This window comes from Pongo pygmaeus, chromosome 18 (assembly GCF_028885625.2).
Source record: "Pongo pygmaeus isolate AG05252 chromosome 18, NHGRI_mPonPyg2-v2.0_pri, whole genome shotgun sequence".
NCBI lineage: Eukaryota > Metazoa > Chordata > Mammalia > Primates > Hominidae > Pongo > Pongo pygmaeus.
In genome coordinates, this window is record NC_072391.2 from 47,140,968 (window position 1) to 47,212,703 (window position 71,736).

Sequence of the window (71,736 nt, forward strand, 5' to 3'; positions counted from 1 at the left end):
ACACAAAATAAAATCGTGGTTAATGCTTTTTTGAGTACCTACTATATGTCAGGCTTGGTGTTAGGCACTTTACATAACTTTATGAACTTTACAGAACTGAAAATAACCTTGCAATTAGGTACCCTTAATCACATTTGATTATTTGTAATCAGTGTTACTAACTTATTGATTGCTTGATTGATTGATTGAGACAGGGTCTCGCTCTGTCGCCCAGGATGGAGTGCAGTAGCAGGATCACGGCTCACTGCAGCCTCAAACTCCTGGGGTCAAGTGATCCTCCGGCTTCAACCTCCCAAGTAGCTGGGACTACACACACAAGCCACTATGTCCAGATAATTTTTAATTTTTTTGGTGGGGAGGGCAGGGAGTGGAGTGTTTTCATATGTTGCCCAAGATGATCTCGAACTTCTGGCCTCAAGTGATCCTCTCGCCCGGGTCGGCGTTAGTATTTTAGTCCAGCCTCCTTCTTCCCCGGTAAACCCACAAGACTCCGCCCCTTTGCCGAAGCTGGCCCCGCCTATGCCCTCTTCCACGCCTGCGCGCTCCGCGCGCCAACCCCCCCCCACCCCGACCCGGCCGACAACGCGCCGTGCGCCTGCGCACGACTTCCCCATGTGTGCTCCAGCCGTCAGCCGGCCCAGCTGAGCAGCAGCAACGGACCTTGTTACCAGCGCAGCAGCCTCCATCGCTTGCTGTTGCCCTCCTCTCTCGGTGGTCTGTCCGCACAGCGCACGTCACCATGGGCAAGAGCCGGACGAAGCGCTTCAAGCGACCTCAGTTCTCCCCTACGGGCGACTGTCAGGCCGAGGCGGCTGCAGCGGCGAATGGGACCGGAGGCGAGGAGGACGACGGGCCGGCGGCGGAGCTGCTGGAAAAGGTGAGGCGAGGGGTCAGCCGGGCCGGGAGGGCGAGACTAGGTTGCCCCGCGCGCGTGCGCACTGCGCGCCTTCTGACCCCGCTCTCATCCGCAGCTCCAGCACCCGAGCGCCGAGGTCCGCGAGTGCGCCTGCGCAGGGCTGGCCCGGCTGGTGCAGCAGCGGCCGGCACTCCCGGGCCTGGCGCGGCGAGACGCCGTGCGCCGCCTCGGGCCGCTGCTGCTGGACCCCAGCCTGGCCGTCAGGGAGACTGCAGCCGGCGCGCTGAGGTGAGCCGGGAAGGGTCCGGGGCGGTGCCCACCGCTGGCCTCCCCCGCGTCTGGGCTGCGGGCCGTCGCAGCGGTCAGCCAGCGCCTTATGTGTGCCACCAGGCACTGGCCCGGTCTCCCGTTTGCAGAGATTTGAAGCCAGTCTCCAGGCTCCGGAGAACCCCAGTATCCTCTCATCTGTCCACCTGGCTGCTTCACCTGCAGCGTCCATCTGCTCAGGCGTCCTGACCTCACGCTTTGCGCACGTTTTACCCTCTCCAAAAGCCCTCCTTAGGGTCCGTTGCTTGGATGAACTCTTCAGTTCATGTGTCAGGGATCGTTCTAGATGCAGGGGATTTTGAGCAGCCAAGACTGTTGAGCGAGATCTGTTGACAGCCAAGATTCCTGTCTTGGCACAAGTCATGTTGATGGGGAGACAGGAAGCTAGTAAAAAGGTAAAACATAATATTAAATAGTGAGAATTGCTGTGGGAAAACGAGATGATGATGAGTTGGGGGTGGGAAGTTTGAATTGGGTGCTCTTGGGCCGGGCGCGGTGACACACACCTGTAATCCCATTGCTTTGGGAGGCCAAGGAAGGAGGATCACTGGAGGCCAGGAGTCCAAGGCCAACCTGGGCAACATAGCAAGACCCCGTGTCTAGAAAAATTTTAAACAAGTAGTCGGGCATGGTGGTGGGTGCCTGTAATCCCAGCTACTCAGGAGGCTGAGGTGGGAGAATCGCTTGAGCCCAGGAGTTCGAGGCTGCAGTGAGCTATGATCACACCACTGCACTCCAGCCTGGGTGATAGAACAAGACCCTGTCTCAAAAAAAAAAAAGGTGCTCTTTAGATGACTTGTGAACGGAGATCTGCAGGGTGAGAGAGCCAGGAGGCATGGGAAAATAGGGGGAAGAGTATTCCCCACAAAGGGAGCAGCAGCAGCAAAGTAGCGAAGCAGCAGGCGGCTTGACGTGGTTAAAGAGCAGAGAGGGTAGGTAGGTGGCTGAGAAGAGCAGGGGTGGGTAATTACAGGAGGTGAGGCTGGAGAGAGGGATGAGCTGTACAATGGTGTAGGGCTGATGACTTACTCTAAGCGGGGAAGTGACATGGTGTAACACATTTTGTGAAGGCCAGTCTGCTGGTTGTGCAGAGAATGGACTGCAGAGGGGGCAAGAGTAGAGATTAGCATTTTTAGTTCTTACAGCTCTGTCTCTGCTTGTTATTTATATTTCATTCACTGATATAGCAAATATGTATAAAGTGCCAACTGTGTGCCAGACACTGAGCTAGGCTGTGGGCATGGGGTAGTGAGCAAGGCAATGTCTCTTCTTAAGAAATCTTAAAGTCTATTGAGGGAGACAAGCATTAAGCAAACAGTTACGTAAGTGTATGATTACAATGAATGGTAATGACAAAGGGTGCTACAAGAGGGTACAAACAAAGGGTTCAGGGAAGAAGACTCAGTGAGTGGTGCTTGAGGTGAGTTCGGAGGGATGAATGGGCATTCACCAGTTGATGGAGGGGAGATAGACGCTCTTCTTCCTTTAGGGAGGAAACAGCATGTGGAAAGCCCTTCCCTTCGTCCCACAGCATACACAGGCTGGGGGATCCTGGCCCATTGTGAGGGCATCTTCTGACTATCCATATCCTTAGGGACTAGCACAGTGCTGTGTACTCGGAAGTCATGTCTTTCCAATTAAAATTTACCCAGGGCTGCTTTAGGGGATGTCATTCTCAGTAGCCCCACCTTGCTGCCCTTGCAGTTCGCTTTTTCTTTTTTTTTTTTTTTTTAGAAACGGGGTCTCCTGATGTTTCCCAGGCTGGTCTTGAACTCCTGAGCTCAAGTGATCCTCCCACCTAGGCCTCCCAAAATGCTGGGATTACAGGTGTGAGCCACAGCACCTAGCCCTGCCCGTGTAGTCTTGATTCCAAGAAAAGGTCCCTTCATACATAATGTGATTTATTCACATGAGAAAAGTCTCCCCTCTCCCCTTCTTGTAGCCATACACCTGTATACTGTCTCAGACCTCAAAACTAAGTTGTTATATGACAGCATCATCTGTTTATATCTTGTAGAACATGAATCAGAACAGATGGAAATCTCTGGATTGGTTCTGCAGCTTATGACAGAAACAATAAGCTATTTCCTCTGGGAAACCTTAAATATGGCTAAAAATAGAAATAAATGTGAGAGGGTAGAAGTGTTCTGTGACATGTGATGTAAAAGTAAAACATGTTTTAAACTTCTTGTGTAGAAATCTCAGTGCTTGTGGAGGTTTTGAAGTTTGTGATAACATGGTGACTAAGGATATCATGACCCCTCTGGTTGCGCTGCTAAAAGAGGTATGCAGTTTTTACAGTATCTTGATGGTAGCTTTTGGGATGCAAACTTAGACTTTTTTTAGTACTTTGGTGTTGGTGACTTTGTCTTCTATCTAAACATCTTATGGAAATTTCATTCCTTTTCCTGGAAACACCAATCTACTCTCATTATTGATACTAATCTCTATTATTTTGTAGCTTTATTTTTATGATAGTTGGAAAAGACTTTCCTAAAACTGTACAGACTCACTCCTTTAGATGTTAAACTTCTTAACAATAAAAATAATTAGTATTTAGTCATTGCTTATTTATGTGCCAGGTATTGTTTTCATGTTTTGGATATTATATAATTTAATCCTCACAGTATCCTATGAGGCAGGTATTATTCCCATTTTACAGATGACAAAGCCGAGGCACAGACATTAGGAACTTGTGAAGATTACAGTAAGTTCTCATGTTTGATCTCATTCCAGTCTTATTGCATGACGTAGTTAAGAGGTTAAGGAGTTCTCTCTCTGGAGTGCCTCTGGTCCGCTATTGTGTACTGATGGGTAATTTTCACTTAAGGCTACATAAAGGATATCCAATTTTGATGAGAGGCATCAGTCATTTTAGAGCAATGATTCTCAACTGGGTATGATCTTGCTTCACAGGGCATAACTGGCAATGTCTGGAGACATCGGTTGTTACAGAGCTTGTGGGGTAAAGGTTGCCACTGGCATCCAGTGGGTAGAGGCCAGGGATGCTGCTAAACATCCCCAAATGCACATGATAGCCCTTCCTTCCCCAACAAAGAATTTTCTGGTGGAGAATTTCAGTAGTACCTGGATTGAGAATCCCTGCTTTAGAGGGTCTCCTTGGCTGTACTAGAGGGGCTTAAGAGCACCAGCTTTGGAGCCAAATGCTAGAGCCTGAATCCCAGCTTCACCACATGCTAATCTAACACCTTCAGCAGCCTCCCTGTACCTCACTTTCCCATTTGCAGCTGGAGATTGGGGATAATAATAGTTCACCTACCTCATAGGTTTATTGTGAGGATTAAATGACTTGATACATAAAATGCTTAGAATAGTACTTTAGAAGGCACTATGTAATAAAAAAACAGAAGGCACTAGGTAGAAGCTCTTATTTCATCTTTTGTTGCCTTCTTACTGTCTTTTATTACATTTACTAGGTAAAATACTTTGTATTGATTTTGTACTACTGCTTGTAAGGATTCGATTGGCTTGTTAACCACGGTAATTTCTGATGTCTAGCTTTTGTGTTTCATCACCATCATTACCCTATTTGTTTAATTCTTCTTAGGAACCAGGGTGCTAATCATGATATTTGGTTACAGTGTAGTGCTGGACTGGATTCAAATGAGATGTCTCTACAGGAGAAAAAAGATCAGAACAGAAATTCTATTGAGAACATAGCCAATGAGGCTGTGAACGTGCTGTGGAATATATGGTAAGATGCCTACCGAACACAGTCTCCTGCTATAGCAGTACCCAGGCTGCTATTCTCTGTTATACTGTGTGGGAATCTCTGTTCCCCTTGGTAGGCCTGTTAATCTGGGATGTTAAGACTTGGTAGGGGCTGGACATGGTGGCTCATGCCTGTAATCCCAGCACTTTGGGAGGCCGAGGCAGGTGGATCACTTGAGATCAGGAGTTTGAGACCAGCCGGGCCAACACTGTGAAACCCTGTCTCTGCCAAAAATATTAAAAAATTAGCCGAGTGTGGTGGCACATGCCCATAATCCCAGCTACTCGGGAGGCTGAGGCGGGAGAATCGCTTGAACCCTAGAGGCAGAGCTTGCCGTGAGCCAAGATCGTGCCACTGCACTCCAGCCTGGGGGACAGGGCAAAACTCCATCTCAAAAAAAAAAAAGACTTGGTAGGAGGCAGGATCAAGTGACCTAAGATCAACCCTCCTTCCCATCCGTTTTCTCACTTCGTCACTACATCTTTTGTTTTACGGCTTTCCTCTCCAGTCATTGCATCTGACAAAAGATAGGAGGAATCATGACCATTAGCACCTATGGCTCCTCCTTTCTCCCGACTTCTTGCACACCCTGAGCAGAATTTGTCTTTAAGCTGGTCAGTCCCAGATGCAGGTGCAGCTTTGGTTTGGCCTCTAGACTGAGATGGGGACCACAGACCTTGGCTGGTGCTTTTCTTCCTCTTCCCTGGCACTTACTGTCTGAGTGGGAAGTAGATGCCTAAGAAGAGCTCCCTTGGCCCCAGGAGGAAGAAGGCCACTCTCCATTCTGTGATTGTAGCAGTGGTGAGGGTGGAGTGGACTTGCTGCTAGGAATGGAAATGGCTAGAAACACAACCTGAATTTACTTTTTTCTGCCCCATTTTATGTCCCACATTTCTAGCAAGACTCTGTCACAGTTTCTTATCTTCAGTCAGCAGCAATTACAGTGGCTGACCTAAAAGCACAGATGTTTCTTGGAATACAAGATTAAGTTGGATCCATGCATTCCACCAGAAATATTAGAGAGATCAGATCTGAGGAAATGGCATTTGAGCAAAAACTGATGGGTGCTGTTTTTCTTTGCACCAGATAACTTTTAAGTCATAGAAATTGTTGCATTTGGAAGTTTTAAAAAAATTTCCTTGAAAAGAATCTGAATGTATCTCCAAGGTGATTTCTCTTTTCTGAATACCTATGAGCCCTGTCTGTATCACTGAGTTACTATAATTTTTAACATTTTTGTTTTATCATTTGTATTTCAAATTATCTTTACACACGTATGCCTTGTCTTCCTGACTAGACTGTGGGCTCCTTCATGCTGCCATAACTGGATAGGTAGGTAGGTAGGTAGATAGAAAATATGAAATATTTTTCATTACATACCAGATTTAGTTTAATAATTTAGTCAGCTCTGTTAGCATGTCTTGTGTATGTTGTATGTATGGAAGAAACATATACAACATGGATATTTCCTCTGGAAACATGGATACGATTATTATAATTAGCCTTGTTAACTCGTATTTAATGTGTTTGCTTATTCATAACACTGAAAGCTGTCTGAGTCTTTTATTAAAAGGTAGTATAATTTAAAAAATACTTATTGTAATTTCTCTATTGTAGACTGCAAATTCTGCTTGATGAAATTATAATTGCACTCTAAAAGGCTTGAATAAAATATAATTTTATTTTCCTTTAAATGTGTGTTTTTGTTAATGTTCTAAAATATAGTAGTTTAAAAAAATAAAAAATAAATTTGTGTTTTTGTGTGATAAATATAAAGGCCTTTTATCCTCCTTTAACTTGTTATCATTGTGGTATAGAGGAAAGAAGAAAAAGTAGCCTGGACCCAGGGAACCTAGGTACTGGGCCTGGCTCTACCACTAACAAAATATGTGCTCTTTGATTGGCCACTTTACCACTTGGGGCCTGGGTCTTCGCATTTATAAAATGGGGAGTTGAATTAAACGATTTACAAGATCTCTTCCAGCTCTAACCTTTTATAAGGAAACTGGCATCATGGCAAAGAGATTGATGAAAAGGTCCCATTGTAATAGAAATAAAATATAGATAGCCAGTTCTCATGTACAGTGAATATGAATGGGTGTTAGTTCCTTCATCAATAAAAATGGTGGGTGTTTGATTCCAAGTCCTTGGTTTATAAAGCCTGATTTGTTCTTTATGGATTGCTATGGTTGATTTCCTACTGTTAAAATGTGAATAGTAAAACTTTTTTTTCCCCCTTCAATTTAGTGAATGCAGTAGTAGAGCAGTGTCTATATTCAACAAAGAAGGGTGTTTGGAGATTGTGTTAAAGTATTTAAGTAGGTTTCCTACCAATGTTGACCTGGCTATTTCAGTAGGTAAGTGAAGAAAAGGTGATGACTTATTAAGAATGTGTAGCCTTACTCAAAAATTTTTATGCAGCTTTAGCGTGTTTATTCCACTGGAGTAATTTTTTTCTCGTATGTGAATGTGTAGCTCAGCACCTGTTTTTTCTGGGTCTTAAATCTGTGATTAATATTAGGTCTTTACCTACTCATTCAGTTTTTCTGCTTTTGGCTCTGAAAGGGAGAAAGGTAATTATGTGAGGATATGTGGTTTCTAGCCTGTTTCCATTCTTAGCAGCCTTTATTAATTCTTGAAGTTTTCATCTCCATTTACTAAGAAACAGTAACCCACAACTACCAGGCCTTTAAGCCAGTTAATTGGAATCTAAACTTACTTAAATGTATTGTGCTACTATCTCATACTTCCAGCAGAAAACTGACGGCCTGAGTTTTGTTGAGAGAAAAAGAGGAAAAGAAGTGATTGAAATTCCACTTAGGCCTTCGTGCCTTCCATGAGACAGGGAAGGCAAAGTCCAGCAACTTCAGTGGCCTTGGCTGCCTCGCCTTCTCTTTATTGGGCTGGGGAACCACTGGGGACCCTTAGCTCAGTGGCAGGAGGCAGAAGTCAGAGCGTGGGCAACTCAGCAGAATTCTGGGTGGGAGTGGAGAAACAATTGAGGGAGAGCATTTCTTTTCTACCGATCATTACGGCGGGCATCCAGCTGTCCTTTTGTGGAACTGCATTTCTCCTGGGGAGGAAGAAGTGTATTCCCCTGACTGCTGTTTCTCTTGACTCTAATGGATATTTTTAAGAGAACAGAATTGAGGGAAAATAGTAGAATAAATACTACTGAGAAAATTTTAAAAATCATTTCTCCAAATGGAATCTTGGTGGGACTGGAGAGTTGTGAGTAAATGGGGATTTTAAAAATAATTCAGCCATTTTTAGGAAATTGATAGGTGACTTAATCTCAGAGGACAGTTTTTGTTACAATAAGAGAACTTCAGGAAAGTTAGTTCATATCTTTTACAAGAAAAATCACTTCTATTTTTGTGCCTTTAGTGTTATAGATTTATTTCTGTTTTTAGTTTTTCTTCCCCTTAATGAGCATTTTTGAAATGGATTAGAATAGTCATTTTGCATTGTATAATAGTGTCTTCCTTCTCCATGTAGCTAGATTAATGATCTTTTTAAATACATTATTATTTTTGCTTCTAAAGTCAAGCAGTGCTTACATATAGTAAAATGAACTTATAAGATTCCATCCCATGTATTCATATAACTTTTTTTGAACCTGTATGGTAGCAGTCATGGCTGTTGGCTAAAGTAAATTTAATTAGTTTCTTAATGACAAAGATACTACATTTGGATATATGTACAGAAATGCATATATATGGATTTCTATATAAATGTATTGTCAACCACAGCAGTAGCATGCATTTTGAGTAATTTTGATGGGCATGATTTAATATTTTACACATCTCTTAATTTGCTCATACTTTTATATAAACTACTTTTTTTCTTAAAGAACTATTGCTCCACCAAAAATAACCCTAACTTTGAAGGTCATGATAAATTTAAAGGAAGCCAGACATCCCAAAACCTAGGGCTGTTTGCTACTGGTCCTTGATAAGTACATAAATTGAGGGTAAAAATTTTTTTTTGTTGTTTTGTTTTTTGAGATGGAGTCTCAGCTCTGTCACCCAGGCTGGAGTGCAGTGGCACAATCTCGACTTACTACAACCTCTGCCTCCCGGGTTCAAGCTGTCCTCTTGCCTCAGCCTCCCAAGTAGCTGGGATTACAGGTGTGCATCACCATGCCTAGCTAATTTTTGTATTTTTAGTAGAGATGGGGTTTTGCCATGCTGGCCAGGCTGGGCTGCAACTCCTGACCTCAAGTGATCCTCCTGCCTCAGCCTCCCAAAGTGCTGGGATTACGGGCATGAGCCACCGCACCCGGCCTGAGGATAAACTTTTACAAACATTTATAGTAACGACATTGCCACATTTAAGAGTCTTTTTAGGCTGGGCGTGGTGGCTCACACCTGTAATCCCAGCACTTTGGGAGGCTGAGGCGGGCGGATCATGAGGTCAGGAGATTGAGACCATCCTGGATAACAAGGTGAAACCCCGTCTCTGCTAAAAATACAAAAAATTAGCCAGGCATCGTGGCAGGTGCCTGTAGTCCCAGCTACTCAGGAGGCTGAGGCAGGAGAATGGTGTGAACCCAGGAGGCGGAGCTTACAGTGAACCAAGATTGCGACGCTGCACTCCAGCCTTGGCTACAGAGCGAGACTCCTCAAAAAAAAAAAAAAAAAAAAAGAGTCTTTTTAATTGTATTTTGTAAAAAGTATAGATCTGGCTGGGCATGGTGGCTCATGCCTGTAATCCCAGCACTTTGAAGGGCCGAAACGGACAGATCACTTGAGACCAGGAATTCCAGAACAGCCTGGCCTTCATGGTGAAACCCTGTGTCTACTAAAAATATAGAAATTAGCCAGGCATCGTGGCGCACACCTTTAATTCCAGTTACCTGAGAGACTGAGGCACAGGAATCGTTTGAACCTGGGAGGCGGAGGTTGTAGTGAGCTGAGATTGCGCCACTGCACTCCAGCCTGGGCGACAGAGCAAGACTGTCTCAAAAAAAAAAAAATATGTATAGATCTGTACAGGATTAGAAATTTAAAAAGAAAAGAAACATTTTTTCCAGCACTGATAGTTTGGGAAGCCTCATTTGCACATATCACCCTGAGATAAAGCATATATATTTTGCAAAAGCTACATGTGTCTAATGAAGTGGTAAGAATACAACGTTTTATTGATGAGTTATACTGGTGTAAATTATCCAAAGCAGAATTCATTTGTTTCTAAATATTTATTTTTTGCCTCATAGCATATTGTTTGCAGACAGTGACTGAGGATAACCCAGAGCTGCTGAAGTCTTTCAGTGCTACAGCATTGAACATGCTGGAATCAGCACTGCTTTCTCCTGTCAGTTCCATGGAATCCCTTCTATTGAAGACATTGGTAGCAGGTAAAATTTAGCCTTACGGCATAGTATATTGTTTTAGTAGCTTTTGGTATGGATGCGGTGGGGGCAAAATTTAGTCATTCATTTCAACACATCAGGTCTTCTGTGCTTTTATCTGTTCTGAAAATTTTAATATTTGAGAAGAGACCCTTACTTCAAGAAGTTGTCTGTAGTTGTAAATCCTTGTAAAATAGATTTGTTTTGAATTTAACCAACTACTGTTAACCTGATAAAGAGATGCTATTGTCAGGATCCCCACTTATTTATGAACCAGTGATTTCAGAAATTGACCACTTAGTTTTCCATAAGTTTTTTTTTTTAACCACTAACTCTTTTCTCTCCAGAATCTCTGAATACAGAATAAATTATCTGAAGGTCTGTTTAGTATGTACTTTATTTAGTTTATGTATCTATTTTCTTCTTGCCCTTTGGTCTTGCAGAGATAATTTATGTTGAGAGATTCTTTTTTTAATTTTTAATTTTTTTAATTTTTTATTGTTTTGAGATGGCGTCTGGCTCTCTCACCCAGGCTGGAGTGCAGTGGCTGGCTCTGCAGCCTCACCTCCCAGGTTCAAGTGATTCTCATGCCTCAGCCTCCCGAGTAGCTGGGATTACAAGCGTGCGCCACCACGCTCAGCTAATTTCTGTATTTTTGGTAGAGACGGGGTTTTACCATGTTGGCCAGGCTGGTCTTGAGCTCGGGACCTCAGGTGATTTGCCCACCTTGACCTCCTAAAGTGCTGGGATTACAGGTATGAGCCACTGCGCCTGGCCTGTTTTTTTATTTTAATAGTGGTAAAATACACATGAAATTTACCATCTTAATCGTTTTGGGTTTTTTTGAGACAGAGTCCTCCTCTGTTGCCCAGGCAGGAGTGCTGTGGTGCGATTTTGGCTCACTGCAGCCTCCACCTCCTGGGCTCAAGTGATCTTCCCATCTCAGCCTCCCAAGTAGCTGGGACTACAGGTGCATGCCACCAGGACCAGTTAATTTTTTTTTTTTTTTTTTTTTTTTTGAGACGGACTCTTGCTCTGTCACCCAGGCTGGAACGCAGTGGTGCAAGCTCAGCTTACTGCAATCTCTGCCTCCTGAGTTCAAGCGATCCTCCTGCCTCAGTCTCCTGAATAGCTGGCATTACAGGTACCCACCACCACACCTGGCTAATTTTTTTTTTTTTTGGAGACGGAGTCTCGCTCTGCCACCCAGGCTGGAGTGCAGTGGCGCGATCTCCACTCACTGCAAGCTCCGCTTCCCAGGTTCACACCATTCTCCTGCCTCAGCTTCCCAAGTAGCTGGGACTACAGGTGCCTGTCAGCACGCCCAGCTAATTTTTTGTATTTTTTTTTTTTTTAGTAAAGGCGGGGTTTCACCATGTTAGCCAGGATGGTCTTATCTCCTGACTTCGTCATCTGCCCGCCTTGGCCTCCCAAAGTGCTGGGATCACAGGCGTGAGCCACCGTGCCCGGCCTAATTTTTTTATTTTTTAATAGAGACGAGGTTTCACCTTGTTGACCAGGCTGGTCTCGAACTCCTGACCTAAAGTGATTGGCCCATCTTGACCTCCCTGTGCTGGGATTACAGGCGTGAGCCACAGTCCCCAGCCACAGTTAATTTTTTGTATTTTTTTTTGTAGAGATGGCATCTCACCGTGTTGCCTAGGCTGGCGTCAAACTCCTGAGCTCTTATAATCTGCCCACCTTGGCCTCCCAAAGCGCTGGAATTACAGGCGTGAGCCACAGCACCCAGCCTTTAATTGTTTTTAAATGTATACTTGAGTGGTGTAAAGTACATTCAGATTGTTGTGCAGTAAAAATCCGGAACTCTTTTTCATCTTGCAAAACTGAAACTGTACCCTTTAAACACAATTTTTCCCATTTCCCCTTCCCCCAGCTGCTGTCAGCCACCATTCCTTGACTCTTCTAAATACCTCATAGAAGTGGAATCATACAGAATTTGTCTTTCTGTGACTGGCTTATTTCTTTTTGCATAGTGGCCTCAAGTTTCATCCATGTTGTAGCATGTGTCAGAAATTCCTTCCTTTTTAATGCTGAATAATACTGCCTTGTAGGTATTATACCACATTTTGTTGATCTCTTCATCTGTTGATGGACACTTGAGTTACTTCTACAACTTGGATATTGTGAATACGGCTGCTGTGAAAATGGATGTAATTTTTTTTTTTTTTTTTTTTTTTTTTGAAACAGAGTCTTGCTCTGTCACCCAGGCTGGAGTGCAATGGCAAGATCTTGGCTCACTGCAACCTCTGCCTCCTGGGTTCAAGTGATTCTAATGCCTCAGCCTCCCAAGTAGCTGGGATTACAAGTGCCCACCACCACGCCTGGCTGATTTTTGTATTTTTAGTAGAGATAAGGTTTCACCATGTTGCCCAGGCTTGTCTCAAACTCCTGACCTCAAGTGATCCTCCCACCTTAGCCTCCCAAAGTGTTGGGATTACAGGGTGAGCCACCGCACCTGGCAAAAATGAATGTAATCTGTTCAAGTCCCTGCTTTCAGTTCTTTTGGGTTTATAGCCAGGAGGTGTTCTTATTTTTGTAGTAATTTAAAAAAAAATTACTCTACTTAATGATAGCTCCTGTTCTTTTTTGATAATCAAAAAATTAAGAACCTACTCTCATGTTTATATGTCAGACCGACCTTGGAATTTTAGTACATTCCATTTCACTCTTGGAATATAAGAAGCTGCTGAGAAGAGCAGCTTAGGTTACAATGAAAGAAAGTGATGCCACTCACTTTGTCATTTTAAAAGAAACTTGATCAGTGTTCTCTGGGTCTGTTGATAATGCAGTGTATCAGAGAAAGGTATTGTGTGCCAAGGAAGGGAGATGATTGTGCAGGTTTATAACTAAGGGCACTGCCTCAGTGCAGAACTTATTGACATTTAATAAATAATCAACAAAGGCAGTAGGGCTGAGATATTTTGAAATTACACTGGCCTTAAAAGCTCCAGTCTTGTGAAAACTTAATAAAATATTTCACAGGCATTTCTTATCCTTATGTTCGTTTTTTCCCAGGCACAATTTGGAATCTAAAGGACATTATTCCATGCAAGAGTCAAGCAGAAATCATAAATGCCTTACTAAAGATCTTATCTGAAGTTTTGGGAATGGATGCTGGTGAAATGGTTATTCAAATGAAAGAGACTGAAACGCAGAGGTTAAAAACTGCTGCAGAGGCTGAGGAAATATTAGAGAACACTAATGGGGATGCTTTGATTGAAGATGATGAAATGGAAGGAATTTCTCATAAAAGAAAGGTCAGAAGGAAAACTTTCGTTTCAGATTTACTTCCGGTAAGTCAGGTTGCTGTTCTCAAATATGGATTAATACAGCTTTTTTTTCCCGCAGTTATCCTTGGCTTTGCAGAAAAATGTTATAGCAAAATTAGCTATAAAGTGCGTTTTGGTAAAAATGAGTCGTATTTTCCTGTTGATTCTCTTTATGTCATTAAAAATCTCCTAAAGGAGGAAAAAAATCTCTTGTCTAAAGTGAATAGTTTTATATACAGGAGAAGGTTTCAGAGATGGGGTAGACCTGTCCTTTTGGAACACTTTAGAAATAGATGATCATCTTCATAACTCTTGCATCTCCCCACTTCTGTTACATACTGTCTGCCAGACTGTCTTCAAACTAAAGGAATTTGTACTTTGCCTGAATTGTCCCTTGCATTCTTGCCTCTTATTTTAGTATTTAGCCTTATCAAGGTGGCAAACCAAACCTTCATTTATCCACTACTGATCCAAAGAGGTTGGGTGACTGTGAGATGAATGATGGTTTGTAGTTTTCTTGGAGTGGGTGATGGTGGCATACTTGTTGTGCTGGTGGTGTGATATTGCAGTAAAGGGGGGCAATCTTGGGTGCAGGAAGCATTTCAGGTGACACAGTCTGCAGAGAGAGAAAGTTCTCCCAGAGTGTTTTGGGAGAACACTTTGTTAAGGAGGAGAGCAAATAGGAAGACAGGGAACACAGTGAGTGAGGCTTTATTCATTCAGGTTCACGTTTACTGTGCTCCTAATGTATGCCAGGCACTGTGCTAGACGCTGGTGATAAAAAGATGATTAAGACGCAATTTCCAACCTTCAGGAACTTCCTCCATGTTGGGAAGACAGACACATAAAACCATGGCTTTAAGGCCTATGCTGAGAACAGTGCCGTGGCCATGCACAGATTTCTAAGAAAATGGTATCTGTAGAGTAGGCGCTTGTGACTCAGCCCCTGTGGGAGAGCTAAGGAAGAGGCTGCCAGAGAGAGCCGTTTAGACAGAACACCTGGGGCGTCATAAAGGAGGGGATGAGAAAAAGCAGGTTAGTGTTTGGAGAGATCACTCAGGCAGCTGGAGGAAGGCAGAGCACAGGGGCCTGGCAGCAGGAGGACCAGTCAGGAGGCTGCCGAAGGACGATGAAGGCTGAGTTGGGAGGAGGCAATCATGTCCTCTCATGCTTACCTGTGTTCGTGATGTCTCGGGAAGCGTAAATTGATGGTGTTTCAAAGAAATCAAAATGTGGATAGAACCACTTTTCCCCTCATATGAGCAAACTGTGGGTGCAAACCACTGTGTTAAGTGCTGGGACAAATAACAGAAATGGGAAGGCCACCCTGAACTTCAGTTGCTCACAGTTTTGTTTTTTTTTTTTTTTAGACAGAGTTTTGCTTTTGTTGCCCAAACTGCAATGCAATGGCGTGATCTCAGCTCACTGCAACCTCCTCCTCCCAGGTTCGAGCAATTCTCCTGCCTCAGCCTCCCAAGTAGCTGGGATTACAGGCATGTGTCACCACACCCGGCCAGCTTGGCATTTTTAGTAGAGATGGGGTTTCTCCATGTTGGTCAGGCTGGTCTCAAACTCCCAACCTCAGGTGATCTGCCCGCCTTGGCCTCCCAAAGTGCTGTGATTACAGGGGTAAGCCACTGCACCCAGCCTAGATCTTTTTATTTTATTATTATTGGTTTATTTTGAGACGAGATCTCACTATGCTGCCTGGTTTCAAGCGATCTTCCCACCTCGGCCTCCCAAAGTGCTGGGATTATAGGCATGCACCATGGTACCCAACCTGTTTCATACCTGTACATGGAAAGAGGGGATGTGATAAATCAGGGCTTATGGGATCATTTTCAACTGTGGCACCATCCTACTCAGGTTTCTGTTGATCCTATCTGATATACTGTGTTTGAAGGATCTGAAATCCCTTCCTGGGAATGAAAGAGTGGCATTCTTGTGTGATGATCTCCACCTCCAGCCGTGCTTCCAAGGACCTTCTACAGGGAGTAAGGTTGGGGGTGAGACCCAAGTCTAACAAGGTTTAGATAGAAGTGCCACTGTTGAAAAACGATTGATATTTAACTGATATGTACAGATTTATTTTCTTATTACTTTTATTTTGGTGCTTATAAAAATGCAGTGTTTTCTTACAGTAAAAACTGGCTTTTTAAAGTCTTCTGGCCAGGTGTGGTGGCTCACGCCTGTAATCCTAGCACTTTGGGAGGCTGAGGTGGGCAAATTGCCTGAGTCCAGGAGTTCCAGACCAGCCTGACCAACATGGTGAAACCCCATCTCTCCTAAAAATACAAAAATTAGCTAGGTGTGGTGGCATGTGCCTGTAGTCCCAGCCACTCAACTTGGAAGGCTGAGGCACAAGAATCACTTGAACCTGGGAGGTGGAGGTTGCAGTGAGTCAAGATCGAGCCACTGCACTCCAGCCTGGGAAACTGAGCAAGACTCTGTTTCAGAAAAATAAAACTAAATACAAATAGAAATAAAGTCTTCCTTAAGATTGTAGTGGTGGGCAGTGGTGGGGCAGGGGGTAGAGGAGAAAAAAAAGAAGAAAAGGAAAATAAAGTGTTCTTAACATAACTGACTAGACTGGATGATTAACATGCTAGTCGGTCAGCCAGCCAGTGTTTAAGTGCCAGTAGGATGCCAGGAACACAAATTATATTCAGCTGTGGTCTTCCACACTATCCAGTGTCTTCTGCAGCACTCCTTTAGAATCAAAACTGCATCATTTAACTTAAGAAGGTATAACCACAAAGATATAAAGGAAGAGCAGTTCAACCCAAGTTGGTTTTTTTGTGGGGGCACATGCAAAAGTAGAGTACCCTCTGCCCAGCTTCTACAGTTACCAGTTTGCAAAGTCTGGTCTATTTGATTTCATCTAGTTCCCGTCACACTGTCTTTTCTCTACTGATTATTTTGAAGCAAATCTCAGATGTCATAACATTTCGTCTAAATTGGTTCTTTATGTCAGCTTGATAGCAGTAAGAAGCAGAGAAAAGTTCTGAGCAAGAGAGTTACATAAAGAGGTGGAGCTTAATTTCAGAGTTCCTTTTAAGCCAGATCTTCGGCTGGGGTTGGTGGCTCACGCCTGTAATCCCAGCACTTCGGGAGGCCAGGGTGGGTGGATCACTTGAGACCAGGAGTTCAAGACCTGCCTGGCCAATATGGTGAAACCCTGTCTCTACTAAAAAGGCAAAAAATTAGCCGAGAATGGTGGTGCATGCCTGTAGTTCCAGCTACTCGGGAGGCTGAGACATGAGAATCGCTTGAACCCAGGAGGCAGAGATTGCAGTGAGCCGAGATCATGCCACTGCACTCCAGCCTGAGTGACAGAGCAAGACTCTGTCTCCGAAAAAAAGAATAAAAAAGAATAAGCCAGATCTTCATATATTTTAAGTGGATGAGAGCCCAGCAGCAACATGTCTTGTTTAGCTTTGAATCTCCTCTAATAAATCTATATTTAGTTGAATTAGCACACACACAAAGCAAATAGAAATGATTTTTATATAGGTTCTTGCTACCAATAAGTAGAATTCAAATTTAGGGATCCCTGAGCTGCATCTATTGAATTAGCAATTTGCTTTTTTTTTTTTAAGAATATGATTAGAAGTTACAGTTAAATTGTTGCACAAAGAAGTCACTGGGGCTGGACATGGTGCTCACGCCTATAATCTCAACGCTTTGGGAGGCTGATGTGGGAGGATTACTTGAGGTCAGGATTTCCGGTAATCCTAGGCAATATACTGAGACCCCATCTCTCCAAAAAAAAAAAAAAACAGGTAAATTTTTTTTCTTTTTCTTTTTCTTTTTTTTTTTTTTTTTGAGATGGAGTCTCACTCTGTTGCGCAGTGGTACAATCTCAGCTCGCTGCAACCTCTGCCTCCTGGGTTCAAGGGATTCTTCTGCCTTAGCCTCCCAAGTAGCTGGGATTACAGGCATGCATCACCATGCCTGGCTAAGACCTTGTCTCTACAAAAAATAAAAAAATTAGCCAGGCATGGTGGCATGCACCTGTAGCCCTAACTACTCAGAGGCTGTGGCAAGAGGATTGCTTGAGTCCAGGAATTTGAGGCTGCGGTGAGCTATGAACGTGCCACTGCACTCCAGCCTAGGCAACAGAGTGAGACTCTGTCTCTAAGGGGGAAAAAAAAAGACAGTTGAAAACTGAAGTTTGGAAATATTCAAATAGTAAAATATACATTATTTTTTAGCTCATGTACTGTTTTGGAATATCAGTATGGTTATTTCACTTTTCATAGACAATTTGAGAATTAAGGTTATATAAATTTATATTACCCATTTTAAGAAATGTTAGTTGATAATGTTGTTTAAGTTGGCGTTATATATTTTCAGAGAAAAAAAAGCTTCCTTCTTTCTTTAGTCTTAGAGAAATGCTTTATTATAGTCTTTAAAGAAAGGCAGGAAGCAAGTCTGTCTGCTCCATAGCAAGTTCTACAGGTCATATAAGGGCTCGTTAGTAGTGTATGTTAGCGCAGCCATTCCAAGAAAGACATCTAAGCTGAGCATCTAAAAGCAGGTTTGTTGTTTGTAAGTGCCTGGTGTCTGAAATGAACTCTTGTTTAAATCTTAGTATGCCCAGCTACTTCTTGACACAGTAGATAAGTTTCAGGGTGAATTCCGTTTAGAATTCCTGAATATTTGTCTGTTCTCTCCAGCTGACTAAGTGACGCTTGGGGAATAGCTGTGCAGACAGATAGAAACCCAGTTAACGGGGGCATGCTTCACTGTACCAAGAGGAATTATAATGCTCGTTTGTACTTCTGGCACTTCATGACTTTTCTTTTACCTACCCCATTCCCCGTGTGCTCTATTCCAAGTGCAAAAATCTTCTAGTAGGCTTTCACTAAGGAAATTCCCCAAAAACATTTTCCCAACCATTGAGAGTTGGTCATTTACATTTTTTTTTTTTTTTTTAAGCCCACTGACAAGGAACTGAGAGAGACTGTAGCATTGCTGACAGCCCAACAGACTGCTCTGGAAATTATCGTCAACATGTGCTGCAATGAAGGTTTGTTAACGTTTACATTTAGACATTTTCCCCCTGGGCCAAGAGGGAAACTCCCGTGGAGATTTTCTTAACTATTCCAGTTCTGCGTGGTTTGCCCGCTTCCTAGATCCCTCTGATGACGAATGGGAAGAGCTTTCTAGCAGTGATGAAAGTGATGCATTTATGGAGAATTCTTTCAGTGAGTGCGGGGGACAGCTGTTCTCTCCCCTCTGCCTCTCCCATGAGGTTCACACGGCTCTCACCAACTACCTCATCCCAAAGAAGGTAATCCATTTTCATTCTAGGCTTACCGTGGAGCATGGGAAAGGCTTAAGCAAGGTATTCATTTTGTGTATAAAAGAAGCAAGCTCACACTTCCAAGTTGTAGATGGTGGTAAGATCTGAGACAAAGCTGAGCCTAACAGTACTGGAAATAGGCGAAAAGGTCATTCCATATGAAGCCTAACCATTTCACTTAGGAGTAATATATTGGAATTATATAAGGGAATCATGCGTTAAATGACTACTGTTTAACCTTTGCTTTACTGCCTCTTTTAAATCTAGATTTTTGAGAAAACTGCCTTTCCAAACAGCATTGCAGTTGACCTATGTTCTAGGAACCCTACTTGGAAACCTTTGATTAGAAAGTAAGAACTCTTCTACTTTCAAAAACATTTGTCATTATTTTATTTTATGAAATGATGGGCCATTAAATAGAAGGTGCTAACTCCCCCTAGGACCCAGAAGTTTTGTTCCTGGGTATATATACCAGAAAAATATGTGTCCACATGTCCTAGAATACATGTATATGAGAGTGTTCATAGCAGTGTGTGTCACAGTTGCCCCAACCCATAAACAAACGTATTGTCCATCAGAGTTAGAATGGTAAATAAATTTTGACAAAATCATGCAGTACAATACATGCAGCAGTAAAAGGGATCTGAATTAGAACTACTTACAACTCGGATGGAACTTACATTGTTGAACCAAAAAAGCAAGACATAAAAGAATACACACACTGTGATTCAGTTTTTACAAAGTTGAGAAACAGGCAACATTGAACTATTTTGTTCAGGGATGCATACCTTGGTGATACCTATTTAAAAAAAAAAGAGGCAAGGAAATGTTTACCGTAAAAGTCTGTATGGTGGTTACCTGTGGGTGTCAGGGAGGTGGGATGTTATATGGAAGAGATACAGGGGCTTTCAGGGTCCAGCAGTGTTTATTTCTTTCCCAGGTGCATGGGTGTTGGCTTCATAGACTGTTTGTTAAACTCTCTATGTATGTTTTGTACTTAACCGTATATATGTCACATTTCACAATTAAAAATAATTTTAGGCTGGGCATGGTAGCTCACACCTATAATCCCAGGACTCTGGGAGGCCGAGGTGGGAGGATCACTTGAGGCCAGGAGTTTGAAACCAGCCTGGGCAGCATAGCAAGACCCCATCTCTAGAAAGAAAAAAAAAAATACAAAAACTAGCCTGGCATAGTGGCACTCAGCTGTAGTTCTAGCTACTCAGGAGGCTGAAGTGGGAGGATTGCTTGAGCTCAGCAGTCTAAGGCTGTAGTGAGCTATGATGGTGACACCGTACTCCAGCCTGGGAAACAGAATGAGACCCTGTCTGAAGAAAATTAGAATTTTAAGGATGCTACCCTACATAGAATTTTTCTAAAACATATTCCTCATGACTCATGAATGAGTTGTGTATCAGAGGCCGTGAATATTCAAGCAGTTTGATTTGGCAGATTAACAGTTCACCTTATAATTCTAGCACTTTGGAAGGTCCAGGCAGGAGGATTGTTTGAGGCCAAGAGTTCCAGAGCAGCCTGGGCAACATAGCAAGACCCCTATCTACAAAAAATAAAAAACTTAGCCAGGTGTGGTTGCATGCACATGTAATTCTGCTCCTTAGGAGGCTGAGGCAGGAGGATCACTTGTGCTCAGGAGGTTGGAGCTACAGCGAGCTGTGATCACACCAGTGCACTCCAGCCTGGGCAACAGAGCAAGACCCTGTCTAAAAAATGATAATAAATTTTAGAAAACACAAAAAACAGTTCACCTTGTGATTCTTTGCTAACTCCCATAGATCCCTTGTATTTACAGATATTTCTAGTCAGAACCTGAAGCTTAGGCTAAAAGTTAATACTGAATTCTGATGGGCAACTTCTGGAGAATCAGATGGCATTGTTTCACTTCCTTTCCAGAATGAACACTATTCAGTGCAGAGCCCTCTTCTGTCTCCAGAGTCTTGTGTCCCTCCTGGATGTGGAGCACCTGGGAGGAGCCGCAGCCCTTCAGACGCTTGCACAGCATCTGTCACAGCTGCTTTTTTCTCAACCAGGTAAATATTTAGGCTTTATTGTGAAAGACTACGCAGATGGAACAGAATTTTGAAGGGGCAGGAATTTGGATTTTTGTAAATGTATATTGTTTGTCATCCAATCTGCAGAAACCTTTCCCAGACACAGGAATCATGTATTTATAGTTGCCAGGGGGTACAGAGTCAAAACAAGGTATGCAAGCAGCTCCTGGGCTTATAATTTTCTTTTTTGTTAAAATTGTTTGCATCCAGTTATATCAGGCCAGTCAAGGCTGAATCATAAATATCATAAAGGCCTCATTAAGGTATTTGGATAATTCTCAGCCAAGCGTGTGGCTCATGCCTGTAGTCCCAGCACTTTGGGAGGCCGAGGCGGGAGAATCACCTGAGGTCAGGAGTTGGAGACCAGCCTGGCCAATGTGATGAAACCCCTCTACTAAAATACAAAACTTTAACTGGGCGTGGTGGCGGATGCCTGTAATCCCAGCTACTCGGGAGGCTGAGGCAGGAAATCGCTTGAACCCAGGAGGCGGGGATTGCAGTGATCTGAGGTCGTGTCATTTGCATTCCAGCCTGGACAACAAGAGCAAAACTCCATCTCAAAATAATAATAATAATTGAGTAATTTTCTATTATTTTCTTTCCAGTTACAAGCATTTAAATTTGATTAATATATGTATGTAGTACAGAATTCAAAAGTTATTAGAGGACAGAAACTGGAAAGCCTCCCTCCTTTCTCCCACACCCAGTTCCTCTCCCAGAGTCAAGTTACTGTTATACCAGTTACTTGTGTATCCTTCCAGAGAGATTCTCCATGTATAAGAGAGCATGTGTATGGGGGCATGCGTGCGTGTGTGTAAAGCAAACGGTAGGATACCATCCACACAATTCTACACCTTGCCATCATCTAACATGTATCTTCAAACACCTTTGCATGGTAGGAGCTGATTCTCTAAGTTACAGGTCTCTGATATGGATTAATTTCATATGCACACAAAGATCTATAGAGATACCAGAGTTAAATTAAATATTCTTTTAAATGACCTAGCTGTAGGTTTCACTTGGAGGAAAAAAACAAAAAAACAAAAAACTAGCTGTACAAAGTCCGATGCATGTTCTTCTAACAGATTTTCATAGTTCCTTATAGTAAAATCTTACTTAACTTGACCACATTAAACTATAGGAGCTCAAACCAAACAAAAACAAGAGAGACTGAGAGAGAAGAACAAGTGGTGTTTTCTATACTAAAGGAAAACTCTCCACGTTACTCCACCCAGCATCCATTGCTGGAGCGAGGGTAGCCTGGGAGGTGGGAATCTGCCCCTCTCTCAGCTGCTGAGGTTTCAGGTGTCTTTCAGGATTTTTAGAGGGTAAACATGAAGATATTTGCTTCTACACCAACTTAAGGGTAAATGTGAAGATACTTGCTTTCTACACTGGCAAATAAGATAATTCCATTGTGTTATATTCAGTGTATTCTTCATATATTTTATCCTCCTTTTCAGACACAACATTAAGTCCAAGAATTGAACTCCTAAAAGGTCAGGCCAGGCACGGTGCCTCACACCTGTAATCCCAGCACTTTGGGAGGCCGAGGCGGGTGGATCACCTGAGGTCGGGAGTTCAAGACCAGCCTGGCCAACATGGCAAAACCCTGTCTCTACTAAAAATACAAAAATTATCCAGGCGTGGTGGCAGGCACCTGTAATCCCAGCTACTCGGGAGGCTGAGGCAGGAGAATCGCTTGAACCCGGGAGGCGGAGGTTGTAGTGAGCCAAGATCGCGCCATTGCACTCCAGCCTGGGCAACAAGAGTGAAACTGTTTCAAATAAAAAGATCAAAAGAGAGTCACTTTTAACTAAATCCAAGTTTTTGTGTCAACATCCATTCAAGTGTTGGTCCCCAGTTCTTTAGACATCTGTTTTACATTCCATCAAGTTCCTAAGAGGTGCTGTGTGTTTAATGGTACATGTTTTTCAAGTTCTAAATTAATCTTTAAAAAGTAAGTAAATATTCAGAAACCCATATGTGGTTACTGAGCTGTCTCTGCCACCCTTTCAACATTGATTAGTTAACAGGTGTACCTTTCAAGTACTCCTTGGCTGTGCATTCATTGGCTGGAATGATCCCATGAAAGCTGTGCCCAGCCATGCCCAGGACAGGATATAGTCAGGATATGGGCAGTGCTAGTCCCATTCCCATTCCAAGGCAGGATGGGACAAGCACTGGAGTACAGAGGCGGCTCGTCAGTGTGAGCAGACCAGATGATGGCTGTAGCTTTGTATTTATCTCCCAGCCTTCTTCTAAACCTGGAAGAGATCTGGATGGTAAACGGGGAGGGGACTTTCCCCAACTTTTGTAAGCATTCTGGCTCCCATCAGCCCAGCAAGATGTCCTGTGGGGTGGGAGTGAGAGGGCTGCTGTTGCTCATGCCCACCCCCACCCATTCCCCTGGGTAGAGGCGGGGGGCAGAGCCAGGCAGGGAGTCCACAGCCAGGGTCCCAGGTGAGCAGGACCCCAAGTCTCTCACTGCTTCCAAGCCCTACCTAAGCTCCAGGTAACCCTGGCAGTCCTGGTTCCTCAAGCTGCCATCTCTCAGCTCTGGGCCATTTGTCACTGAGAGTCTGGTCCAGGTACCCCCAGTCCCATCCCCAGGAAGCACAGAGTTTATTTCACTGGAAACAAACCCCCTGTGTGCCTGTGCTATAGTGAAAGCACTCAGGTATGTTTCTCCTGGTTCTGCTGGTTATTTGTGGTCATTGAGGCCAGCACATTTATTAACTGCAAAGATCGCAGGAAAACCGTCCCAAGCTGAGTCCTGGAGAAATAATGGAAAGTTTCTGAACTGTGGGAAAATATAACTAAGCACTTTGATTTTAAATAAATTCCTATTTCATGTCTATTCTTGACATCATCTTTTTTTTTAAGGTTCAGGAATGTGACATGCTGCTAGGTTAAGAATGCTTTTGTGTATCCTGAGGGTCATGATGTTATTTATGTAGAAATCACCTACCACACGTTACTGTCACAACAGTAATTTTGAAAATGTATTCACCTAATGACATGGGCTCAGTTACTTCCAGGGATTGGTAGTCTGAATTGGCCTTGCCTGTGTAATGGGTTTGGATGGTTACTGCTGGGGGAAGAGGGCCATTAACAATACCTCTGGGCTGTCCAGCTTGCTTGGGGCCCATACTCGTATCCCATCTATGGCCTTCGTATCACCTAATATTGGCATTCGGAGAAATGGAGAATCAAAATGACTCGAAAAGTAGTGTCATTGTTATTTATTTTGGAATAACAGAATATTTTCTTATCAGAATGAATTTGATAAAGGTTAATCGCTTATATTTGGAGATGATATTCTTTTTTTTTTCTCTTATTTGAGACGGAGTCTTACTCTGTTGCCCAGGCTGGAGTATGGTGGCGCGATCTTGGCTCACTGCAATTTCTGCCCCACAAGTTCAAGCAATTCTCCTGCCTCAGCCTCCCAAGTAGCTGGGATTACAGGCGCCTGCCAGTGTACCTGGCTAATTTTTGTATTTTTAATAGAGACGGGTTTCACCATGTTGGTCAGGCTGGTCTTGAACTCCTGACCTTGTGATCCACCGGCCTCGACCTCCCAAAGGGCTGGGATTACAGGCATGAGCCACCACGCCTGTCCTAGAGATGATATTATAATACAGTCCTAAGCATTTGGGATTTATTAATAATGTAATCCTATGGGTTCTATATGGATAGTGGGAACTGTTACAAGATAATTTAGTGGGGGCTGGCCATGGTGGCTCACACCTGAAGTCCCAGCACTTTGGGAGCTGAATTGGGAGGATCACATGAGCCCAAGAGTTTAAGACCAGCCTGGGCAACATAGTGATACCCTGTCTCCACCAAAAAAGGTTTTTTAATTAGCCAGGAGTGGTAGATTGCTTGCGCCTGTGGTCCCAAGAAAGCTAAACTGGGAGGATTGCTTGAGCCCAGGAGGTCAAGGCTGCAATGAGCTATGATTGTGCTACTGTACTCCAGCCTGGGCAACAGAGTGAGACTCTATCTCAATAAAATAAAATAAAAAAGGAGAATTTAGTGGGGAGAATGGGGCTAAATATCTCTGCTGTTTTGTGTTATGGTTGAGAGTTAAACGTATGATGGTTCTACTGCTCTAACTTGTTTTAATTTTAATGCTAAATACAGTTCTGAATACAGTAGTTATAACATTTGTGATACTCTGTACATACCTACATTTATGTTTGTGTCTGATATCAGAGATGAGGACATTTTAGTACAATCTGGTCCTTGCATTCAAAAGCACTAATATCTTTGTCTCCTTCATTAAAAGCTATTGGTTTTCAAAACATCAATGCGTTTTTTAGCAATGTTGTATTTCATATCATTCGGCTCTATTACATGAGTTCTGAAATCATTTAGGATTCTCTGTTTTTCCAGATTTTGAGAATCAGAACGTTCTTTTTTAGTTATAATTAAAATGGTAGTATCCCATTCTGGGATATATTTTCCATTCCATATCAGAATATTGAAAATTCAGGCTGGGTGGCCGGGCATGGTGGCTCACGCCTGTAATCCCAGCACTTTGGTAGGCCAAGGCAGTTGGATCACCTGAGGTCAGGAGTTTGAGACCAGCCTGACCAATATGGTGAAATCCCGTCTCCACTAAAACGAAAATTAGCTGGGCATGGTGGTGTGTGCCTGTAGTCCAGCTACCTGGGAGGCTGAGATAGGAGAACTGCTTGAACCTGGGTGGTGAAGATTGCAGTGAGCCAAGATTGCACCACTGCACTCCAGCCTGGGTGACAGAGCAAGACTCTGTCTCAAAAAAAAAAAAAAAAAATTAATTAATTGATTAAAAATAAGAAAAAAGAAAATTCAGGCCGGGAGTGGTGGTTCACACCTGTAATCCCAGCACTTTGGGAGGTGAAGGTGGGCAGATCACCTGAGGTCAGGAGTTCAAGACCAGCCTAGCAAACGTGGCGAAACCCCATATCTAAAAATACAAAAATTAGCTGGGCGTGGTGGTGCACGCCTGTAATCCCAGCTACTTGGGAGGCTGAGGCAGGAGAATCACTTGAACCCGGGAGGCGGAGGTTGCAGTGAGCCCAGATCTCGCCACTGCATTCCAGCCTGAGTGACAGAGTGAGACTCTGTCTAAAAAAAAAATTAAAAAATTAAAAAATTAAAAAAATTTAAAATCAGTCTGAAAAATTCACCTGAGTATAATTACTTGTGGGTTGATTATGTACCTACATTTAGACATGCTACAAATTCTTAAATATTGTTTGAAGTTGGCTGGGCACGGTGGCTCGCGCCTGTAATCCCAGCACTTTGAGGGGCTGAGACAGGCAGATCATGAGGTCAGGAGATCGGGACCCTGGCTAACACGGTGAAACCCCGTCTGTACTAAAAATGCAAAAAAAATTAGCCAACCATGGTGCCGGGCGCCTGTAGTCCCAGCTACTCGGGAGGCTGAGGCAGGAGAATGGCGTGAACCTGGGAGGTGGAGCTTGCAGTGAGCCGAGATCGCACCACTGCACTCCAGCCTGGGCAACAGAGTGAGACTCTGTCTCAAAAAAAATAAAATAAAATATTGTTCAAAGTTGTTGAGAGTAAAGACATTTTGAATCACCTCTTTGTGTGCAATTCATAAATTTATAAATTCATAATTTTATAGGGCTATACCTAGAGCTTTAATCAAATATACATTTCACAGTCAATATGGTAATTTTTTGAAGTTTAATAGCAACAAATTGGCTAGACAGAGTGGTGCACACCTGTAATCCCAGCACTTTGGGAGGTTGAGGCGGGTGGATTGCTTGAGCTCAAGAGTTTGAGACCAGCCTGTACATATGATGAGACCCTGTCTCTACAAATACAAGAAAAATTAGCTGGACTTGGTGGCACGTGCCTGTGGTCCCAGCTACGCGGGAGGCTGAGGCAGGAGGATTGCTTGAGCCCAGGAGGTCCAGGCTATTAACAACTTCACACTGATTTTTGAGTGCCTGTTAGGTACCACCACATTTTATGAGACAGGCCTTGTTATTTCATCGTCCTGCTGAGGAAGCTGAGATGTAGGAACCTTAACTGAGAGGTTAAGGAACCTCTTCCAGGTCATTCTTTTTTTTTCTTTTTTCTTTTTTGTTTTTTTTTGAGACGGAGTCTCGCTCGCCGAGGCTGGAGTGCAGTGGCACGATCTCGGCTCACTGCAAGCTCCGCCTCCCGGGTTCATGCCATTCTCCTGCCTCAGCCTCCAGAGTAGCTGGGACTACAGGCGCCCACCACCACACCTGGCTAATTTTTTTTTTGCATTTTTAGTAGAGACGGGGTTTCACCGTGTTAGCCAGGGATGGTCTTGATCTCCTGACCTCGTGATCTGCCCACCTCGGCCTCCCAAAGTGCTGGGATTACAGGCGTGAGCCACCACGCCCGGCCCAAGGTGGTCATTCATTCTTTTAGCTTGTATTTATTGAATGCTTTATATCGTACACTGTTCTAGATGCTAGGGATCCAGGCGTGAACAAGATAGGCTAGGTCACTATGTTCGTGGAGTTTGCATTCTAGTATAAATAAATGTTTTATGTGATATTAGCTATGAAGAAAAAAATAAAAGCAGAATGATATGAGGCGTTGCACTAGGCCAGTTAGTGTGGAAAGGCCTCTGTGAGGAGGTAACGTTTGAGCCAAGACTAAAATGAAGGCAGGAGGAGTCACATAATTAGGTCAAAGGCAGCTCTGTATCCCAGGGCTGAGTGTGCAAAGCTCTCCTATTATTCTGTGATTATTATGGGAAATCCCCTATTTTGGTACATAATATATATCTGAAAATGAAAGAGCCAAAAAATACAATCAGCCAGGATTAGAATTTGAACAGAAGTTGCCTCTCTTCCACCCAGGTAACCTAGAAGTGGGGGATCGGAATGGTATCGAGTCCCAGGCACTGTGGGGCAGGAAGTGAGTGTATCTATTGCTACATAACAAGCTATTCCAAAACTCTGTGACTTAACAACAACAATAATCATTTATTATTTCTCAAAGTTTCCTTTGGTCAAGAATTTGGACAGGGCACAGTGGAGATGGCTTTTTCCTATTCCACAATGTCTAGGTCAGTGGTTCTCAACCATGGCCACTTATCCCCTCCCACCTCCCACCTGGGGACATTTGGCAACGTCTGGAGCTATTTTTGGTTTTACAACTTGGAAATTGCAACTGGTATCTAGAGGGTTGAGGCCAGGAATGTTCCTTCACATCCTACGGTGCCCAGGAGACCCCTGCGCACACACAAAATGAAGAATTATCTGGTCCAAAATGTCAGTAGTGCAGAGGCTGAGAAATACTAGTCTAGGGCCTCTGCTGGAAGACTCGCAGAGTGTGGGCTGGAATCATCCGAAGTCTTGTTCACTCACGTGTCTGGCAGTTGGTGCAGGGGTTGTCAGGAAGAACACCCACAGTGACCTTTTCATGTGATGCAGGCTTCCTCATAACAGGATGGTTGAGTTCCCAGGGCAGAAGTCGAGAGAAAAAAGAGCATGCACACATGCGTCAGGGCTGGAAGTCATACTGCCTTTTGTGACCTAGCCCGTCACTTCGTATTCTGTTGGTTGAAGAAGTCACAAAGTCCCACCCTGATTTAAGGAAAGGAGAAGTAGATTTCACATCTTTATGGGAAGTGGCAAGGTGCTTGAAGATCACACAGGACTTGAAATATTGCTGTGGCCATTTTTAGAAAATACAGTCTACCACACCAAGCAAATCTTTTCCCATCAAAGGGGTTAAGGAGCCAGCTCCCCTGGGTGACCCTCACTGTCCCTTGCACGTGCCTGTGCTAGCATAATGGCTTACTGCTGGTGTTCTCGTTGTCCTCTGTGGGAAGAAGGGACAATAAGAAAAGTGTGCAAATAAGGAGTAGGAGTGGGAAGGAGATGTTGGATCAGTTAAAGTGATGGTGCCGTCATGTCCTGGCTCTGCACAAGCAACTGTGTGTGGCTAAGCAGTGGGCCTGGGTTGGCAAGGAAGCATTCTGACTCCACCAAAGGTAGGTCTACCCAGCACCCTGATGGAGATCTATGAATGACAGAATTCAGTCTGCAAAAGCTGGCTCAGGTTTATTATGTGCTAAAAGTGTGAGTCAAATGAAAACCCAGTGTCTGGAAGTCAAGGACTGTCTGTAGAACACCTCCTTGCTGTGATTATTTTAACCACGATCATCTTTCAGACTTAGGTATAGGGTGTATAGGGGGCTGTTAACTAAATATTTTGGCTTAAATATCGAGGGGTTTTGTTTGTTTGTTTTATTAAGAATAGCATTTATTAACATTTAGCATGCTTTGTTTCGTTTGTTGCTTCTACAAAATAGCCTATCTTGGAGAAATGCAAATTTTACATTTCATTTTTGTGTTTTAGATTTTGCTAAACATGTTGACTTTCTAGAAGCCATAAGTAGTGCTTTGAGGGCCCTTTTGCAAACAATGGCCTCCAAGAACATTACCCAGGTAAGAGTTTTAAAATTTTTTGTATGAAACTTGTAAAGATTCTGTATTATGGAGGCCAAATTCATTACTTCACTATTTTTAAAAATACATATTTCTGTTACAAGAATAATACGTGATCATTGTAAAAAAGAAAACAAAAGTGATTAAAATAAAAAGTAATATCTTTCTACTCCCTACCATCAGCAACACACACAGGTGCTTTTAATTTAATTTTTTAAGTTTTTTAATATATAGGCTTACTAGCAAAACAAGTGCTTTTTAATCGATACAACTTAATTGATAGATATGTTGTAAATAATTTCTCTATCATTGGTCTTTTTTTTTAATATTTTTTTTTTTTTGAGACAGAGTCTTCCTCTGTCGCCCAGACTGGAGTGCAGTGTCATGATCTCAGCTCACTGCAACCTCTGCCTCCTGGGTTCAAGTGATTCTCGTGCCTCAGCCACCCAAGTAGATGGGATTACAGGCATGCGTCACCACAAAATTTTTGTATTTTTAGTAGAGACGGGGTTTTGCCGTGTGGCCAGGCTGGTGTTAAATGCCTGACCTCAAGTGATCCACCCACCTTGGCCTCCTAAAGTGCTGGGATGCCAGGCGTGAACCACTGTACCCAGCCTTTTTTTTTTTTTTTTAAACATTTCATTACAGACTTTGTAAGCATGCCCTCCTGACCCTTCACAGCAATCCATGTGCACTTCATCTCCCATAGGTGCCTGACCACTTTTGTTACTTTTTACTAAGGAGATTTTCAAACATTCCTAAAAGCAGAGATAATTCTGTTGCTTTGTTTTTTGAGACGGGGTCTTACTGTGTTGCCCAGGCTAGCATCCTGGATTCAGTCCTCCCACCTCAGCCTCCCAAGTAGCTAGGATTACAGGTGTGCGCTACCATGTCCAAAGCAGAGATAACCCTATGAGCCTGCATGCACCGTCGCCAAGCCTCAGCAGGTTATTAGCATCCTGTCATTCTTGTGACATGGTTTCATTCATCTCACTGGGTCCTTATTTTTGTTTCCTGGAGTATTTTAAAGCAAATCATATTTGACCCATCAATATTTTATTATGTAGTTCAGTATGCATGTCTGACAGAAAATTAAATTTTTAAAAATCTCAACCCCAGTACCATTACCCCAAGCCTCCAAATTAATGGATATTTCTTGTTATCCTTTGGTTTGTACTCTGAGTTCAGTTTTCCTAGTTGCAGTCTAAGTTCAGTTTTCCCAGATTGCCTTAAAAATGTATTTTAACATGGCCGGGCGCGGTGGCTCACACCTGTAATCTCAGCACTTTGGGAGGCTGAGGCGGGCAGATCACCTGAGGTCAGGAAGTCAAGACCAGCCTAGCCAACATGGTGAAACCCCGTCTCTACTAAAAATACAAAAGTTAGCTGGGCATGGTGGTGCACTCCTATAATCCCAGCTACTTGGGAGGCTGTGGCAGGAGAATCACTTCAACCTGGGAGGTGCAAGTTGCGGTGAGCCAAGATCATGCCACTGCACTCCAGCCTGGGCGATAGAGCAAGACTCCGTCTCAAAAAAAAAAAAAAAAAAAACCAGAAAAAGAAAAAAAAGTCTTTTAACAATTGGCTTGTTCAAATCAGGATCTAAGCAAGGTTCACGTGTTGCTTTTGGTTGATATTTTGGTCTCTTATTATCTCAAAAAGAAAGTTTTACTGAGATTTGATTCACATACCATGCAGTTTATCCATTTAAAGTATACAATTCAGGCCGGCTGCAGTGGCTCACGCCTGTAATCCCAGCACTTTGGGAGGCCAAGGCGGGTGGACCACGTAAAGTCAGGAGTTCAAGACCAGCCTGCCCAACATGGCGAAACCCCATCTCTATAAAAAATACAAAAATCAGCCGGGCATGCTGGCAGGCGCCTGTAATCCCAGCTGCTTGGAAGGCTGAGGCAGGGAGAATTGCTTGAACCGGGAGGTGGAGGTTGCAGTGAGCTGAGATTGCACCACTGCACTCCAGCCTGGGCGACAGAGGGAGACTCTGTTTCAAAAATAAATAAATAAATAAAGTGTACAATTCAGTGGTTTTAGTGTATTCTCACATTCTTAAATCTCTTAAATCTATAGCATTTCCCTCACTCCCCCCCTTTCCCCATACACTTACCCATTGAAGAAACTCTCATTTTGTTCCGTAGCATTTTCTGCACTGGCAGATTTGGCCAACTCACCATGATGGCATTGTTCAGCATTCCTCTGTCCCCCATGTTTCCTGTGAGCCAGGAGCTAGGTCTAGAGCCTTAATTAGATCCAGGTCCAGATTATTTTTTGTTTTTTTTTTGTATTTATAATAAGTAATCTAGACAGGTCCAGATTTTTTGGCAAGAGTAATTTATAGTGCTGTATATATTTCCTATATTTATATCACAAATCGTATGATATCATAAAATAGTGATGCTGAGATTAATTAGTGAGTTCACGTAATGGTTTTATAACCAGTGATTGTGGTTGCCTGGCTCCATTATGTCATTAGTGGGTTGCAGAATAGAGATATCCTAATTTTGTCTTTTCTTTTTTTTTTTTTTACATTTATTAGCTATGATTCTTTTTTTTTCTTTTCTTTTTTTTTTTTTTTTTCAGAATAGATATCCTAGCAATCTCTATAAGTGACCAGTGATTTTTTTTGCTTTTTAGTATCATTTTGAACTCAGGGTTTTTTATATGTTTGTATTTCATTCCATTACAGTCATGCTTTTTGCTGCCAAATTCATCCCATCTTTGGATAGTAGGAGTCCCTTCAAATTGGCTCCTGTGTCTCTTTTACAAGAATTTTAGGTTTTTGATCACTTTTGCTTCCAGGCATAGGATGTCCCAGGTTCAATTTGTAATTTTCTTGCTTAAAACCTGGAATCTGGCCAGGCACAGTGGCTCATGCCTGTAATCCCAACACTTTAGGAGGCCGAGGTGGGCGGATCACTTGAGGTCAGGAGTTTGAGACCAGCCTGACCCACATGGCGAAACTCCATCTCTACTGAAAATTCAAAAATTAGCTGGGCGTGGTGGCAAGCGCCTGTAATCCCAGCTACTTGGGAGGCTGAGGCAGGAGAATCGCTTGAAGCCAGGAGGTGGAGGTTGCAGTGAGCCGAGATTACGCTGCACTCCAGCCTGGGTGACAAGAGTGTGACAAGAGTGAAACTCCATCTCAAAAAAAAAAAAAACCCTGGAATTAGTTACTTCTCCAATTCTCCAAGAAGCTCTGATTTCTTTAGTGGGGAAAGTGAATTGTGGAGTGCTTATTGCTACCATGTTGCCATTGTTTCTAGGTCTTTTTAGTGGAAATAGCTAGGAAATAGGCATTTTTTTAGGAGACAAAAATAATGTTTATCCTGATAATTTCCAGTTTAAATAAAAAATGGTACAATGTTTTTACTTAATTTTCAATTTTATATTTGTATCTTTTTGTATCCCCCAAAAAGATACATTTGTACCCAAAAAGGTACATTGTACCCAAAAAGATACGTTAGTGACATTAAAATTCTTATTTGCAGCTGGTCTGATGGTAGTGGGTTATCAGAACTTATTAACATTAGTGTCACTGAAGTTGGTATACAACCCCCCATGCTAAGTTTGACTGGCTTTAAAAATAATAAAAAATAGGTCGGGCACGGTGGCTCACGCCTGTAATCCCAGAACTTTGGGAGGCCGAGGCGGGCGGATCACAAGGTCAGGAGATTGAAACCAACCTGGCTAACACGGTGAAACCCCGTCTCTACTAAAAAATACAAAAAATTGGCCGGGCGTGATGGTGGGCGCCTGTAGTTCCGGCTACTCAGGAGGCTGAGGCAGAAGAATGGCATGAACCTAGGAGGCAGAGCTTGCAGTGAACCAAGATCGCGCCACTGTAATCCAGCCTGGGCGACAGAGCGATACTCCATTTCAAAAATAATAATAATAAATAATTTAAAAAATTGAGAAAAGAAAGAAAAAGATTTTTTAAAAATTTTGTTGTTTGCTTTCTCCTACAGAATGTATTTTGTAGTAGTGACATTAAAAGACATTAAAATTATTTGCTATACGGTAATATTAAAATTGTTTGCTGTAGTAACATTAAAATTGTAGTGACATTAAAACTATTATTTGCTTTATCCTACAGAATGTACTTAATAGTATCAAAATAACAATGCTCTTGTTATTGCTAACAATACTGTTTCTTTTTGTTTCTTTATATAATTTTTTTCTTAATGCTTTTAAAATTTTTTTATACTTTATTTTTATTTTTTAATTTTTTAATAGAGATGAGGTCTTGCTGTGTTGCCCAGCCTGGGCTTAAACTGGCCTCGAGTGATCCTCTTGCCTCAGCTTTCCAAAGCTAAGAATTTTTTTGAAGAGCATAATTTGACCCTCAGTTTCTAAGAAGTAGAAATGGTAATGGGATGCATAGCCTGCCATGTGGCTGCTGGGTGGACCAGAAAACCTTATACTCTAGGGCCTATAGGAATATAAAGTATTTTTATTGATTTCCCCTGGTATGTAAGCAGCAGCTTATGGGATCAGTGTGATGGTTAAGGAAAATTACTCAAAGCCCATGTTCAGGGCCAGGTGCAGTGGCTCATGCTAATAATCCCTAACACTTTGGGAGCCTGAGGCGGGAGGATTGCTTGAGCCCAAGAGTTCGAGAACAGCCTGGGCAACTTTGTGAGACTTCATGTCTACAAAAAATAAAAATAAATTAGTCTAGTGTAGGGGCGCACATGAGTGATAAGTAGTGACGCTAGGATTTGAACCCAGGGTGTCTGGCTCCAGATTCCAAGCCTTTCATCACCACACCGTGCTGCTGCTTATAGGAGATAGTCTCGCTCTGTTGCCCAGGCTGGAGTTCAGTGGTACAATCTCAGCTCACTGCAACCTCTGTCTCCCAGGTTCAAGCGTTTCTTGTGCCTCAGCCTCCTGAGTAGTTGAGATTGCAGGCGCGAGCCACCGCGCCCAGCCTTAAACTGAAAATTATCCACTACATGGTAGAAGCACCATATAATGTAATGGTTTTTACAGTCTTTAATTATGATAATACAGACATCTCAAAGTAAGTTCTTACCTTGTATAGACTCAGCCAATTTTTTTAAAACTACACAATCCTATTTATACTTTCAAAGCCTTTTTCTTACCATTAATATTAAAAAGGAATTGGACTCTTTTTAGTCTGTGTACATCTGGAATGAAAGTCTTCATCAAATTAAATGGAGCCCCTTTGATATTAGATAACAATGCCAACACGAGCAGGGTTCACCTTAGTTCAGAATTACCAGCTCTGTCTGGAAGAACTGGAATATATATTAATAGTAACTTACCTGCCAAGAGTTTATGTCACTCTTAAAATCCTGTAGCCTATAGAGGAGATTCCTGTCAGTCCAGTTTTCGCATGCTGATAGAATTAATAGAGTTTAACATTATAAATACTGTCCTCTTCTCTTTCAACAGTGCATGACTCCTGATCAGCTGATGACATTATGCAAAGCAGGCATTCATAGTAGTAATGTCGGGGTTAGAGTGAATGTCGTTAGCATTTTAGGAATCACTGGCAGCGTCCTTGCCAAAGAAGATGGTACACTTGAAACTCTTAAGGTAGAACAATTTGCTTCTGACCTAACATGTTAAATAATTAGAAATGGGAGAAGAACTGTTGGTGTTAGGATTTCTTAAAACTTGTGTGGACTTGAAGAGAAGAAGTCATATCAAGTTGCTTTATTGAGTTATATTATTAGAATATACCTTTTGGCTTGATCTAACTATGTGTATTAATTAGGTAAGTATTTGAAAAATTGAGCCACATTTTACAATTTAACATTATTCCAGAGGTACCTTTTTAAAAAAATAAATCTGTCTTTAGTGAAAGGGCAAATTCAGAATTTTTAAAGATGCCTTCTGCCTTTGCTGTTGCATCCAATGTATGCATGTTACATTCTCCTGCTGATGAATGAACAATCCACACCATTTTCCTTGCACACCAGGCAACATGCATTCTGAAAAATGCCACACAGTTAATTCTAATACCACTCCATAAATTTTAAGCAGCAACCCTGGTAGTGCCAATATACTAGCAATTCCCTCAGCATATTTGCTCTTAGCAGTTAGCACAGTTGCTCACAAACTGCGCTGTTAGGAGTACAGCATCGCTAGTAATTAGAAGGACCATCATAGTAGAATTACACTTCGGTGTGCTAATAATTGCTGAAGTGTGAGACTAATGGATAATAAACTCATTATTATAAAGTACCTCTTAACCTGCTAAGAACTTTACAATGATGACTGATGTTTTTAAGAATCTATTTTTGAAAAATGATACTTGCAAAGCTTTTTATTTTTCTTTTTTTTTTTTTTCTGAGCTGGAGTCTCAGTCACCCAGGCTGGAGTGCAGTAGTGCAGTAGTGCGATCTCGGCTCACTGCAACCTCCCCGTCTGGGTTCAAGCAATTCTTCTGCCTCAGCCTCCCGAGTAGCTGGGATTACAGGTGCCCACTACCACACCTGGCTAATTTTTGTATTTTTAATAGAGATGGGGTTTCGCCATGTTGGCCAAGCTGGTCTTGAACTCCTGGGCTCAAGCGATCTGCCTACCTCAGCATCCCAGAGTGCTGGGATTACAGGCATGAGCCACTGCACCCGGCAACAGTTATTTCTTAGTGTGTCTAATTCCTGGTCCATATTCATAATTTTACAGTTGCCTCAAAATTGTCTGTTTACAGAGAGCTTGTTTACACTGCTGAAGTCCACATGTTATGTTTCCTGTGGGGTCTTCTCTTTCTCTCTTAATCTTGAACAGTTCCTCCCCGGCACCACGTGGTTATTCTCACCTCCTGGATCAGTTGTCGTATATAGTGTCCAACCTTCTGGATTTGTCTGATTGCTACCTTGTGGTGTTAAATTTGTTCTTTTATCCTTGTATTTCCTGCAAACTGACAGTTAGATCTACAGACTAGATTCGATTCAGATCAGTCTTATTTTATGTTTTTTAGATATGAGGTCTTGCTCCATTACTGAGGCTGGTCTTGAACTCTTGGGCTCAAGCGATCCTCCCGCCTAGCCTCACAAAGTTCTGAACTTACAGGTGTGAGCCACTTGCAACTGGCCCTAAAGGGTTTTTCTTATGCTTTTAAAAGCAGATTTTTTGTTGTCGTTGTTGGTACAGATAAGATTTCTATGCATCTTGACATCATGGAGAAAGCCTTTTTGAGAGAGGTAGAGGGGAAAATTTAGTGATTTCCAAAATCATACATCATTTATGGATTTTAATTCACTTTATTTATGAATATAAACTATAATATGTTTAATTTATCTTGCTTATACTTGGTATGTTTATAAGTATTTAAGTCTAATCTCTTAAAGTTTTAATTTTTCCCTGGCATTTGTATATAAAATAGTATGCATGAGTTATTGCCACATTCAAAGTTGGTACTTGTTTTGGAGACTGGTGTTAGTCATACTAAATGTGTTTTGTTGTTTCCAGAACATTGGGTGCTTTCTGCTTGAAGTTACCACCAAAGATCCTTCCCTTGTGGTAGCAGGAGAAGCTTTGGATGCCCTCTTTGATGTTTTTGCAGATGGTAAAGAAGCTGAAAGAGCCTCGATTCAAATTAAATTATTATCTGCTCTGAAAGAATTCCAGCCGGTCTTTAAAATGAAGGTTTGTAGCCATTTAACTTATAAATACATAAGTCTGAACATTCTGTGGAGATGAGGGTGTGTGTAGTTACCGCTGTGCAACTCAGAAGCATGTGCATGACAAATCCCCATATGTAGCAAAGCATCCCCAGTACTTTGTAAAATGTTTGTTGACTGAGTCATAGCTCAACAGTGTGACTATTGAATCACTGAAACTGAAGCTAAAATGGTATCTGACAAGTTCTTCTTTTTTTTAACAGTTTAGTAATTTTGACAGTGCTTCATATATGTCAGTATTATACTCTGTATTTTGCAAAGCACTTTCATACACATTTTGCATTTATTTAATTTTACTTTTTTTTTGTTTTTTTGAGACAGGGTCTCACTCTGTCGCCCATGCTGGAGTGCAGTGGCACGATCTTGGCTCACTGCAACCTCCCCTTCCCCGGTTCAAGTGATTCTTGTGCCTCAGCCTCCCAAGTAGCTGGGATTACAGGTGTCCACCACATCACCCAAATAATTTTTGTATTTTTAGTAGAAACGGGGATTCGCCATGTCATCCAGGATGGTCTCGAACTCCCAGCCTCAGGTGATCCGCCCACCTTGGCCTCCCAAAGTGCTGGGATTACAGGTGTGAGCCACCGTGCCCAGCCATGCTGTTCTTAAAGGTTACAGTCCTTTAGATTTCTGGATAAAGAGCTTGCAAGATAAGAAAAAAAAATCCCCTATTTCCCTGCAGCTTCAAGGAAAGCAGATATATTAACAGTTAGAGTCATCAAACGCTGCAGAAGCAGGTGCTTAAAAAAGGTTAAACAGTGAACTGGGAAAATAACCCCTGACTTCTGAAAGGTCTTTATTCTGATTGATTTTCCTACTCAGTGTATATTGCTGTGGTAATAACATTTGTTTTTCTTTTATCAAAGATATAAAGCTCTAATGAGATTTCTTACTAGCCAGAGGCTAGCCTGTAGTTATTTATGTGAAACTCTTTTTTTTGCTAAATGAAGCCACAATTTGTATTAAAGGCTATTCAGTGTATATTTAGCTACAAAATGCATTTACGTACAACCAAGAACTTCTCTTGAGCAGTGTTTCTCAAAAGTGCCCTCCTTGTATCAGCAGCATCAGCCCTTGCCTGGTAACTTATTCAAAATGCAGGTCCTCGGCCCCAACTCCAGACCTACTGAGTCACAGACTCTGTGGATGGGCCCACCAGTCTATTTTTCAGCAAGCCTTCCAGATGATACTGTTGCACACTAAAACCTGAGAGCCACTGCTCTAGAATAGAGGTGAGATCAACTCAGATTCCATACAATTGATATAAAAAACCACAAGCCAGGCGCAGTGGCTCACACCTGTAATCCCAGCACTTTGGGAGCCCCAGGTGGGAGGATCATTTGAGTCTAGGACTTCAAGACCAGCCTGGGAAACATAGCAAGAACTAGTCTCTACAAAAAAATTTTTTAAGTTAGCCATTAAGTGGTGGCTCATGCCTGTCATCCCAGCTACTCAGGAAGCTGAGCAGGAGGATTGCTTGAGCGCAGGAGTTGGAGGCTACAGTGAACTCAGTAGATTGCAGCACTGCACTCCAGCCTAGGAGACGAAGCAAGACCCATCTCTATTAAAAACAAAAAACAAGCAAGCAAACAAAACCAGCGCTGGGCATGGTGGCTTATACCAGCGCTGGGCATGGTGGCTTATACCAGCGCTGGGCGTGGTGGCTTATACCAGTAATCCCAGCACTATGGAAGGCCAAGGTAGTAGGATTGCGTGAGCCCAGGAGTTCAAGACCAGCCTGGGCAACATAGTGAGACCCCACCTCTACTAAAAATTTTTAAAAATTACTCCAGCATGGTAGTGCACCGCTTCTAGTCCTAGCTACTGTGGTGGCAGAGGCAGGAGGATCACTTGCGTCCAGGAGGTCGAGGCTGCAGTGACCCATGACCACAGCACGGCTCTCTGGCCTGGATGACAGAGAGAGACCCTGTTCCAAAACCAAAAAAACCACAACACTACAGACCTCTGGCTAACAAAGGAATTTTTTTTTTAAGGTGGGGTCTCACTGCGTTGCCCAGGCTAGTCTCAAACTCCTGGACTCAAGCAAACCACCTGCCTCGGCCTCCCAAACTGCTGGGATTACAGGCATGAGTCTGCACCCAGCCTTACAGAGGAATTTCATTAAGGCTTTATACCTCTGAGAGAAGAAAAACAATTAAGTATTATTACCATAGCAATGCATACTAACAAGGAAAATCAGTCTGAACATCAGACCTTTCAGAGGTTAGGGGTTATTTTCCCAATTCATGGTTTACATAATTCCTTTCTATAGTTTATATAACTCTTACCACCTGCCATTCAGTCACCTTTGTAACTATCATTTTTAATAATGCACATTCTCAGTTTATTCTTTACTTACCGAGTTCCATTTACCTTGGAAGTAAAAACGTTTTTTCCAAATTCTTACAGCTGTCTGCTTCAGCAAATGGTTAAATACACCCTAAATTAAATACTTTATTTAAATGAATTAATAATATCTACCAAGTTACATACGATTTTTTGTTTTTTGTTTGCAGATACGTAAAGAAGGGAGAGGTAACTATAGCACAGATCAGCTCTGTGTTCTTGACAATGTGAAAATGAATTTGAGGAGATTTATTGCTTATCAAGAAACCGTTGAGAAAAGACTGACTTCTTAAACAATCCAAAAAAGAAACCAGTTCTTCCCCCAAAGTATTCAATGCTTAGAATACTAAAAGGTTTTCTTTGAATGTATATGTTTCTGAAAGTCATTTTTTAATGCTTACATTCTGTACGTTCTGTAAAAACTTCAAAACCTGGCCAGGCACGGGGGCTCAGGCCTGTAATCCCAGCACCTTGGAAGACCGAGGCGGGTGGATCTCTTGAGGTCAGGAGTTTGAGGCCAGCCTGGCCAACATGGTGAAACTGCATGCATGAGCATGGTGGCACATGCCTGTAATCCCAGTTACTCAGGAGGCTGAGGGAGGAGAATCGGTTGAACCTGGGAGGCAGAGGTTGCAGTGAGCTGAGATCACGCTACTACACTCCAGCCTGGGCGACAGAGGGAGACCCTGTCTCCGAAAAAAAAAAAATCTTCAAAACCTGTCAGAAACTCTGTTGTTGGGTTTTTTTGTGTGTTTTTTGTTTGTTTTGTTTTGTTTTGTTGTTTTGTTGTTTTTTTGTTTTTTTGAGATGGAGTCTCACTGCTACCCAGGCTGTATTACAGTGCTGCGATCTTGGCTTACTGCAACCTCTGCCATTCCAGGTTCAAGCGATTTTCCTGCCTCAGCCTCCCGAGTAGCTGGGATTACAGGCACCCACCACCACACCTGGTTTTTGTTTTTTGTTTTTTGTTTTTTCAGTAGAGATGGGGTTTCACCATGTTGGCCAGGCTGGTCTCAAATTCCTGACCTCAAGTGATCCGCCCGCCCTGGCCTCCCAAAGTGCTGGGATTACAGGCATGAGCCACCATGCCTGGCCAGAAACTCTTTTTCAAGTGTTGAGATCTGTGTGGCATTTCTAGCGCTCTCTAAATTATGTGTCTGGCATATTTTAATCACTGGAAACTCAAAGAGTGGAAGAGTGGAAGTGCAAAGGAATCTCAGGTAGCTCTTAACTGATTCGCCAGCAGTGAAGAAACTTCAATCATGTTTTCCTTGAATTTTGCAAAAAAAGAAAATCCAAAGCATTGCTTGGATGGTCTTTTAAGGCATTTTATATTAGCTGAACCTTAAACTGAAATATGAAAACAAGCTTTATAAACTAGTTTTTTGATATGAAGTATGTCAATTATGTTTGCCTTTTGTGAAGAAGTAAATGAGTTGAATTTGTATTTCACTTACTAGATTTTACTAATGAGCTAATGGGGTCATTGCCATCCTCGCTATTCATGACTTTGATGAGTTATTGCTGTAACATCACTTCTTGATTTAATTTGATATGGAATCAGAATTGGGAGAAGGTATTTTTAAATAAACAACTTTTTAATGGAAAGTTTTGTGTCTTACAAATCTTTTTTAAGATACCAAATAAAGGGTTATTAGTAGAAAATGAGATGATACTACTCCTGGATATTTGTTTGCTAATGGATATTGCTTGGAATATATGTGAGACATTAAAAAAATGACAGCATGACTTTGCAGCATTACCTCTCAGTGTCTTCGAAGTACTAGGTGACAGCTGGGGCTCGAGGGAGTTTCCATGTGCATCATTGTCTCGGCTGGGCCTCTGAACCAGCTTCATTGTCCATCCATTTGCCTGATGAGAAGGGAAATTTGAAAATTTGTGTACAGTTGATCTCAGTTGCCCTGATAAAAGGCCCAATCCCCAGTACAGGACTTAATTTTAATTCACTGCTTCCGTAGCAGCACAAAATGAGCTAGTAGTGTTAGATTTCATCTGCACTGTGATGTATTTTACAGTTTTTACCTATATGATATAGACGGTTGGGAAAACAAGGTTGTTTCCCAGCCGTAAGAGTTCCTAGCCCATGGCACCAAGTAAAATAACCCAAATTGTGTATATGGTGGGAAAACGGAAATGGTATACCATATACGACACCTCGCTTTATTATGGTCCTTACTCATGAATTTTAAGGTATATGTGTATGTTTAGTGATCGTTTCAGCTAAATGATTGGCCCAAGCATGTCTCCTTGGAGAACGATTCTTCCAAAAAAGGAAGTATTAGAGTTCTCTCTGCCTCAATTATTTATAAAATATAATTATTTTCAAGGAGAAGAAAGTTCCTCATTCTGTTTATTCTTCCCCACAGTTTCTGACCTATAAACAATATCCAGGATATTTAGAACAGGACCTAGTATATAGTCGACTCGATAAATATTTGTTGAGTAAATAAATGCTGGTGATTTTCTCGTTTTGTGTGTGATTTTCTGTTTTACTAAGCAAGCTCTAAAGCAGCTGTTGAATGCAGAATCATCCTTAAACACAGTAGAAGATGAGATGACACTGAAGATGTGCCATCCTAAAAATCTCTTAGATTCTGAGGCATGGATAATTGGGTCTGGATTCTCCCATTCAACTTTACCACTCTAACAACACAAAAGAAGGGAAAACAACTCATAAATACAGCATACAGTTTTAACTATTCACATAATAGCTCAATAGAGCATGCAAATATTATTCATGGCACAGGATAATGGAGAACTTTTTCTGTATGACCATAGGGGGAAAAAAGTCTGCTTTAAAATATACTTATTTGAAAATCACCCAGAATAGCCCGTTAGAAATACACACTGGAGGCCAAGCATTTTGGGAGGTCGAGGTGGGCAGATCACTTAAGGTGAGGAATTTGAGACCAGCCTGGCCAACATAGTGAGATCCCATCTCTACAAAAATACAAGAACTAGCTGGGTGTGGTAGCATGCACCTGTAATCCCAGCTACTTGGGAGGCTGAGGCAGGAGAATCACTTGAACCTGGGAGGTGGAGGTTGCAGTGAGCCAAGATTCCGCCACTGCACTCCAGCCTGGGCAACAGAGCAAGACTCCACCTCAAAAAAAAAAAAAAATTAGCCGGGTGTGGTGGCCCATGACTGTAATCCCAGCTACTCGGAGGCTGAGGCATGAGAATCACTTGAACCCAGGAGGTGAAGGTTGCAATGAGCCAAGATTGCACCAGTGCACTTTAGCCTGGGCAACAGAGTGAGCTCGGTTAAAAAAAAAAAGAAAAGAAATATACACTGTTCAGGCATAGTGGCTCACACCTGTAATCCCAGCACTTTGGGAGGCCAAGACGGGTGAATCGCTTGAGCTCTGGAGTTTGAGACCAGCCTGGGCAACATAGGGAAACTTTGTCTCTGCTAAACAAAAAAAATTAGCCAAGCTTGGTGGTGCACACCTGTAGTCTCAGCTACTTGGGAGGCTGAGGCAGGAGGATGGCTTGAGCCTAGGAGATTGAGGCTGTAGTGAATCATGATTCCATCCTAAGCAACAGTGCAAAACCTTTCTCAAAAAAAAAAAAAAAAAAAAAGGTGGTGGCCGGGCGCAGTAGCTCACAGTTGTAATCCCAGCACTTTAGAAGGCCAAGATGGGCAGATCACTAGAGCCTAGGAGTTTGAGACCAGCCTGGCCAACATGGCAAAACCCTGTCTCTACTAAAAATACAAAAATTAGCCGGGTGTGGTGGCATGCCCCTGTAGTCCCAGCTACTGGGAAGCTGAGGCAGGACAATCGCTTGAACATGGGAGGTGGAGATTACAGTGAACTCAGATTACGCTACTGCACTCCAGTCTGGACGGCAAGAGCGAGACTCTGTCTCAAAAAAAAGGGGGAGCTGGCCGGGCGCGATGGCTCACACCTGTAATCCCAGCACTCTGGGAGGCCGAGGCGGGTGGATCATGAGGTCAGGAGATCAAGACCATCTTGGCTAACACAGTGAAACCCTGTCTCTACTAAAAATAAATAAAAAATAAAAAATAAAAATTAGCCAGGTGTGGTGGTGGGCGCCTGTAGTCCCAGCTGCTTGGGAGGCTGAGGCAGGAGAATGGCATGAACCTGGGGGGCAGAGCTTGCAGAGAGCCGAGACCGTGCCACTGCACTCCAGCCCGGGTGACAGAGTGAGACTCCGTCTCAAAAAAAAAAAAGAAAAAGAAAAAAGGTGGGGAGCTGACATGGGTGTGTTTGGCTGTGCATATGCGTCATGCGACCCGATTTTAAACTTACTGTGTATAAAGCTAAAGCAATCAAATCAGTATGGTTTTAGCATAAGTAAAGACATACAGATCAATGGAACAAAATTGAGTCCAGAAAAAGACCCATGATTATATGATCAATTGATTTTCCACTAAGGTGCCCAGTTAACTCAATGGAGAAACAATAGTCTTTTCAGTAAATGGTGCTAGAATAACGGGTATCTATATGGAAAAAGACATACTCAAGAGTCAAAGTTTAATAAAATTATTATTATTTGTTTTTTACTAATTCATCAAGTACAGTCTTGGGTGCAGCTTGCTTTGTTTTTCCTATAAGTGCATGATTGGGGAGAATGCAGTGATAATTAGTACAGTTTGGTGCCCATGCCCTGATTCATACTAGACACCAGCAGTTTCATCCCATCACTTTAGTGTCCACAGCCCCAATGTGCCACCACAGCAAAAAAAGGCAAGTCACATTTAGTATTGTGAAAACAGTATTGACCTCATGAGCCCCCCGAAAAGGATCTGTGTAACAACACACTTTGAGAACTACTGGTCTAGAAAGAGCTGGAAAGAGAAAATAAGGAGGATTGAGACGAAGTTGTGAAGAAATCTAGTAAGTGCTGGCCTGGTTGGAGAATGAACCTGAAAAGAAACACAGAAGGAGTCCCCTGAGGTGTAGAAGAAACCAGAAGGCTGAGTGCAGTGGCTCACACTTTGGGAGGCCTAGGTAGGAGGACCACTTGAAGCCAGGAGTTTTAGACCAGCCTGGGCAACAAAGCAAGACCCCGCCTCTATATTTTATACATTTTATTTATTGATTGATTGAGACGGAGTTTTAGACCAGCCTGGGCAACAAAGCAAGACCCCGCCTCTACATTTTATACATTTTATTGATTGGTTAATTGAGACAGAGTTTCTCTCTTGTTCCCCAGGCTGGAGTGCAATGGCATGATCTCAGCTCACTGCAACCTCTGTCTCCCAGGTTCAAGCGATTCTCCTGCCTCAGCCTCCTGAGTAGCTGGGACTACAGGTGTGCATCACTACAGCCGGCCAATTTTTGTATTTTTAATTTTGTATTTTAATTTCCTTTTTAAGGAAGTTTTTGGGTTCTTTACTCCCAAACCTCAAAGCCTGCTTACTGCTTCTGTTGGTTTACACACACACGTACACAATCAAGAGCTTCAAAATCTTACACAGTCTTGTTCTGTTGCCCAGGCTAGAGTGCAGTGGCATGAACACAGACCACTGCAGCCTTGACCTCCTGGACTCAGGAAATCCTCCGACATCAGCCTCCCAAGTAGCTGGGACCACAGGCACATGCCACCATGCCCAGATGATTTTTTTTTTTTTTTAATTTTTGTAGAGACGGGGTCTTGCTATGTTCCCCATGCTGGTCTCAAACTCAGGCTCAAGTGATCCTCCCACCTCCACCTCCCAAAGTGCTGGGAGTACAGGCATGAGCCACTGTGTCTAACAAGGTCTTAGTTTTAATGCTCTTTTTATCTTTTTTTTTTTTTTTTTTGAGATGGAGTCTCACTCTGTCACCCAGGTTGGAGTGCCATGGCGTGATCTCAGCTCACTACATCCACCTCCTCTGAGGTTCAAGTGATTCTCCTGCCTCAGCCTCCAGAGCAGCTGGGAATACAGGCACGCACCACCGCACCTGGCTAATTTTTGTGTTTTTTAGTAGAGTCGGGGTTTCACCATGTTGGCCAGACTGGTCTCGAACTCCTGACCTCAAGTGATCCACCCGCCTCAGCCTCCCAAAGTGCTGGGATTATAGGCGTGAGCCACAACGACTGGCCTAAAGCTCTTTTTATCTTGTCCCTTTTGTGAGTTAAAAGTACATATTAATTTATCTAAGAACAAAAAAAGTTATGTCTTCATATTGTGGAAGATTCTCAATTTTTGCTCATCAGAGAAATGTATATCTTTAATTGGGGCTATTTTGGTCCACTTAATTGAGCATTTTCTTCTTTTAGTGAACAGAATTAACTTGAGTCATTTTTTTCTATGCAGAGTGAGAAATTATAAACAAGTGGTTTCGAGAGTTTGCCTAAATGTATTTTTATCCCTCCTGCTCTTATATAGGAGTCCTAATTATGAGAAAACAGTTGCCCTAAAATTTTTACGTTTTCAGCAATGTATGCTTGCCCATGAAAAGAACACATTCTTTTTGAATAAAGAATCTACTATCTTCAATTTCTTCCATTTAGTAAGAGTGGATCACCATGGCCAGGTGCAGTAGTCACGCCTGTAATCCCAGCACTTTGGGAGGTTGAGGCAAACGGGTTCCTTGAGCTCAGGAGTTTGAGACCAGCCTGGGCAACATAGTGAGACCTCATCTCAAAAAAAAAAAAAAAAAAAAAAGAGCGAAACCAGGAAAAACACTTTTCTACTCTCATTTGTGGGAACCAATATCGTGACTTTATTTAACATAATTAGTTATTCAAGTAAAATAAGAAGAAATGAAGTTTTTTTATTTTGTTTTGAGATGGAATTTCACTCTTGTTGCTCAGGCTGGTGTGCAATGGCACAATCTCGGCTCACTGCAACCTCTGCTTCCCAGGTTCAAGTGATTCCATGCCTTAACCTCCCAAGTAGCTGGGATTCCAGGCGTCCACTACCATGCCTGACTAATTTTTGTATTTTTACTAGAAACAGGGTTTCACCATCTTGGCCAGGCTGGTCTCGAACTCCTGACCTCAGGTGATCTGCCCACCTCGGCCTCCCAAAGTGCTGGGATTACAGGCATAAGCCACCACACCTGGCCTGAAATGAATATATTTTTGAATGAATGTTCTTGCATTAAAGGAATAATGGCCAGGCGTGGTGGCTTGCACCTGTGATTCCAGCCACTCAGGAGGCCAAGGCAGGAGGATTGCATGAGCCTGGGAGTTTGAGGCTGCAGTGAAAATACATAGATAAATAAAGGAATAATAGATTTGCTTTTAGGCCCATCAGATTTTAAATTACATACAATGGAACAGGTACAGAACATGGAGCTGAAGTGATTTTCACAAAGCTGTTTCAAATAATCACCTTCATTTTTTTTCATTTTTTAAAAGAATTTTAAATGAAAAAGAAATAGAGACAGGGTCTCCCTTTGTTGTCCAGGCTGGTCTCAAACTCCTGGGCTCAGGCAATCCACCTGCCTCAGCCTCCCAAAGTGCTGGGATTACAGCGATGAACCACCACGTCTAGCCTCCTTTTTTCTTTCAAAGATGAATGTACAAAAATGGAAATTAAGTTTAAAATCATTAGAGTCTTTAAAACATGACAACCTGCAATGAAATAGACAACTGCATATTGCACAATTATTTTCATGAAAATTTGCACATAAATTTAAAGCATTTCACAATTTGACAGAATATTCTCATAAACTACCAAAAAAGCCTTAAAGCTATATGAAAGATATGGAAATGTTCACTTTTGATCTGTCACTTTCACCTTAAATAATAAGGTAAAATAAGTTCTGAAAATTTCAGATGACATTTTCCATTGCTGTATTGAAAGCAGGTATACTTCCTTTCTATTTTCTTAAAGTTGTGTTTAATAAAACAGGTAATACCCATGCATGATAAACAGTTAAAACAATATTAGAAGAGAATTCTTTTTTTGTTTGTTTGTTTGAGACAGAGTCTCACTCTTGTTGCCCAGGCTGGAATACAATGGCGCGAACTCAGCTCACTGCAACCTCAGCCTCCCTGGTTCAAGCGATTCTCCTGCCTCAGCCTCCCAAGTAGCTGGGATTACAGGCACCTGCTACCATGCCCAGCTAATTTTTTGTATTTTTAGTAGAGATGGGATTTCACCATGTTGCCCAGGCTGTTCTCAAACTCCTGACGCCAGGTGATCCACCCACCTCAGCCTCCCAAAGTGCTGGGATTACAGGCATGAGCCACCACGCCCGGCCTAGAAGATAATTCTTGAAAAGTATTTTGGGTTGGGCATGGTGGCTCACATCTGTAATCCCAGGACTTTGGGAGGCCAAGGTGGGAGGATAGCTTGAGACCAGAAGTTTGAGGCCACCTGGCCAACACAGCAAGACCCTATTTCTATTGTTTTTTTTTAAAAGAAAAGTTTTGTTTTGTTTTGTTGAGACAGGGTCTGGCTCTGTCACCTAGGCTGGAGTGCAGTGTTATGATCTTGGCTCACTGTAACCTCCGGCTTAAACCAACCTCCCACCTCAGCCTCCCAAGTTGCTGGAACCACAGGCACGTGCCACCAAGCCCGGCTAATTTTTGTACTTTTTTGTAGAGACAAGGTCTCACTATGTTGCCCAGGCTGGTCTCAAACTCCTGAGCTCAAGCAGTCCACCTGCCTCAGCCTCCCAAATTGCTGGGATTACAGGCGCAAGCCACTGCACTCGGCCTAGATTTCTTCTCTTTACATTTGGAAAGAAAAATAAGAACCAGAAACCTGAGTATCCCTCTTGCGTTCTGGATTTTCTCCTTGCTTTAAAGAGGGCTTTAGAAAGAATGTGTCACTGGATATCTGGAGGCCACACGTGATTCAGCGCTCACCACGCTGGTTCCCTGCAGGTGCTGGAAGGTGAGAAAGTCCCTGTCACTTCCTGCCTTCCAAAGCTTGCTGACAAGAATGAGAAGCCTGAGAAATCTCTGTGGTATGTGGGATGACACCGCCCAGTGAATTCTGAAAGAAACAGGAGAAAAGAGGCAATAAAGCCTATGTAGAAGCTTGAGGAAGAGAATGTGGCCTGTGCAGTTGGAGTCCCGCCTTCCTGCCCTCATCCTGACACTCTGGTGACACCAGCCTGACTTCCAGCTGCCACCCACTGCCATTTCCCTGCCTGAGGACTTCCTTGAGCCCCCAGGTCCTCCTTTGCCACAGGATGACAGGTCAGAAGTGCAGGGAGTGGACTAACCTGCCCCAATCCCTCCATGGATGACTGACAGATGGAGGTGCATAAAGGCCCCACGCTCCTGCCCCTTAGGCAGGAGGATCAGATGCGCATTCTACATTGGCTCCCAGAGTTCTCTAGCAGATTAGGTTTTAGAGGCTCCCAGGGGATCCTGCTGGAAAACACACCCACTGTTGCTCCCATCCCTTCCCTACTGGAATTCCCCTCTGCCCACTGGTGTTTCTTGGGATTACCTACATCCCACAAGACTGGTTGCACTTGAAACCTTGGGAGAACTCAAGGCAACACAAGACATATTTGAGTTATATTGATAGACAGAGGGAGAGAGTGTGTGTTTTGTTCTGTTTTTGTTTGTTTGTTTTTGTTTTTGTTTTGTTTTGTTTTTTTAGTGCTGAACTCTCCCTCTCACCCAGGCTGGAGTGCAGTGGTGCAATCATAGCTCACTGCAGCCTCAAAAACTCCCAGGCTCAAGAGAACCTTCTGCCTCAGCCTCCAAGTAGATGGGACTATGGGTGCCCACAGCCACTCCTGGCATGTTTTAAAATTTTTTAATTTTTAATTTTTTTTTTTTTTTTTTTTGGAGACAGAGTCTTGCTCTGTCACCAGGCTGGAGTGCAGTGGCACAATCTTGGCTCACTGCAACCTTCCCCTTCCGGGTCCAAGCGATTCTCCTGCCTCAGCCTCCCGAGTAGCTGGGACTACAGGCATGTACCACCATTCCCGGCTAATTTTTGTATTTTTAGTAGAGGTGGGGTTTCGCCATGTTGGCCAGGCTGGTCTTGAACTCCTAGCCTGAAATGATCCTCCCACTTTGGCCTCCCAAAGTGCTGAAATTACAGGCGTAAGCCACGATGCCCAGCTTTTAAGTTATATTTAAGTTGTTCTTTGAAGTAGGGGAAATGTCTCTGTGTGTGTGTCTAAGATAAGCAAGTTCATAAATTTACATTCTGGGTATGTAAGAGTTCTATTCATTAGTCACACCTGTGGAGTAGTGCTTGTCAATGTATAGGGCAATTATATTAAATTTCTTGCCTTAGGATAGAAGATAATTCTCCTGGCCAGGTGCGGTGGCTCACGCCTGTAATCCCAACACTTTGGGAGGCTGAGACAGGCAGATCACCTGAGGTTAGGAGTTCGAGACCAGCCTGGCCAACAGGGTGAAATCCCATCTCTACTAAAAATACAAAAATTAGCCAGGAGTGTAGTGCACACCTGTAATCCCAGCTTCTAGGGAGGCTGAGGCAGGAGAATTGCTTGAACCTGGAAGGTGGAGGTTGCAGTGAGCTGAGATCCCGCCACAGCACTCCAGCCTGGGTAACGGAGTGAGACTTCATCTCAAAAAAAAAAAAAAAATTAGCTGGGCATGATGGCATGTACCTGCCGTCCCAGCTACTGAGGAGGCTGAGGCACGAGAATCGCTTGAACCCAGGACGTGGAGGTTGCAGTGAGCCAAGATCATGTCACTGCACTCCAGCCTGGGCAACAACAACAGAGCAAGACTCTGTCTTAAAAAAAAAAATCTAGACTCTGTCTAAAGAAAGAAAAATCTAGACTCTGTCTAAAATATAAATATGTGTATATATGTATATATGTGTGTATGTATGTGTGTGTGTGTGTGTGTGTGTGTGTGTGTATAAAACAAAACTGTAGTAACCAAAACAGCATGATACTGACATATAAAAATAGACACATAGACCAATGGAACAGATTAGAGAACCCAGAAATTAATGCACTTATCTACAGCCAACTGATTTTTGGCAAAGGTGCCAAGAATACTCACTGGGGAAAGAACAGTCTCTTCAATCAATAGTGCTAGGAAAACTGGAGATCCATATGCAGAAGAATGAAACTACACCCTCACTTCTCATTCTATACAAAAATTAACTCAAAATGGATCAAAGGCCTAAATGTAAGACTGGAACCTATAAAACTACCAGAAGAAAATATATAGAGAGGAAATGCTTCAGGACATTGTCTGCGAAAAGATTTTATGAATAAGACCTCAAAAGCACAGGCAAGCAGGAGACTGAGGCTGCAGTGAGCCTTTTGTACTACTGCACTCCAGCCTGGGCAACACAGCAAGACCCTGTCAAAAAAAGCATAGGCAGCAAAAATAAGTAAATGGGATTATATCAAACTCAAAAGCCTCTGAACAGCAAAGGAAACAGTCAACAGAGTGAAGAGACAACAAACAAATTGGGAGAAAATATTTGCAAACTACTCATCCACTAGGGGATGAATATCTAGAATATACAAGAAACACAAACATCTCAACAGCAAAAAAAAAAAAAAAATTCCAATCTAAAAAATGGACAAACGAGGGCCAGGCACGGTAGCTCACACCTGTAATCCCAGCACTTTGGGAGGCTAAGGCAGGCAGATCACCTGAGGTCGGGAGTTCGAAACCAGCCTGTCCAACATGGTGAAACCCTGTCTCTACTGAAAAATACAAGTAGCCTGGTGTGGTGGAGGGCGCCTGTCGTCCCAGCTACTTGGGAGGCTGAGGCAGAAGAATTGCTTGACCCCAGGAGATGGAGATTGCAGTGAGCTGAGATCGTGCCATTGCACTCCAGCCTGGGTGACAAGAGCAAAACTCCATCTCAAAAGAAAAAAAAAAAAGGACAAATGATCTCAAAAGAAGACACTCAAATGGCCAACAAATATAGGAGAAAAGTGTTCAAAATCATTAATCATCAGGGAAATGCAAATCAAAACCATAATGAGGCATCATTTCACCCCAGCTAGGATGGCTATTACCAAAAAGACAAAAAAATAATAAATGCTGGTGAGGATCTGGAGAAAAGCGAACTCATGCAGTGTTAGTAGGAATGTAAACCAGTACTGCCACTAAGGAGAATCGTTGGGAGGTTCCTGAAACAACTAAAAATACAACTACCATATGATCCAGCCATCCCACTCGTGGATATTTATTAAAAGGAAAGGAAATCAGTATACCAAAAAGATATCTCGGCTGGGCACTGTGGCTCATGCCTGTAATCCCACCACTTTGGGAGGCCGAGGCCAGCAGATCACCTGAGGTCAGGAGTTCGAGACCAGCCTGACCAACATGGTGAAATCCCGTCTCTACTAAAAATACAAAAATAAGCCGGGCATGGTGGTATGCACCTGTACTCTCAGCTACTCAGGAGGCTGAGGTAGGAGAATCGCTTGAAGCCAGGAAGCAGAGGTTGCAGTGAGCCGAGATTGTGCCATTGTACTCCAGCCTGGGAAACAAGAGTGAAACTCCATCTCAAAAAAAAAAAAAAAAAAAAGACATCTCACCCCCTTGTTTATTGCAGCACTATTCTCAATAGCCAGGATATAGAATCAACCAAGATATGGTATCAACTTTATCCAGAAACAATAGATGAATGGATAAAGAGAATGTGGTATATTTACACAATGGAATATTATTCAGCCATGTTGTCATTTGTGGCAACAGGGATCAAACTGGAGGACATTATTTTAAGTGAAATAAGCAGGGAACAGAAAGTTAAATAAACACTGCATGTTCACATTCTTTTTTTTTGTTTTTTTCTTTTTTGTTTTTTTCTTGAGACAGAGTCTCAGTCTCACTTTGTTGCCTAGACTGGAGTGCAGTGGTGCAATCTCGGCTCACTGCAACCTCTGCCTCTTAGATTCAAGCAATTCTCATGTCTCAGCCTCTCAAGTAGCTGGGACTACAGGTGCGTGCCACCATACCTGGCTAATTTTTTTTTTTTTTTTTTTTTTGTATTTTTATATAGACAGGGTTGCACCATGTTGGTCAGGCTGGTCTCAAACTTCTGACCTCAAATGACCCGCCCACCTTGGCCTCCCAAAGTGCTGTGGTTATAGGTGTGAGCCACTGCACCTGGCCTGCGTGTTCCATACTCATATGTGGAAGCTAAAAAAAAGTTGATCTCATAAAAGTAAAAAGTAAAACAGAAGATACTAGGAGCTAGGGAGGGTAGGGAGAATGGAGGGATAGGGAGACATTTGTCAAGGATACAAAATTTCAGCTACATAAGAGGAATAAGTTCTCGTGTTCTACACCTGTATAGGATGACTACAGTTAACAATAATATATTCTATAGTTTCAAATAGCTGGAAGGAGGGCCGGGTGCAGTGGTTCATGCCTGTAATCCCAAGCACTTTGGGAGGCCAAGGCAGGAGAATTGCTTGAACCCAGGAGGCGAAGGTTGCAGTGAGCCGAGATGCGCTATTGCACTCCAGCCTGGGTGACAAAGTGAGACTCCATCTCAAAAAAAAAGAAAAAGAAAAAGAAATAGTGAAGGGGCCAGGCGCTGTAGCTCATGCCTGTGATCCCAGCACATTGGGAAGCTGAGGTGGGACGATTGCTTGAGATCAGGACTTTGAGACCAGCCTGGGCAATATAGTGAGACCTCGTCTCTATAACAAAATCAAGAAAATTAGCTGGGCAAGGTGGCATGTACCTGTAGTCTCAGCTACTTGGAGAATGAGGTGAAAGAATTGCTTGAGCCTGGGAGGTCAAGGCTGCAGTAAGCTGATTTCATGCCACCACACTCCAGCCTGGATGACAGAGCAAAATTCTTTCTCTCAAACAAACAAACAAACAAAAAAAGGAGTGATGGGAGGGATGTGTGATTTTTGTTCTTTGAAATGTGTTGAGATAGGGGCTGGGTGTGGTGGCTAACGTCTGTAATCCCACCACTTTGGGAGGCCAAGGTAGGTGGACCACCTGAGCCCAAGAGTACAAGACCCACCTGGGCAACATGGTGAAATGAAAAAATAACCAAAGAAATTAACCAGGTGTGGTGGCATGTGCCTGTATTCTCAGCTACCCGGGAGCCTGAGGAGGGAGAATTGCTTTAGGCCAGGAGGCAGAGGCTACAGTGAGCCAAAATCACACCACTGCACTCCAACCTGGGTGACAGAGAGAGACCCATCTAAGAAAGAAAGAAAGGAAAGGAAAGGAAAGGAAAGGAAAGGAAGAAAGGAAGGGAGGAAGGAAGGAAGGAAGAAAGAAAGAAAGAAAGAAAAGAAAGAAAGAAAGAAACAAACAAACAAAGAAAGGAAGGAAGGAAGGAAGGAAGGGAAAGAAAGAAAGAAAGGAATGAAGGAAGGAAGGAAGGGAAAAGAAAAGAAAAGAAAAGAAAAAAAGGGGGAAGGAAGGAAGGAAGGGAGGAAGGAAATATGTTGAGATAGATTATTCCTGATCATTCTTCTTTCCTCCTTCTCATCACTTGGGAATCTGAGGATATGGCAGCAGGACGCTCTGCTCCAGGAACACCAATTTCCCCACTTGAGTTACCCATCCTTTGTGTCTCTTCTCCAGGAGCTCGCACTCCAACCAATTAAGAAAAGATTTGGCTACAATGACACATTGGTTGGAAGACACACCCACAAACCCATGGACCACTGGACTGTGAGTAACAGTCCTTACTTATGCCTCCTTGCACCCCAGTGTTAAATGTTGATAGAATGAATAAATGAATGAATGAATGAAAGGCAAAGACAGCTATTTAGTCAAGTACCCAGATATTTCTTGAAAAGGATGTTATTGTGGCCAAGAGGCTGTGCACCACCTTATTTATTTATGTATGTCACCCAGACTGGAATGCAGTGGTGCAATAATAGCTCACTGCAGCCTCTAACTCCTGGCCTCAAGTGATCCTTCCAGCTTGACCTCCCAAGCTCTGGGATTAGCAGGTGTGAGCCACCATGCCTGGCCTAAGCATAACTTTTGATCTTCACAGGATCCAAAGTCATGAACTTGTAGCCATGTTGACAATTTGTCCAGATTGAACAGATTGAATAACCAAGCAGACATAGCCATAGTGTCACCTGTGAGAAATTGCAATATTTTATAGCTGCTTTGTTTGTTTTTTGAGATGGAGTTTCACTATGTGGCCCAGGGTGGTCTTGAGCTTCCTGGACTCAAGCAATCCTCTCGCCTCAGCCTCCTGAGTGGCTGGAACTATAGGGACTCATCACTGTGCTAGGCAAAATTGTAATGTCTTACAGACACATACGCACACACACAAAAAACTAATTATGATTTAAAAAGCTAGACAGAGATAATATCTTATAACTCAAGGTATTTTAGCCATCAACACATAGATGTTGATTAATCATTCAACATTAATTATGGTTGTGTTTTTCAGGTCCAGTTTTAGAACTTTGAACAAGGTTAATAGTCTTGTATTGCTGTGGTCACAGTCCCTTGCTAATTACTGAAGGTAAATAAGATGTGATCACAAGAAACAGTCCACTCACTGTGTCTCACATATTCTCTGTATCTCTAAGAGAAATGACTTTCCTTATATTTTAAGTTAGTTATATTGGCTAGTTTCTTTCTTTTTTCTTTTCTTTTTTTTTTTTTGGAGATGGAATCTTGCTCTGTCGCCCAGGCTGGAGTGCAGTAGCACGAAGTTGGCTCACTGCAATCTCCTTCTCCCAGGTTCAAGCAATTCTCCAGCCTCAGCCTCCTGAGTAGCTGAGATTATAGGTGCCCACCACCACACCTGGCTAACTTTTGTATTTTTAGTAAAGACAGGGTTTCACCATGTTGTCCAGGGTAGTCTCGTTCTCCTGACCTCAAGTGATCCACCCGCCTTGACCTCCCAAAGTTCTGGGGTTACAGGTGTGAGTCATCACACCCAGCTATATTGGCTAGTTTCAAAACAGATCGGGGCTATCCATTTGAAACCGTCCCACTAACATGATATGACAAGGTTTGTAAGTGATAAGCTTGGCAGCTTCGATTTCTGGCACAAGGTGTGTGGCCTCCCAGAGCTCTAGCCTTTCCTGACTCAGTTTTTCTTGCTCTGTAATGGGTTCTGTCCATTTGTCAGCCCGCAGATTTTCAGCTGGATTTCTTTTTCATGTCAGCCAAATAAATACAGAAATTGCTCCCCCTACCCTGATTATAATCATTTGGCCACATTTTTCAAAGCTTACTCTTAGACCATCCCAAAACTCCAGGGTAACTCCATATTATTATTCAAATTTTTTCTCAAATTAAATGTCTGTTAGGCTGGTTACACAATCACAATAAGGGAAAAGCTTGGCCCTTTCGTTTTGCATTTTACCTCAGAGAAGGTCCTTGTGGCTTGACTTTGCACATTACTGGAAACAGAATTTGCCTTTCTGTTCCTTTGTGAGGTAGTCAAAGCACGATGTGCATGTGGTTCCAAACACATTTAATTCTGTAGCTATTCTTTTGTTGAAGGCGCTCACCACAAAACATCCTGGAGGGGGATTACGGGGCAGGTGCAACAGACGAGGGTGTTTCCTGGATGGGGAAGGCAGAGCGCCAAGTAAAGGAGTAAATGCTGAAGAAGGGATTTTACTTGAAATTGGAAGTCATAGGGGCTATTTGGTTTTGGGGGTGGATGTTTAAGTGATACATTTATAGAGTAAAAACGAAATTCAGGTCACATGCAGTGGCTCACACCTGTAATCCCAGTACCTGCGGAGTCCCTCCTGCCTTGGCCTCCCCCAAAAAAACAAAGAATTTCAGAGTCAATAGCACATTATGTTTTGACTACATCACAAAGAAGCAGAAAAGGACCAGGCGCCGTGTCTCACACCTGTAGTCCCAGCGCTTTAGGAGGCTGAGGCAGGAGGATCTTTTGAGTTCAGGAGCTCAAGACCAGCCTGGCCAACGTGGTGAAACCTCATCTCTACTGAAAATACAAAAAAATTAGTCTGGCATGGTGGCATGCACCTGTAGTCCCAGCTACTTAGGATGCTGAGACAGGAGGATAGTTCGAACCCAAGAGACGGAGGTTGCAGTGGGTTGAGGTTGTGCCACTGTACTCCAGCCTGGGTGACACAGTGAGACTCCATCTCAAAAAAAACCGCCAAAACAAACAAATGACAACAACAAAAGCAGCAGAAAAGTAAATTCTTATTTTCCTCTTTTAAAAAAATGTCCTTTGTTTTAGGAAATCTTTTTCCAGACATGTGTAAAGCCAAGCCATGAGGGCCTTTTCCAAGGTAAAATGCAAAACAAGGGGGCCAAGCTTTTCCCTTATTTTTCCCTCCTTGCCTAGGAGTTCGAGACCAGCCTGGGCAACAGAGCAAGACCTCATCCCTACAAAAAATTAAAAAAAAAAAAAAAAAGTGGCTGGGCGCGGTGGCTCACGCCTGTAATCCCAGCACTTTGGGAGGCCAAGGTGGGCAGATCACGAGGTCAGGAGATCGAGACCATCCTGGCTAACACGGTGAAACCCCGTCTCTACTAAAAATACAAAAAATATTAGCTGGGCGTGGTGGCAGGCGCTTGTAGTCTCAGCTACTCGGGAGGCTGAGGCAGGAGAACGGCGTGAACCCAGGAGGCGGAGCTTGCAGTGAGCCGAGATGGCGCCACTGCACTCCAGTCTGGACGGAAGAGCGAGACTCCGTCTCAAAAAAAAAAAAAAAAAAAAAGTAGCTGGATGTGGTGGTGCATGCCTGTAGTCCCAGCTACTCAGGAGGCTGAGGTGGGAGGATTGCCTGAGTCCAGGAATTGGAGGCTGCTGTGAGCCATGATCACACCATTGCAGATCCAGCCTGGGTGACAGAGCGAGACCCTGTCCCAAATAAATAAATAAATAACAGTTCAGAAGAGTATAAAGTGAAAGTCTCAATTTTTCATGGATTTATTATGCTCTAGTTTTCCTCCCCCAGTCTTCTGTTACTTCCTTGTATTCCCTTCTAGAGATAGACTATGTGTATGCACATAGACAGGGCACTCTTATGACTGGTAACATATTATAACATTGGCCCACTTTGTTTGCTATTTTACTTTTCTGTAACAATATACTCATTCAACAAATATTAAGTACCTAATGTACGCTTGAATCTTGTCCTATGTACTCAGGATAGAGCAATGAACAAACCAATCAATATTAGTTTTCTATTGCTGTGTAACAAATTGTTGCAAATGCAGCAGTTTAAAGAAACACATTTACTCTCTCTCAGTTTTTGTGGGTCTAGAGTCCATGCACTGTTTCCCTGAGTTATCTGTTTCAAGTTCTTGCCAGGCTGCAATCAAGCTATCAACAGTGCTGTGTTCTCATCTGGAGACTCAACTGGAGAAGAACTTGCTTCTAAGCCCACTCCGGTGGTTAGTGGACTTCATTTTCTTGTAGGAATAGGATGGAGAGCTTTGGATTTTTACCAGCTGTTGGCCAGAGGTCCTCAGTTCCTGGAGGCTGCCCCTGTGCAGTTGACAAGCAGCAGCTTGCTTCAGCCCAGGCCAGCAGGAGAAAGCATATCTGCTAGCAAGATGGAAGTCTTATTGGCCAGGCGCAGTGGCTCATGCCTGTAATCCCAGCACTTTGGGGGGCTGAGGCAGGTGAATCACCTGAGGTCAGGAGTTCAAGACCAGCCTAGCCAACCTGCCGAAACCCCATCTCTACTAAAAATGGAAAAATTAGCCAGGCATGGTGGTGGGTGCCTATAATCTCAGCTACTTAAGAGGCTGAGGCAGGAGAATCACTTAAGCCCTAGAAGCGGAGGTTGCAGTGAATGCACACTACAGCCTGGGTGACACAGCAAGACACACACACAAAAAAGGAATTATTTTTATATAGCTTTCTGTAACCTCGAATTTTTGGGCTCAAGCAATCCTCCTGCCTCAGCCTCCTGAGTAGCTGGGACTAAAGGCATGCACCACCATGCCCAGCTAATTTTTTTTTTTTTTTTTTTTTTTTTAGACAGAGTTTTGCTCTCGTTGCCCAGGCTGAAGTGCAGTGGTGCGATCTCAGCTCACTGCAACCTCCGCCTTCCAGTTTCAAGTGATTCTCCTGCCTCAGCCTCCTGAGTAGCTGGGATTACAGACATCCACCACCATGCCTGGCTAATTTTTGTATTGTTAGTAGAGACGGGGTTTCACCATGTTGGCCAGGCTGGTCTCGAACTCCTGACCTCGTGATCTGCCCACCTCGGCCTCCCAAAGTGCTGGGATTACAGGCGTGAGCCACCACACCTGGTCTGCCCAGCTAATCTTTAATAAACTTTTTATAGACACAGGGTCTCACTGTGTTGCCCAGGCTGGTCTTGTACTCCTGGCCTCAAGTGATCCTCCCACCTCAGTATCCCAAAAGGTTGGAATTGCAGGAAGGAGCCGCTGTGCCTGGCCAAGATTGAGTCTTATAAAGTGACATAATCATGGGAATAATATTCTATCACTTTGTCACATGCTATTGGTTAGATGCAAATCACAGGTCCCACCCACACTGAAGGAGAGGGAATTACATAAAGACTTGAGCAGCAGGAAGCGGGGATCATGGGAGAGGAGACTATCTTAAAGTCGGTCTGCCTTGCAAACCAAGCTCCTGTTCCCATGGAGCTTCCGTTCTAGTAGGGGAAACAGACAACCAATGAATAGGCAAATAAGTGCATGCTGGGTGCTAAAGATAAGTGCTAAAGCCAAACAATAAATTTGGGTAAATGGAGCAGATGTAAAGGAGTGTTACTTAGAAGAGGGCAGTCAGGGAAGGCCTCTGGGGCAGCAACATTTGAGCAGAGACCTGAAGGAAATGAGGAAGGCACAGAGATTACTGGGAGAAGAGGCACCAGCCTCCAACGAGCATGTGCACAGGCCCTGCCGAATGAGCATGCTGGAGGGTTCTGTAACAATGCAGAGACCCATGGGGCTGCAGCATAGTGATCCAGTAGCAGGATGCAAGGCTAGAGAGGAGATGGGGTTGGACCAGGTAGGGCCTTGCAGCCGTGTTAAGGATCTGAGTGTGATACAAAGACATTAGGAAACATGGGGCAGAGGAGAAACACTGGCTTTCCATTGCAAAGGATCACTTTGATCCTGGGATAAGAACAGATGGAAGAGAGGCATGGCTGGAAGGAGAGAAACCAGTCTTAATCATTTCAGCAAGAAACACTAGCAGTTTGGACCCAAGTGGTGCATTTCCTGGAAAGTAGGCAGCTGTCATCTAAAGGAAGAGCCTGCAGCATCAATGGTGGGTTGGATGTGTGGTGAGAGTGAAGAAAATGTTAAGGGTGATGCCAAGGATTTTGGCCTGAGTCACTTGAAGGATGGGGTCATCATTTATTGAGATGCAGAAGACAGTGAGAGAAATGGGTTTGAAAAGAAACAAATCCGAAGTTTGATTTGTTTCTTTTTGTGTTTTTTCTGGCAGACAGGTTGTTACTTACACTTGTTAGCAGATTCTGACTTCCATGGCTACCATCCTGCGTCGAGTTTGATTTTATTATGTGCTGTAAGCAAAGTGACATTGTTATTGTTTCTTTTCTTTTTTTTTTTTGGAGACAGGATCTTGCTCTGTCACCCACGCTGAAGTGCAGTGGTGTGAACACAGCTCACCACAGCCTCAATTTCCTGGGCTCAAGAGATTCCCCGGCCTTGGCCTGGCAAAATGTTGGGATTACAGGGTGGAGGGGGTTCCAAGCGTTGATGTGGATGATTCCAGACCCACAGTTGGAAAGATATGCAGTAGCCTAGACAAGAACTAGGCAAGTAGGGTTGGGGTAGAGGCTTCCAGCATGTCCTGGAGATATAATAGGGAAGGTCTGGGGTTTTTTGAATGTAAGAGGAACAGGAAGGTCATACTTGTCTCCTAGGCACAAAGCAGAAGGTGACTGTCAAAACAAAACAAGAACAATAATAAAACTGGGTTCTAGAAAACAGCCTTGGCAACTTCTTTTGTGACCAAGTGACTCTTTTTCGAGAAGGCCTGGACTGTGTTTCAAGCTATGTAAGCGCTGCTGAGAGAACATTCTGGAGTGAAGCGTTGACATTTAGTAAGGGCCTTTGTCTTTTTATTTCTTTTCTTTTTTTCATGCTATTCTGACAAAAGAGCCTTTGTCCGCCGGATGCGGTGGCTCACACCTGTAATCCCAGCAATTTGGGAGGCCGCGGGGGGCAGATCACAAGGTCAGGAGATCAAGACCATCCTGGCTAACATGGTGAAACCCCATCTCTACTAAAAATACAAAAATTAGCTGGGCGTGGTGGTGTGTGCCTGTAATCCCAGCTACTCGGGAGGCTGAGGCAGGAGAATCACTTGAACCAGGGAGCCGGAGGTTGCAGTGAGCTGAGACTGCGCCACTGCAATCCAGCCTGGCGACAGAGCGAGACTCTGTCTCAAAAAAAAAAAAAAAAGAGCCTTTGTCTTTCAAAACAGAATTTGCATGGTTGGATTGTTTACTGACAGAAGAGGTAGCAATTGTCAGTGAGCACCTTCTAAGGCAAGAACACCTTGTCTGGAGCCTTCTCCTTTATCCATAGACTACATGGCAGGGGTGAGTTGAAAAGGTAACATGGGGCCAGGCACGGTGGCTCACACTTGTAATCCCAGCACTTTGGGAGGCTGAGGTCAGGAGTTCAAGACCAGCCTGGCCAACATGGTGAAACTCTGTCTCTACTAAAAATACGGAAAATTAGCTGGGCGTGGTTGAGGGCACCTGTAATCCCAGCTATATGGGAGGCTGAGGCAGGAGAATTGCTTGAACCCAGGAGGCAGAGGTTGCAGTGAGCCGAGATCATTCCACTGCACTCCAGCCTGAGTGACAGAGTGAGACTCCATCCAAAAAAAAAAAAAAAAGGGTAAAATGCACAGCACTGCTAGGGTGTTGCATCTTGTTTGAGTTTCTGGGCGTTCTCTCCACTAGAGTGGCTGCCCAGAGACCAACACTTGCTTTGCATGCCTCTGGCCAAGGGCGCTACTTCCTCTAGTAACAAGAAAGATGGTGGAAGGATGGGAGGAGCTGCCTACATGGCCTTGTGAAAACCTGAATCTGAAAAATGTCTGAATTTGTTAAAGACCAGTCCAAAAATTTGAGAAAATGAACTCATTCTGGGAGTGGGTTTTTTCCACTCTCATTAGGCTGAGCTACCAATTCTTTTTGGGGGCCTTAGTGCCCGCCATGGTCAAGTTCTATAGCAACACCACTCAACACAGAGTTATCCAGAAAAGGCAAAGCTATCAAGATAGAAAGTAGATTAGTGGCTGCCTAGGGCTCATGTGGGTAAAGGAGTGACTGCAAATGAACCTTAAAGATATTTCTGGGGATGGAGGTATTTTAAAATTGGAATGTGGTGATGATTGCACAGCTCTGTACATTCACTAAAAATTATTGAATTGTACACTTAGGATGGGTGAATGTCACAGTATGTAAATTAAAATAAATCTCTTTTAAAAAATATTTAATCAGCCAGGTGCAGTGACTCATGCCTGTAACCCCAGCACTTTGGGAGGCCAAGGCGGGCTGATCACTTGAGCTCAGGAGTTTGAGACCAGCCTGACTAACACAGTGAAACCCTGTCTGCACCAAAAATACAAAAATTAGCAGGGCGTGGTGGTGTGCCCCTATAATCCCAGCTACTCGGGAGATTGAGGTGGGAGGATCGCTTGAGCCTGGGAGGCAGAGGTTGCAGTGAGCCAAAATCACACCATTGCACTCCAGCCTGGATGAGGAGAGTGAAACCCTGTCTCAAAAAAAAAAAATTAATTGACAAATAATAACTACATATCTCTGTAGGATGCAATGTGATGTTTTGATATATGTACACATTATGGAATAATTAAATCAAGCATATCCATCACCTCACATAATTATTTTTTTGTGGTGTGAACATTTAAGATCAGCTCTCTTGGTCAGGTGCAGTGGCTTACGCCTGTAATCCCAACACTTTGAGAGGCCAAGGCAAGAGGATCACTTGAGCCAGGAGTTTGAGACCAGCCTGGGCAACATAGTGAGACCCTATCTCTACAAAAAATGAAAAAATTAGCCAGGCGTGGTGCCATGCACCTGTTGTCCCAGCTATTTGGGAGGCTGAGGTAGGAGGATCACTTGAGCCCAAAATATCGAGGCTGCAATGACCTGAGACCATCCCAGTGCACACCAGCCTGGGTGAAACAGCAAGACACTCTCAATAAAATAAAATTTAAAAATAAAATAAAATCAGTTCTCTTATAGGTCTTGAAAACTTATTCTTCTGTATAGTTGAAACTTCATACCCTTTGACCAACATCTCCCCATTGCCACCCCCCACCAATAGAGCTCTTAAAACACACACTGTATTAGACAGGGTTCTTCAGAAAAATAGACCAATATGATTGATCAATCTATCTGTCTATCCACCTCTATCTCTATCACTGTATTATCATCTATGATGTATTTTAAGGAATTAACTCATGCGATTATGGAGGCTGAGAAATCCCACACTCTGCTTCTGCAAACTGGAGACCTGGGAAGGCTGGTGGTGTAACTCTGAGAACTGGGAATCTGATGGTGCAAGTCCCAGGATGGAGCAGAAGACTGATGTCTCCGCTCAACCAATCAGGCAGATGGAGCAAACTCTCCCTCCTCTGCTTCTGTTGTTCTATTCAGGCCCTCAGTGGATTGGATGACAGGACTGGATGAGGACCCCCACACTGGGGAGGGCCATCTGCTTTACTCAGCCACTGATTCAAATGCTGGTCTCATTCAGAATCACTCTCACAGACACACCCAGAAATAATGTTTTACCTAGGCACTCCATGTCCCAATCAAGTCAACACATAAAAATAACCATCACAAGTCTACCCCTTGTCAACTTGACACTCATCCTCATCTCCTGAAACCATACTTAATCTCCAAATAATGACAATAACAAGGTAATAATTGTGCCTAATATGATACATCTATCCTGTGTGCCACCGAAAATGCACAAACTCTTTCCCAGAAAAGGATGGGAATGAGTGATGTTTAGTCTTCTCTTTGATATTCTTCTGAAACTTAAATACTGCGATGTTGCGGAGGCAAAAGTGACTCCATCTTGAATGCTGATCTGCCATACTGAATTCTTACTAACCCCAGTCTCATGAATGTCTTCTGATTCCTACTTTATTTAGTGTCCTTGGTGTAAGAACATGTACACACTATAAATCCTGCCTTTAGGTCAAGGCAACCTTGATATTACCATACAAATCACAGGCTATGACGCACATAGCATTCTTGCCTGTTCTGGAGGGCTGCTGTGTTAGGCCGTCCTTGCATTACTATAAAAAATACCTGAGGCTAGGTAATTCATAAAGAAAAGAGGTTTGGGCTGGGCGCAGTGGCTCATGCCTGTAATCCCAGCACTTTGGGAGGCCAAGGCGGGCAGATCACCTGAGGTCAGGAGTTTGAAACCAGCCTGGCCAACATGGTGAAACCCCGTCTCTACTAAAAATACAAAAAATAAAAATAAAAAATTAACCAGATGTGGTGGCAGGTGCTTGTAATCCCAGCTACTCGGGAGGCCGAGGCAGGAGAATCTCTTGAACCTGCGAGGTGGAGCATGCAGTGAGCTGAGATTGCGATTCTCCCACCTGCAGGCTGCACGCTGTGCAAGCATGGCTCTAGAATCTGCTTCTGGCGAGGGCCTCAGGAAGCTTACAATTACCGTGGGAGCTGAAGGGGGAGCAGGCATGCTACATAAAGAAAGTGGGAGCAGGAGAGACGGGGAAGGGGTGGGTGCCATACACTTACAAACAACAAGATCTCGCATGCAGTCAGGTGAGAGCTCACTTATCACCAAGGGGATGATGCTGAACCATTCATGAGGGATCTGCCCCCATGATCCAATCACCTCCCACCAGGCCCCACCTCCAACACTGGGAATCATTGCAACATGAGACTTAAAGGGGACAAAAATCCAAACTATATCAGTTGCCTTGAATTGTCTCTGTAGAGCATATAGCCCCTTTCCCTTTGGTAGGTGAGCCTTGGGTCTGGGGAGGAGTCGTGCTGAGATCTACCTGTCTTGCTGATGCTCAAGACTAAACTTCTGTGTATAAGTTCCCTCATAAATCACCCTTCATTGACAAACTGGTTCATCTGCCTCATTCCTTGGTTTCTCTGCTCCTTCGGCATTTGAGGGCTGCTTTGCATATATGACACTTTCAAAGAGCAGATGTAAAATTTTTGTTGTTATTGTTGGTTTCTTGTTTGTTTTCTATAGAGACAAGGTCTGGCTCTGTTGCCCAGGCTGGAGTGCAGTGGTGCAATGACAGCTCACAGCAGCCTCATCCTCCCAGGCTCAAGCGATTCTTCCACCTCAGCCTTCTGAGTAGTCGGGACAGCAAGTACATGCCACTACACTTGGATACTGTTTTTTGTTTTTTTTCTGTTTTGTTTTTAGTAGAGATGAGGTTTTGCCATATTGCTTGGGCTGGTTTCGAACTCCTGGGCTCCAGCAATTCGCCTGCCTTGGCCTCCCAAAGTTCTAGGATTACAGGTGTGAGCCACCATGCTCAGCTGTTGTTGTTTTTTGAGATAAGGTCTCACTCTCTTGCCCATGCTGGAGTGCAGTGGCATGATCATAGCTCACTGCAACCTCTACCTCCTGGGCTCAAGTGATCCTCCCTCTACAGCCTCCCAAGTAGCTAGGACCACAGGCAAGTGTTACCACGCCTGGCTACTTTTTTTTTTTTTTTTAATTTTTGTAGAGACAGGGTCTCCCTATGTTGCCCAGGCTGGTGTTGATCTTCTGGGCTCAAGTGGTCCTCCCACCTCCGCTTCTCAAAGTGCTGGGATTACAGACATGAACAACCACACCCAGCCAGATATAAAATTAACAATACTTAAATCCTATGATATAAAGTCAATACATCTTATGTTACATGATAAAATGAGAGGAAAGAAAACAAAGATATTTGCTACACAAACGTGTTCATAATAAAATAAGAAGGAGGCCGGGAGTGGTGGCTCACACCTGTAATCCCAGCACTTTGGGAGGCCCAGGTGGGCGGATCACGAGGTCAGGAGATTGAGACCATCCTGGCTAACACGGTGAAACCCCGTCTCTACTAAAAATATATTAAAAAATTAGCTGGGCGTGGTGGCGGGCGCCTGTAGTCCCAGCTACTCAGGAGGCTGAGGCAGAAGAATGGCATGAACCCGGGAGGTGGAGCTTCCAGTGAGCCAAGATCACACCACTGCACTCCAGCCTGGGTGACAGAGCAAGACTCCATCTCAAAAATAAATAAATAATAAATAATAATAATAAATAAAATAAGGAGGAAATATAACAATTACAGTCCTCATTTCTGTAACCAGTCATGTGGTCATGGCTGTGTATTTATTTATAACTATCTTCCTCCACTACCCCATTCTGTATTCCTTTTGCCTTCAGCAAACACCTCAGGTGGTCATGGTTCTTCATTTGGTGTTGTGATCCAAACCTTCATTCCTGAAGGACCTGGGCCATATATAGTCCTGTCTGGATTGGATTGTTGTATATTTTTCTATTCCACTTAATCAGAGGGCATGGTCATACTGAGAGATGCTCTACAGGATCTCATGAATTGCAGACATACTCTTTCTTACCTCCATTGTGGAGTAGTAGTCCAAGTTTCCCTTGGTAGTCAGCATCAATTTATCTAGCCACTAGAGGATTCCCTTCTTTTCTTGTTGATTCAGGGTGTTGAGGAGCCCAAAGTGGCTAGGCAGTAGCCTTAACTTCCAGCTCAATGCAATTATTGTTGTGTCTCCAGATGGAAGCATTCCTTCTTCTGGAACTAAGAGCTCTAGACAAGCAGAGCATAAAGTTGTGAGAACAGGAACCAAAAATTTTGCTACTGGGTCACTAGAAGTAATACTGGTTCAGCTGGGCACAGCGGCTCATGCCTGTAATCCCAGTGCTTTGGGAGGCCAAGGCAGGAGGATTGCTTGAGGCCAGGAGTTCGAGACCAGCCCAAACAGCATAGGGAGACACTGTTTCTACTATATATATATATATATACATTTTTTTCTTTGTTTGTTAAACAAGCTGGGCATGGTGGCAAGCACTTGTAGTACTAGCTACTTGAGAGGCTGAGGTGGGAGGATTGCTTGAGCCCATGAGTTTGAGGCTATAGGGAGCTATGGCCATGCCACTGCACTCCAGCCTGAGCAACAGAGCAAGACTGTCTAAAAAAAAAAAAAAAATTGGTGAATGGTGCCACTCCCATTTCCACCCTTGATTCCTGACTGTGATTTCCTGCTGTAAGAGAAAGAGCACCGTGGCCAGGCGCGGTGGCTCACGCCTGTAATCCCAGGACTTTGGTAGTCCAAGGCGGGTGGATCGCCTGAGGTCAGGAGTTCAAGATCAGCCTGACCAACATGGCAAAACCTCGTCTCTACTAAAAAATACAAAAATTAGCCGGTGTGGTGGCAGGTGCCTGTAATTCCAGCTACTCGGGAGGCTGAGTCATGAGAATTGCTTGAACCTAGGAGGCAGATGTTGCAATGAGCCGAGATCGCACCATTGTACTCCAGCCTGGGCGACAAGAGGGAAACTGTCTCCAAAAAAAAAAAAGAAAGAAAGAAAGAAAGAAAGAAAAAAGAAAAACAAAACAAACAGCATTGTATATTGGACGCTGATTCAGAGCATATACAGCCTTCTGGTGAACCTTGCCCTAGCCCTCCTAGCTGGTACTGTAACTAAGTCTTCAAAAGACCCTTTCAGTGTTTCATCAAACCAGCTACTTCAGAATGGTGGGAAAAGACCAGTGAATTCCATGAGCTTGAACCCATTGCTGCATTCCTTTTGCTGTGAGTTAGTTGATGAGAAGCAATGCTGTGTGGAATACCAATACCATTACAATGGATAAGACATTCTATAAGCCCACAAACGGTAGTTTTGGTAGAAGCATTGTGGGCAGGGAAGGCAAATTAATATGCCGAGTAAGAGTTTATTACAAGCCCACACAGTGGTGTGCACCTGTAGTTCTAGCTACTTGGGAGGCTGAGGCAAAATGGGAGGAGTTCTTGAGAACAGGAGTTCAAAGCTGTAGTGTGCTATAATCATGCCTGCAAATAGCCACTGCACTCCAGCCTGGGCAACACAGCAAGATCCTATCTCTAACAATAAAAAATAAGAATTAAAAAATTTTTTTAAAGAATCTATTACAGTAAGAACAAAACACTGTCCCTTCCATGATAGAAGCAGTCTAGTGTAATCAACCTGCCACTGGGGAGCTGGCTGATTACCTCCCGGGGAATATCAGGGACTCAGTCTTGGTCTCTGCTGCTGACGGATTGGGCACTCACCAGTGGCCATAGCCAGGTCAGCTTTGATAAGTGGTAGTCCATATTCCCAAGCCCATGATTAACCTCCATCCCTGAACATAGCTACTCTGCTCATGAGCCCACTGGCTGATGAGGGGTGGCTGGAGAAAGAGGCTGATGGCTATCCACAGAATAGGTCATCCTATCCACTTGATTTTTAAAGTCCTGCTCTACTGAGGTCACCCTTTAGTGAGCATTCACATGGGAGACAAATATCTTACAATTTTTGCTCATTCTGCGAGGTCTATTCACATACCTCTTCTCCAAATTTCCTTGTTACCAGTTTTCCAATCATATTCCTTCCAAGTTCCTGAACATCCAGCCAAACCACTGTCCACAGCCCATGGGATTGGTATATAATTGCGTATCTGACCATTTCTTCTTCCAAGCAAAGCATGCTGCCCGAAGTTTTGCCACTGGGAAGATTTCCCTTCACTGCTGTCCATAAGGGATGTCTCAGAGAGAAGCTGTAGTGCTGTCCACTTTCAGATGGCACTCACGTATTGTGCAGAACCACCTGGAAACCAGGCCTGTCCTATCTTCCTCTGTCAGCTGATTATAGGGACCTCCCTAAGAGGCCATAGGTACAGAACGGGAGAGAGAAGGCAGTGTAGCGGGGCGGGGGACCGTTGGTATTTGTGCCAGTCCTTCATTAACTTACTTGTACCTTCAGGGCCTGCTTGAACTCAATCATGTATATACCACGTCCATTTGATGGTGGAGTGCTCCTGTGCACATCCAAATTTATGGCATTGGAGATCAGATAGCACCCAGTTTGTGATGGGCAGCTCAAGTCGCATTGTAACTTGGCGGCCATGGTTGAGCATTCAGTCTGTTTTTTTCCCGAGACGGAGTCTCGCTCTGTCACCTAGGCTGGAGTGCAATGGCGCAATCTTGGCTCACTGCAACCTCTGCCTCCAGGGTTCAAGTGATTCTCCTGCCTCAGTCTCCCAAGTAGCTGGGATTACAGGCGCATGCCACCATGCCTGGCTAATTTTTGCATTTTTATTACAGATGGGCTTTCACCATGTTGGCCAGGCTGACCTCGTGATTCACCCACCTCAGCCTCCCAAAGTGCTGAGATTACAGGTGTGTGCCACTGCGTCCCGTCAAGCATTCAGTCTTTACCAAGGCTCAGGAGCAGGCCAAGAGCTGTCTCAAGAGGAAAGTAAGCTGAAGGATGGCAGGGCTCTGCTGCAAAATTCTAAGGATCTGAGCTATAATCCACCTACAGGAACCTGCTAAAGACTCCAAACAGCACCCCTGTCTGCCACTGACTCTTCAAACACCATTGGCTCTGCTGGATCGTATGGCCCAAGGGGCAGAACAGCTTGCACAGCAGCCTGGACCCATTGCAGAGCCTTGTCTGGTTCTGAGTCCCACTCAACACTTGCAGCTTATTGGGTCACCCAGTAAATAGATTCGAATATCACACCTAAATGAAGAATATGCTGCCTCCAAAATCCAAAGATACCCATGGGGCATTGTGCCTGTATTCTGCCTGCAGAAGGGGCCAGATGCAACAACTTCTCCCTCACCTTAGAAGGGATATCTCAACATGCCCCACACCACTGGATCTCTATAAGTTTCACTGAGGTAGAAGGCCCTTGAATTTTTGTTGGATTTATTTTTCACCCTCTGACGTGCAAGCGTCTTACCAGTGAGTGTAGAGTAGTTGATACTCCTTGCTTCCTGGGTCCAATCAGCACGGTGGCTTCAATGTAATGGACCAGTGTGATGTCTTGTGGAAGGGAAAGGCAATTCCTTGGGAATTTAATTTTGTTTTATTTTTAATAATTTTTGTCGTACATAGTAGGCGTATATATTTACGGGATACATGAAATGTTTTGATACAGGCGTGTAATGCATAATGATTACATGGGGAATGGGGTTCCATCCCCTTGAGCATTTATCCTTTGTGTAACCATCCAATTATACTTTCAGTTATTTTAAAATGTACAATTATTATTGACTATAGTTACCCTGTTGTGCTATCAAATAGCGGGTCTTATTCATTCTTTCTAACAACTGTTTTTGTACCCATTAATCATCCCTACCTCCCACCTCCCCCACTACCCTACCCTTCCAAGCTTCTGGTAATCACTCTTCTACTCTCTATGTCCATGAGTTCAGTTGTTTTGATTTTTAGATCCCACAAATGAGTGAGAACATGCAATGTTTGTCTTTCTGTGTAAATTTTGACATAGGGCTAGAGAGTTGACATATACCCCCCAGACAAGTCCTGAAGGTGTATTGCTGGCCGTGCCTGCTGAAAGCAAACTACTTTTATGGGCCTCATGGACAGGAATTTGAGGGAAAGGCGTTTGCCAGTTCAATAGCTGCAAACCAGGAACCAGGGGATGTGTTAATTTGCTTAAGCAATGAAACCACATCTGATACAGCAGCTGCAATTGGAGTCACCACCTGGTTAAGCTTGTGATAATCCACCGTCATCCTCCAAGATCCATCTGTCTTCTGCACAGGCCAAATGGGCAAACTGAATGGGAATGTAGTGGGAATCATCACCCCTGCATCCTTCATGTCCTTGGTGGTGGCACTAATCTCTGCAGTCCCTCTAGGAATGTGTTATGCTTTGGGTTTACTATTTTCCTAGTTCAAGCCAGCTCTAGTAGCTTTCAGTTGGCCTTTCCTCCCATAATAGCCCTCACTCTGCAGGTCAGGGAAACAATATGGGGATTCTGCCAGCTTCTTCGTGTGCCTATTTCAATTACACATTCTGGAACTGGAGAAATAACTGCAGAATGGGTTGGGACCCACTGGGCCCACTGTGAGGCAGACTTGAGCTAAAACTCCATTAATCACCTGACCTCCATAAGCCCCTACTCCCACTGGTAGGCCACAGTGGCATTTTGGGTACCCCAGAATTGGTATCAGCTCAGAGCTGGTGTCTAGTAGTCCCCAAAAGTTCTGATTATTTCCTTCTTCCCAATGCACAACTACTGTGGTTACAGGTCCCTGGCTATAGGTCCCTTTGGGGAAGACTGGGAAAAAGATTAATAGCATACATTTTTATTAGCCAGGCACAGGAGTTCGAGCCTGTAGTCCCAGCTAGTCGGCAGGCTAAGGCGGGAGAATCATTTGAGCCCAGGAGTTTGAGAATGCAGTGAGCCATTTAATCCCAGCAGTTTGGGAGGCCGAGGTGGGCAGATCATGAGGTCAAGAGTTCGAGACCAGCCTGGCCAACATGGTGAAACTCTGACTCTACCGAGAATACAAAAATTAGCCAGGCGCGGTGGCAGGCACCTGTAATCCCAGCTACTGCGCTCCAGCCTGGGCAACAGAGTGAGACTCTGTCTCAAAAACAAAAACAAAAACAAAACAAAACACGCACACACACACACAAAAAGATAGATTTTTAGTAGTATTGGGGTTATTCTTCAACAGGTCCAGGTATCCCCTTCATTCAAGTGGTCCTGGGTCAGTAAAGTGGCTGATGTCTAGCAATTCATTGAGAGGTTATGAATCAATTTTTATAATTCATGTTAAACTTTTGTTCATCTGACCTAGAAATTTTCTGCATATACAGATCAAGTAAGAAAATATTTCACTTCTAGGAACACCCTGATAAACTTGCCAATGCCAAAGGTCTTCGTGAGTCAGACCATTCTGATTGCTGCCTTGATTCTGCTGTTCATCATGGCAACCACACCCCCCCTTGCCTCTGTTGGTTGAGTCTCAAAACTTGGCACCTGCCACTCTGGGCAGGGGTGGGCTCCAATGACTCCCATTGCATTTAGGCTTCCCGATTCTGTGAGTGCAGTTTCCATCGAAAGGCCAGGCCTACAGAGTAGGGTGATCACAGAGCTCTTCAAGGATGTGCTCCCCTCATGATGTTATGTATCATGGTATTGGTGAAAGGTGTGTCTTTTGAACCTTCCCAGTGTGGGTGAATAGGCCTTAAATGACACATTCACTCTAGCATGCCAATCTCCCTAAGCTTCTGAATTCCTTTCCCTACATTAAACCAAGGCAGGTACGGCATTTCCAATTTGCTCACCATGGGCCAGGTTTTGGTCCATGTTTTCCATGTTTGAGCCAACCAACCGAAGTGTTAGAGCTTTTTCTTTTCTTTCCTTTCCTTTTTTTCCCCCAAGACAGAGTCTTGCTCTGTCACCCAGGCTGGAGTGCAGTGGCTCGATCTTGGCTCACT

The 71,736-nt window shown here is 43.5% G+C and overlaps 1 protein-coding gene across 9 annotated transcripts; it reads left to right on the plus strand.

Annotated features, from left to right (window-relative positions):
* Positions 1-562: 562 nt before the first annotated feature.
* Positions 563-41,010, plus strand: HEATR3 (HEAT repeat containing 3). 9 transcript variants are annotated; one of them, XR_010124438.1, is made up of 16 exons: positions 568-877; positions 972-1,144; positions 3,380-3,467; positions 4,786-4,898; positions 7,164-7,273; positions 10,135-10,275; positions 13,306-13,583; positions 18,501-18,591; positions 18,698-18,855; positions 19,135-19,217; positions 20,779-20,915; positions 29,301-29,389; positions 34,820-34,963; positions 36,845-37,021; positions 39,573-39,890; positions 40,409-41,010. XR_010124438.1 is itself a non-coding variant. In XM_054453036.2 (15 exons), exons 1-15 carry the CDS (start codon positions 740-742, stop codon positions 39,693-39,695), a joined length of 2,043 nt encoding a protein of 680 aa, XP_054309011.2. In that variant the 5' UTR covers positions 563-739; the 3' UTR covers positions 39,696-41,010. The 9 variants fall into 9 exon arrangements, 5 of the variants coding, with proteins under 5 accessions (XP_054309011.2, XP_054309012.2, XP_054309013.2 ...); XR_010124439.1 differs by having other exon boundaries at positions 39,573-39,841; XM_054453036.2 differs by having other exon boundaries at positions 563-877; positions 39,573-41,010.
* The last annotated feature ends 30,726 nt before the right edge of the window (positions 41,011-71,736 follow it).

Bases quoted from the DNA above. Each gene is read 5' to 3' on its own strand.
- HEATR3 (XM_054453036.2), top strand. From the start codon at position 740: ATGGGCAAGAGCCGGACGAAGCGCTTCAAGCGACCTCAGTTCTCCCCT. The intron at 878-971 runs GTGAGGCGAGGG...TCTCATCCGCAG, and splicing joins CGGCGGAGCTGCTGGAAAAG to CTCCAGCACCCGAGCGCCGA. The intron at 18,592-18,697 runs GTTTGTTAACGT...CCCGCTTCCTAG, and splicing joins CAACATGTGCTGCAATGAAG to ATCCCTCTGATGACGAATGG.